This window comes from Cupressus sempervirens, chromosome 11 (genome assembly GCF_028749045.1).
Source record: "Cupressus sempervirens isolate cs-2001-9-10 chromosome 11, ASM2874904v1, whole genome shotgun sequence".
NCBI lineage: Eukaryota > Viridiplantae > Streptophyta > Pinopsida > Cupressales > Cupressaceae > Cupressus > Cupressus sempervirens.
Window position 1 is genome coordinate 576,723,825 of NC_143128.1, and position 72,089 is coordinate 576,795,913.

Sequence of the window (72,089 nt, forward strand, 5' to 3'; positions counted from 1 at the left end):
TCTTATCATAGGGAACATATTGTAGAAATTTGAAGTGAGTAGCAATGTCTTGAATCTGATCTTGCTATTATCATTTAATCTTATGATTTTTGATATTTTACCATCAAAGATATGCAAATTTAGATCTTATGAAGCCCTATTTGTGATTACTTTCTTTTGCATACAAACATGTTGATTAATCTTAGTTTTGATGAGCATTTTCACATTATTACAGTACTAAAAGGAAGAGTCTATACCTATTAATTCACCCATAGTAGATCCTAATGACCTAAGAATTTCTAATTGAAGCAACTCTGGGGGTAGAGACTGTATGCTAAACCAAGTTGGTAACATAATATCTAAACCTTCTTCTCTACAATCCGGAAACTATTCTACAAATTTAACAGCGTAACCTTTGAAAAAACACTCAGAAGCAAAAATAAATTATTTCTTAACATCTTCATCCATACAATGCAAATAAAGAATTCTGTCTGAAAGGTGAGAGATACTTGCTCTTCGCAATTTTTCTCTAGCCAATTAGAGAGCTTGGGAATATCTTTTTTGGGGCCATTCCAAAAAGCGAAGATTCTGACCTTTTGACATTTGAGCCATTTGCCTTCACATTCCTTATTGTTGATAATAATATGATCTTCCATAATTGATGAGGTCAGAAAACCAAGATGCCTACTAGGTTTGGATGAGTCAATAGAGTTCTTAATCACGAGTCTTTGATGGGGGGGATATATGAACTAGGAGATGCACCTATACATGATGGATCAGAGATCCCTAACTTATTAGAATAGAATTGATCTACCAATTCAAACATACAAACCTTTATTGGTTTATGGGATACATTGAAGTTGTTACGACGAGAATACTTTGTAAGATTAAAGACCCTAATCTAGTTGTCTAGACTATCAGTGGTAAAAATAATCGGTTGAGATCTAAGTATCCCCGTCCATCCTGAGGAGTTGTAAGGAGATTTAACCTTGGAACATCTAAGCTTAGATTGCTTGTTCATCTGCCTACTTGATTCCTCCTGTGACAAGATAGTAGCTTCATGGTGACTAGGGTAAACCTAGTTTTCCTTCTCCTCAAAATTTTCCAGAATGGCGTATTTATTCGTTGTTTTGACCATGTATTCCGATTTCGCCGTGGCAGGGAGATATTGAAATTTGATCCAGCCCTTCGAATTTGTGCTTGAAATGTTTCTTGTCTATTGCTACGAATTAGGGTTTTTGGTCTTGTTTCAAAATTTGATCAACTGTCCGCCATTTTAAAATGCACTTGTAATAATAGCAATAGAAAATTATTCAATCTTGAAAATATAATATAACATAAATAATAATAATAACAATAGTGATCTTATATAAATTTAAGAGGCATATCATCTCATACCTACTAATCAAATTTTCTCCCTAAAGTCAACTAGATATCTCCACAATGATATCATAATCATTAGAATGGTGCACTAGACATTGTAAATTCGAGGGACTACCTTCCAATAAATAGTACATTTGAAAACTTCCCAAAAAAAATATTTTTTATAAATGTACCAAAAATATGAAAAAAAAACTGTATTTAAATTTAAATTTTTTTTTTTTTTAACGAAATTCTTCATTTTTCAGTACATTGCTTATGGAGCACACTTGCCTAAAGCCCTGCCCCTACTATTATATATAATTCCCCCTTTGTTGGGGAAACTTAGTAATGTGTTCGGAAACTTAGTAATGTGTTCGGAAACTTGATAGCACGTGCTCCAATTTTCACCTCACGTTCTTCTGAGATATCCAGTTACTTCGATAACTACCGACGCATTGAAACACGGATCATGTTGTCAACGAGGAGTCCTTATTGACCGTTCGATGTGCTTTGGACACCCTTCACCGTGAGATTATCTACAAGTTTTTTGTGGTTGGAAAAGGGAAATATATACGTTCAGGACCTAGCTCTGCTCTGTGTATGTCTGCAAACTGAAAGATTGAGAAGGTATCAAGGTAGGTTTTTTAATCTATGGATGGTTTTTGTTATTGTAAATGTAAATGTAAGGGAACTGAAGTTATCTCTCTGACGATTCCTGTTGTTTTTCCTGATGCTTTTGGTTCCATAGGCTCAAGGTTCTTTGTATGCATATGCATCATTTTTTTCATGAAGTTAGAATAAAAGTGAAGAGCTGAAGAGGGGTTCAAACCCACAGTGTCTATGTTTTCTTATCATACATTACAGAAGTGTTGAAACACCTTATGGCATGTTGGGTATGACACAAGCTACTTTTATTGGTACCTAAAGAATTTATAGATTTTTAGGTGGTGTCCAAGAGGTTGTGGCGTAATTATAATGGAAGCTTTTTATAGATCGTGGCTCAACTTGAGATCAGGGATAGATAGTGTAATGGATTGAAGTTGCATTGGAGCTTGGCCCATATTTTAAAATATGAAATATGTGGTCCGAGGTAGGTTTACACAGTGCTAAGGGCTGCCTGTAATTTTACCAAGATTTAGCATTCAATAAGCTAGGCGATATGATACAATTGCACGTTGCATTTGTGGTTGGGCTACATTTTAAAATTCTAAAGGATTTGGTTCAAGGTATCTTTGGGCAGTCTTAAGGGTTGCCTGTAAGCTTACTTGAGATTTAGTAATTGTAAGAACCAAGTCCTAATAAAAAATGTCCATTCACTTGAGAGCAAAAAATGCGGAAAAGAAACCAATCACAGCTAGCATTGAAAAGTCAAAATCTCATTTGTTATCCATTAACTAAATAAATAACACAATTAGTTTATCAACAAATTCAGCATAACACTAAGGTGCTGATTATATCACACGAACATTATATCATATGAGCTATGGTGCTGAATTATAATGTATATACATCACTTGCCCATCATATACATGAACATTAGTACGTTACCAACTTTTAAGTTTACATTATCCGAAAATCAAGATTACATCAATTGAATGTTACCGAACATCATCGTTAAGATGAAGATACAAGATCATAAGATAGATTCTGAAACTTGACAGGTGTTATGAAAGTGCATCCGGTCTCCAAAGCCATCAGACGTCGTCCACCTGCTATTTGGGACAGGAGTGTGGCCCAAGCGCTTTTACCTCACCAACCACTGAGTGTTTACTCCTTCGGGATTCTTCCTAAAATGAAGAATGCCCCGACCTTGGCACGAGAAGCCTAGCTTCCTGGAACAAGCTAGATCAGATGGATCCAGTGCAGCTGTGAAACATACTACATACATCCATGTGTCCAGCAGCCTAATCATAGAATGTGGCAAGGAAAAAGAAAAGAGCACTAGACAGCTGAACATTTGCAGTGAAAGAAAATTTGTAACATATCTACCCACATGTATATTTCTTTTAAAATAAATCACATCTACACATATGCAAGATAAATTGAGCATGGTCACACACATATGCTACATGTTAGAACAACATACTTAAATGCAATAATAAATGGCTTAGCCAAGCACTAGATTCACTAGTAATATTGAAAGGAGAGACAAAGCATAATGAATCCTACATTTCAGATCCTGACAGGTTGAGAGAAGCAAATCACAATGCATCCATCCCACCCTCCCCAATTGCCACATTACACCCTTCCATGAGGTAGCGAACATCATACACACGACATCAAGGAAGAATAACCGAATCACAAATCTAACTCAATCATACGCATCTTGATTTGTTTATCACCTAAATTCAGTGGTTTATTCTACAACAGTTGCATTGAAATCTGTAGGTTACATTCCTTGTGGCTAATACAAAAGTTTCAGTATGAACTTGGTTCAGTTGTGATTACAAATACAGCCAACTTTGCATAAAGAAAAATAGTATGTCATAAGTTTTAATGTATCAATCTAGCAACTAGTTTCCGGCTGAAGGTAAGCCTTCATTTTCTGATTATAAATGCAGCAGTAATAACATTTCAAATGTATGACCGCATCTTCATTGATAACAGCATCTCCTTCTCTTACAAGTTATCTAATTTCATTGGTAACACACCAACATTCTAACTGTATTTACTGTTGATTTTATCATTCAAATGGATTCTTCTTTCTGTTTACAGGATACAAAGGAGTGGAAAGGAATTTAAGTAAGAAGCCCCTATGAAGTTGCTTGCAAGTATATGCAACAGTTAAACAAAATTTTATGCTAAATTCAAAGTTCTACCTAGATTCAGATGCTGCCATTTGTATTTCATCAGTTTAAGCTTCCCAAGAAGAAAGTACATGATACTGAATGCACAAAAAGAAGTACATGGTCTGTTTGTAGGGAATATGTAAAATGTTATTCTCTATCACAATTTAGAGGGATTTCTGTAGTAAGTCCCTACAAGGAAAATACAATTCGTCTTATAAGATTTCTGGTTTTAGAACCTACGTTCCAGCATGCTAATACTTCCAAAACCCAAAGACAAGACTTCTTAAAGACATTGTTTATGTGATTTCCTTGTTATTCCAACATGTTTGGTGTTTCAGTCTGACAGGCTTTAATTTTGATTATAATGCAGCTGCAGCCAAGCAAGATTGTTCCAACAAACAATAGCTTTGACGTAAATGATTGCCTACAGATTACAATTGGGAAGTTTATAGTTATGGACCTCAGCACATTGTTCTTCAATCCCTATTCGAATTAATCCTAGCTGTACCAATCTACAACGTTTTAGGTTCCAAAATTACCCAATCCGACGGTTCTTCTGGTATATGAAAAGTTCAAATACATCATCAGTTTGCTGTTAAATGTTATGGCAAAGGAGAAATTTCTAAGGTCACACATTAAGATGCATCTCTAATGGACAGTTGTTCATTCAACGAAAGCAGCTCTGAACTTTGAACAAGATATAAAGGATTGTACTGTGTACATGATTAACAAACAACATACGCTTAATAACCCAAAGCAATACGCAATAGAATGGCATTTCAATTCCAAACGAGTTTCCTAGGCAAAGAGTGATTGAACCAAGGAAAAGAACCTGATTCAAGGCGGTTGTGGCAGATGTGTGCCCTCCTTCTAGCTCCAGCCGTTGGTGCTCTTCCTCCAGCTAGAGCCGTTAGTGCTCTACCTCCAGCTACAGCCATTAGTGCCCTGCAAAGCAGCTCTGATTCAAGGTGGATGTGGCAGACGTGTGCCCTCCTCCTTCACCTATGCATTGTTGTACTTCCCAGAACCTTAAGCTACCGATGCTGATGCGGGTGCGGGGTGCTGATGCACGGATGTGAATTTTTTTTTTTTTGGGGATTTTGGATGCGTTTGGGTGTGTCCATATATACATATATGTATATATATCCACTATTAATTTATTCGAAATGCAAGAAATATACAAAAATAAACCATTCCATATGTATGTGTGTGTGTATACACACACTAAAATTTATGAGAAATGCAAGAAATATACAAAAATAAACCATTCCATAGCATGATGCTTCACCATTGATAGTTCAACTTCAAATTCACTAATCAAATTTAGTCATTCAAAATCATAAGGATTCTCAAGAAATCCACATTCTCATCATCATCAATTAAATACATGCTAAAATTGACATCTAAAAGGTGTTTTGGTTGTGGGTGCTTTCTAGATGGGCCTAGATGCTTCCCAGATTCTCCTAGGAAGTGTTGATGTGTGTTTTATGACCCACCAAACAGTAGAACAAAATATCGAAATATCTTATCCTCTCTTGAATAAAGTCTCGTGTATGCTAAGATTGCTAGAAGATCATACGATGACTTCAAGGTTCCTTTAATGCCAAGCCTTGACTGTGGATAAGATCGGTGGTTGATGTGATTTGCTGATGATCACAAGGGGCCTTACGTGTTTATTCAGATTCGTTTCAAGCCATACTGGATATGGGAGCTATCTTAAGGTTTTGCAATGAAGTAATTTTTTGGAGTTATCACAAAATATGCAAAAATTCAATAAGATAGGGTTTAGGAATTCTATTCTAATCCTAAGGGTAGTGATAACAACAAATAGTACTCTAGTGGACAAGTTCCTCAATTTACCAAATTCCGCTTCGCTAAGTTATACTACAACTATACGTGAACCGGTGAAATCTTCAAGGGTTATGCCAAAGATTTTCATATCACCACATACACCATCATAAAGAACAATGTATACGAATGATAGAAGTTAAGCATATGCATGAAAGGGGTTCAGGCTAACTTTACACAACGAGTTAGAATCACTAAAATGTCAAAAGTATGAACCAAAGGAATTCATCAATACACCATCATATTCTTCATTGTAATCACCACACATGAACTAGGCTAAACTTAATCTAATTGAAGAAATTTAGGAGAACAAGCAAGCACTAAGAAACATCAAGTATTCACCAAGCTCCAATGAAAACTTTATTATCTCAGTAGCTCATAGCAACAATCTCATAAAAATCTCTCCTTACAAATGAGAAATGAGGCCTTTATATACGTCCTCGATTACAACAGGTGGCCCGAATGATCACAATAACCGGTGGCCAAGATCGTGCCACATCAGCCCTAATTGGGATTAGGTCAAAGGAAAGGAATCTACATTAATGCAACAAGGAATCCACTACTGTAGCTGGTAATAAATGCCCATTGCCCACTATGCATGCTCATTTAGGAAAGAGTGGGGTGTAATAAATGATCCCTAAGAACACCCACTATGCACTAAATGCATCTATCCTTGATTCCCTCGCCTGAAGGAGCGAAATCAATCTAACACTGTTTCCAATGCTCTGTACTGATGCTTGGTGCAGATTCTTGCTTGAATTCTAGAAGTGCAATTGCTCTTTCTGCTTTTTCCAAGCTTTCATCCCAATTTGGTAGTAAGTCCTTAGTAGTGTGCATTGTATTTGAGAAGATGGAGAAGTTCTCAAAATCATCTCTTTCATAGACATTTAGTTGAAAGAATTCCTTTGATTTGACTTTCAGATTATCAGTTGTAATTTCTTCTTCGACCAATCTTTGTGATAACAAGGATGCAACTGCGTTCGATATTCCTTGCTTGATGTTGTCAACAATCTTCTTCCATCGACTGGATTCACTGGTAAAGCTCTCGAACATTTCCTTAGCTATGATCACTGCACTGTACCATCGAATAAAATCATAGACATCCCCCTCGCTAATAACTCGACCATCGATCAATTCTTTCTTTGGGGTTTCCACCAAATTCTGAATGTCGGCAATCACCTCTGCTTCGTAAATATGCTCATCCACCCATGATTTCTCCATGCATTGGATCTTGGAGAGTGCAACTAATGCCCTATTGTGCACTTGCACTAATTCTTCTGCATGTTTGAAGGCTAGCTCTTTGATTCCTTTGATCCAAACCTTTGCACCTTGAGCAGTTTGCTTGATTCTATCAATATCACCTACCACTTCAATGGAAACACCTGTTGGAGGGACAAATGATGGACCTTCCTCTCTTACTGGATGAGGCAAGTTATTGATCTACTGACATAAGGCCCTAATTTCTCTTTTCTGTTTTTCGTACCCTTCTTCCACTTTCTTCAGCCTATCCTTCAAAGTCTGTGTAGAGTCATCAAATTCCTCTAATATTTGCTCTCGGGTGGCTTGATCAAGATTTATTTCCGTAACATGATATTCATTTGGAGCAATCTAATTTTTGCCTTTGTGAACTATGGGAGTCGCAATCCGCAAGATTTTGGATCTTGATTCTCCTCTGATGAATTTAGTATATCTTGTTGCTTTCCCTTGTTCTTCCGATCGGATTGATCGGTCCAAAATTTCCTGTAATTCAATTGCCGGATCAACCTCCCTTTGTTGACGCAATTGAATTCGTTGCCTCAACCAATCCAGAATGGGTATACTTTGGTCTCCCGGAATCACCACTTGCTGTTTCCTTTGGACTGCTCGGATGTCAATCTCCTCTTCACCTCTTGGACTGTCCACTGTAACCTCAAGAACAATGGCCTCAACATTTGGAGGATGTATTGCTTCTGCTGGAGTTTCTTCCTCTAGTGGACCATCTTCATTATTAATCATTTCCCGCTCTAAGGTTGTAGTGAGACTTTCCTCTGTAGGGATATCTTGATCTCTCCCTCTTTCTTGCATGGACTTTTCATAGGCATTTATACTTAGTCTATCATGAATTGGCCTATCCAAATTTTCTTCTCGCTCAAATCTCCTTATACTTGTCCCTGTATCCTGCCTTTCAAATGTTTCTATCTCTTGAACACTTGGAGTGTGACTCGGAGAAGAGGGAGCATTTTCATGTTTCTGCCTCTTATTTTGAGGTTCTTGGATGACTTCCTCAATCCTAGGACGCTTTTCTCGAGGTACCTCTTTCCCTTTCTTGGTTCCTATGTCCTCAGATGGAGTTCCTCTTTCCTCAACAGTCCCCTTAGATATTTGTCCTGATCTTTCATCCCTAAGTGGTCAATGACCAAGCAACCTATATGTGAATCAATTAGCTGGTGCAGCTAATTTTTCAAGCTTATGCTCAATCCACCACCTCGTGAAATCTAAGACTGGCTTTGAAAGAGTTTCTAGATCTGTAACTTCTTTCCTCTTCCAATCATATGATTCAGCTATTTCTGGATTGAATCACTTTTGCATAACGTTTGGGTCCTCCTCCATTTGATCAGCAATGTTGCATGATCTAATAATGTTCAACAGTAATCTTGAATGCATCTTCTTCCTAATCTCATTCTCATCTGCCGCATTTGCCCAAAAGTCTTCAAGGTGAACGTTGTGTTGGTACTTTGATCCTCCTACTGATGAGATCTTGTTGTAAGGATCAAAATCATTCCTTTTCGAATAAAGCGGAAGACGGAAGAAGTGGAGCTCATCTAATGATCTCTCTCCACCCTTTAGACATGGGCATACCTCAGTTTGCCCTTCTCCTATGGAAATTGGGAACTATAATCCCAACTTCTTCTTCCCTTTTTGAATCTTGTCGAGTAAGCTCTAACAAGACCATCTTGTCCGTTGGGTACCTGGGAAGTTTGTATGGCTCCATGGAGAATCCTTGAACTCGGATGTATGAAAAGGTGGGAAATTGAATGAACTAGGCGCCATATTCTTTGACCAACTTCATCGCACCCACTGACAATCTTATATGTAGCCCTTTTTGTAGTTTTCTTACTATGCGCATGGCAAATATATCGTTAACCCTCATGTAATCATCCTTTGAATATAAATGCAACTGTGGGTAGCACTCATGGACTTTGAGGTGTTGAGTTCCGCTTCCAATCGGTCCTTTGCATCGTAGTCCCTCATAATTCATTCTCCGTGCTAGCATGTAGATTACATATGAGCTCATGTAAAATTTCCTTGTATGCTCTAGATTCATCAACTGTTCATTTAGATTATCACTTATGAGCCCAGCCCAATCTATTTTGTCACCTTCCATGTAGATTACATATGAGCTCATGTAAAATTTCCTTGTATGCTCTAGATTCATCAACTGTTCATTTAGATTATCACTTATGAGCCCAGCCCAATCTATTTTGTCACCTTCCTCCATCACCTGCTCAACAAAATACCACATCCAAGATTCAAATCTATAAGAATGAGGCATGCCAAATATGCGACTCAACATCATGATCATGTCGCTATATTCCCTCTGCAAGTTGATTCATACTATCTCCTTAGGAATCTTGGAATGATGTGATCTATTCTTTTTCAACCATCTTTTGTTGATTATTTCATCACAGAAATGGACTCCGGAGGTGTATATTCTCAATGCTTGCTCTTGTGTTTTTGTGACCATCCTTGGGTGAGAAGGAATTCCAAACGCTTCAGAAATGGATGCCGGAGAAAAGTCTGCCAGAATATTTCGTTCAAAATCCCTGATGGTTTTGTTCCTAGGACTGTAGTGTTTGGTACATTCCATAATCAACTCTGGATGTTGAAAAGAAGGATGGAAACCAGCTGCAGCAACAATTCCACTTCTCACAATCCTTGTGGCTAGGTGTGTTGGGTGATGATCATTGTATCCAAGCATTCTCCGGTTAAAATCTTTCAAATCGAGGCCACTGAGGCTTGTATCTCCGATTTCTGCCCACTTTGACACAATTTTTGATTCAGAATAGAATCCTCTCCGTTCATTCTTTATCAATTGTCCGCGCATTTGTCTTGTTCCCCTGGGTTCTGCCATTCTCCTTTCCTGCAAAATAGAAAATGTCCACACATAAGACTATGTAAAGAAAGTATAAAAAATAGATACAACTTGTCCATAAGACAAAGATTTTGGATTTTTGCCAAAATTTCCATACTCTCGAGATTCACTTAATATTCCACAACTCACTGAAAAAAAAGTTCCTTCCTGATAGGATTCAAAATCCTTTGTCACAAATTTCTAGAAAACTCCTTAACAATTTCGGAAATTTCCCCAAAAATCTTCTTTCTCAACTCTTTGAATTTCCCTCCTATTCTCAATTTGCTCTTCAAATTCCTATGTGAGAAGGAATGAATGAGAGGGCTTTTTATATGAGTCATCCCTCAAAAAAGATGTCTTTAAAGTTGTAGGCTAAAATTTGGTAGTTGCTTTACTTAGCCATCAAGGTTTCCATCTTTTGTGCCACTTGTCACTTTTTACTGTTTGTTTCAAAAAGTTGCCATTATTGATGCTTTTAGCTTCAGGATGAAACTAAGTATTCCTTTATCCCATTTTGATTTTTTTTAATTTTTTAATTAAATATCAATTAAAATCAATATTTAATTAATTTTCATATTTTAATGAAAAATCAAATTTCTTTCCAACTTTTCTCCAATATTTATTTTTTTAATTATTAATTAAACAACCCAATTAAATATCAGTAAAACTAATATTTAATTTTTATGTAAATCTGAAAAAATCTCCATTAATTTTTGTTTTGCTTTCAATACACATTCCTGTTCTCTCTAGATTCTTTTTTCTTCCTAGACCCTTTCTTGCTTGGCCATATTTTTTTATGTGCTTTATCTTGAGCACGAGATGACAATAGATAACCACTTTGGGCAAGAGGGGTACCAGCTGTAACAACTGCATTTACTCCAGATACATTGTAACATGGATCGATATTATTATGTGGGTAAGCAATAGGCATCTCCTTGTACCTCATTTCAATTCTCCTAGGCATAGTGCTTTTTCTAGAAAATCTAGAACATGGAGATTCAGCTGAAGAATTCAATTTAGGGAAATGAAAGCTTTCACCTTCTAGTACATTATATGTTTCATATCCTTTCACCATATTTAGTCTTCTATGAAGATCACAAGTATCACGGCCAGTTGGAACATAAAACACATGAGGAGGAAAAAGGTCAAACTCCACACTGAGAGGTGGACCATCGTCTCTGTATTCCTCTCCCAATTGTTTCTTCACAACAATAATGGCTACATGTTCATAATTCTCTTGTAATTGTGGATCCATATGAAAACCCTCTTTTTTCTTCCTCATACCTTCCATTCCACAGCGGTTGCCATTGTGTGAAAAACATCTTGTTGCCTTAATTTCTTTAGGATTTCAAAAGGGCAATGAGGATTTCTCTTGTGAGGATCTGGCAAAAGTATGTTTGATATTATCACGATCTCTAAGCTCTGATGGCACGAGAGCAGCGGAAAAATTCGTAGCATTCGTGGCTTGTGGATTTCCTGATTGCTTAAATGTCAAACAGCTCTGATGAAAAACTTCTTTACCTCCATGAGGATAATCTTGATCAATTTCTTTACCTCCATGCGGAACTTCTTTTCCATTGTCAGAAGCTTCTTCATTCATAGCATTTTTATCTCTCGTCCTTCTATGAGCGAACCATGCCACTACCTGCTGCTTAGACAATCCCAACTGTATGGACCGTTGTGTTCTCATCGCTCGTGAAGGATACTTATTTTCTCCATAAAAATCCTCCAGCAACTCAACTTGGGAAGGGGTCTTTGTTGGGAAAGGCGTTGTAATACGGAAACTACAAACGGATGAGATTGCATAATCCTTTTATTGGTCAATTGACAGGTGTTTGTCGCAGTTTTAAAGCAGTCATGGATTGATAGGTGTTTGTCGCAATTTTAAAGAAGATCATGGAACACTAATCCAAATAATGGGGGCATACCATCACCATTGGACAACCCTCCATCTAAGAATCGCCCAGCTGATAAAGTTTTCTTAGTAGAAGCCACACTATCTGGATGGTGTAGATTACATGAGACTAGTCAACATTTCTGAATTACAGTGTCATGAATTTCAAAGAGCAACAGATATTTTTAAGGGAGAAGTGAGGAACACTGCCGCATCTGAGAATCCTCCTCCTACGGGATATGAGATAGTGCCCGCACCAAGATATGACCAAGCATTGGTTTTTGATGATTTTAAGTTTCCTCCTCCTGATTCTCAGGATTACATGCCAATACAAGCTAATTAGAAATTCCCACCGGCTTCAGCAAATGGTCCCGTAGAGATATGCCATGTTATCAAGTTCCACCAAAAAATCAACCTCCACCAGTATCCCCAAATGAATCACTACATAAGGATGGATTTTTATTCCCTCCTTTATACAATAGTGTCTTGGTGGAAGGGACAAGTGAAGTGCAAGCTTTTCAACAAACATTTGGTAATACTCTGATGAAGACATATCAAAGGAATTATAGGAACCACGAGCCATTAACATTGTCAATTCCTCCAAATAACTTTTCAACTCCTCTACATCCTAGTGAGAACAATAATCCTGAGCCTCTCAGAGACTCACTTGAATATCGACAACTCACGAGCTCTCAAGGAGATAGAGGCCAATCTTCCATGATGAATTCTTCACAAAGTGATAACAAAAAGAATAATCTTCAATCCTCCGCTCAACAAGAAGAACAAAGGCAATGTGAAAATCCAGGACAAAAACAGAAAGGAAGTCCTCCTGGAGAGGAATTGAAGAGATTGAGTTCTTATGTATTAGAGGAATTCAAGAAAATTAAAGTGAGTCTTCCATTATATGAATTGATGAAAGTTTCAGAAATTAGAGATACATTGTTGGGAAGTTTCAATGACACCCCCACGAAGACTGTTTCTCAAAATGTATCACATCTTCCAATAGGGGTATCTAATGTCCAACAATACAATTTTGCACAAAACACCAATGTTGCAGATGATGTATTGCCGTATGCATCTAAGCTTTCTCAGAATCCTTCCAGTTTCATTGGAATGGTACAAAACTCTCAGGATGATCAGAAGGTTACATCAAATGGACAAATATCCCCAAAAAATCTACCACCGGAAATGATGATAGATAATTCTCCTGTAGTGGAAAGTTTTGTGACAACACAAAATGGGAGAAATTCTGTACATAACAATGAGACATTTGATTCGAAAGTGCAAAAGCCAGTGGTTTTTTATCAAGGAAAGGACGAACCTGCACCTTTCCTAGTATCTATTAGAATTTTTGGGAAAATGTTACATAATTGTTTAATTGATTTTGGTGCGTCAAGCAATGTAATGCCTTTGGACATATGCAGAAAATTGGGATTGATTCCACTTCAGACTGACAAGAAGGTTACACAATTGGATAAAACTGAGGTCCCAGTCGTGGGAGAGTTGAATAATATTCACATGCAATTAGCCTTTGATCCACGTGTTCAAAGTTGTATTGATATATCTGTTGTGAATATTCCTGAGGGATATGGCATGCTTCTCAGTAGAGATTGGGCAAGGAAATTGAATGGTTATATTGCAACAGACTTTTCACACATGTGGCTTCCATGGAAGGGAATTCCCAATCAGATAAGGATAGAGAGCACTCCAAGGCTCCGATTGTTGATCATTGAGTATGGCGAACATAATGAGATCTTATTCATGGAAACCACTTTGGGATCATATGTTCCCAAAACTGGAGAGGTTCTAATGTTGCAAGGTTACAATCAAGGGGGATGTCCTGATGTGACTCCAACTTTCACTAAGGTACCTGCTTGGATGATTCAGAACCATCACTGAATGAAGGAATGTTTGAGAATTTTAGGAATTTTGTCCTAAAAAGCATTAAGTAGGAAATTGAATTAGGAAAAGATGCATCCATTCAAAATTTGTTGTTACCCAACTGGTGTAGAATACATAATGCTTTTCATTTTGAGATATCATGCACCATGTGCAAAGATGCAATTGCACAAGTATCCAAAATGGTTCCACAAGCATGGATAACAAAACATGTGGCCAAAGTGAACTCATCCTATATGAAAATTTTATAGCCATAATAGGAAATAATTCAGGAAGGCGAAATAGGACAAGAAGGACATCATAAAGAATCCAAGGATTCAAAAGTAAACCCACCCATAGAATATGAAAATGATCAAGTATGGACCCTATCCTTCGATGGATCCAAATCAAAGGAAGGTAGTGGAGCTGGTGTTGAACTCATTAGCCCAATTGGAGAAACTTATTTGGCAACACATAGGTTGCAATTCCCATGTACTAACAATGTGGCTGAGTATGAGTCATTGGTCATTGGATTGCTCCTTGCTATCCAAAAGGGTGCCAAAATCCTACATGTACGTGGAGATTCAGACATAGTCATTGGACAGGTACGCAAGAAATATACATGCCACGATAAAAGATTGGGTCGTTATCGCAATAGAGTTTGGGACCTAATTGAAAGCTTTGATGCTTTCAATATTAAAAGGATAAGTTGAACAAGCAATCTAGTAACAAACTCTTTGGCTCAATCTGCAAGTTCATTGGAACCATTAGCCATGGATTGTGTGAAGAAATTCACAATTGAGCTGACTTCAGTGCCATCAGTCCCTGACAATGTCACCAATTTTCAAGTGTTTGAGGATGATAAGCATATCCTCAATTTTCTAACAAGCTCGAGGGTATTTGAAGCACAAGTCATAGATGAAGGAGAACAACAAGAAGCTTAATTTGAAATCGATGAGATTATGAATTTAAGGACAAATACCATTCCAAAAGGAATTATTGAACTAAAGAGATTTTTTGATGCAAATAGACTAGGTTCCCTCAAGTACCAAAGTACCGAAGGAGGGGAATGTGAAAAGGTAAACTTGGGAACGAGAGAAAATGTCAAGAATGTATTAATTGGAAAAGTTTGTACTCCCATGGAAAAGGAGGAAATATTGAAGCTTATGAAGGAATTCCCTGATGTGATCGCTTGGGGATATGAAGATCTGAAGACATATGATACATCTCTCATCACACATACTATTCCATTAAAGCCAAATAGTAAGCCGTTTAGACAAAGGAAGAGACCAATAAATCCATTGTTAGAACCACTAATACACCAAGAAGTGAAGAAATTATTGTCGGCAAGAATTATATTCCCAGTTCGACACTCAATGTGGGTCGCCAATTTTGTCCCTGTTAGAAAGAAGAATGGAGAGATAAGGTTGTGCGTGGATTTCAAAAATCTCAATAGAGCTTCAGAGAAGGATAATTATCCAGTGCCATCATTAGATGAAGTGATATAAGTTGTTAACGGCTTTCAAATGATGTCATTTTTAGATGGTTATTCTGGATATAATCAAGTGATGGTAGAAGAAGAAGATAGACTAAAGACCGCATTCACAACTAAATGGGGTACATTTGCTTATAGAAGAATGCCTTTTGGTTTGATCAATGCAGGAGCCACTTTTTAAAGGGCCATGGATTATGCTTTCAGAGATTTGGTAAAGAAGTGCATCATCATATACATGGATGATCTCACGGTGTTCTCTCGATGTAAGGAAGATCACGTCAGTGATTTGAACAGAGTATTTCAAAGATGTAGAAGATATGGGATTTCCTTGAATCCAAAGAAATGCATGTTTGGTGTCACTGAGGGGAAATTGTTAGGACATGTGATATCAAAACGAGGAATCTCAATTGATCCTGAGCACATCGAAGCAATATCGAAGATATGATTGCCAGCTAGTCAGAAAGAATTAAAGTCATTCTTTGGGAAAATTAACTTCGTAAGGAAGTTCATAATTGGATTTGCAGAGATAGTAAGGCCATTAAATGACATGTTAAAGAAAGGAGCAAGGATAGATTGGACACCTACAGCAAGAAAGGCATTCGAAGAAATCAAACAAGCAATAGTGGATGCTCGTGTTTTGTTGAGTCCAGACTACACCAAGCCTTTTTATGTATATTCCTTTACCTCAGAACATACTTGTGCAACTATCCTCACCCAGAAGGCAGATGATCAGGATGAACATCCTATTGCATTCATGAGTTCACCCTTGAAAGATGCAGAATTGAGATACCTGAATGTTGAAAAACAAGCTTACGCTTTGGTAAAGGCAATAAAGAAATTTCGACATTACATCCTAAGAAGCAAGGTTTATGCAATAGTTCTTGATGCAGTAGTGAAGACTTTGCTAATGCAGAGTGAGTTGGGAGAAAGAAGAGGAAAGTGGATGACAATCATTCAAGAATATGACATGGAGATACAACCAATGAAGTTGGTACGAGGACAAGCTCTAGCTCAAACCTTGTCTACAACCGGTCCTGGGTTAGTACAATAAGTATGTGTTAGAAGAAGTATCTCCAGATGAATGGTATGATGATATTGTTCATTACTTGCTGAACCATAAGTCTCCATCACACTTGAATTCTGTTCAAAAGCATTCATTGAGAATGAAGAGTCAAAATTTTATGCTTCAAGGATCTATGCTGTATAGAAAGAACCATGATGGGGTCTATTTAAGATGTGTTTGAAAGGAAGAGGCCGGACACATCATTGAGCATTTTCATAGTAAATTTGGAACCAGTCATGGAAGTGATTTGGCTATGGCTCATCAAATATCAAGAGCAGGTTACTATTGGCCAACATTGTTTAAAGATACTTATGAACATGTGAAGACTTGTCACACATGTCAGATAGCTGCGACACCTGAAAGAAATCTTGCTATGCCACTACAACTTGTTATTGAAGTAAAACCATTCACAAAATGGGGATTGGATTTCATTGGTCCCATCAATCCGCCATCTTCAGGACACCACCAATATATCTTGACTGCTATAGACTATTGCACTAGATGGACTGAGGTTCAATCGCTAAAAAATTGCACAACAAAGGTTGTTATCAAATTCTTGAAGAAAATATCATTACTAGGTTTGGATGTCCCCATGCATTTGTATGTGATAATGGGCCAGCATTTAGATCTTTGAAGTTCTCAAACTGGGCATTTGACTATGGGATCACACTAAAGTTTTCATCAAACTGCTATGCGCAAGGGAATGGATTGGCAGAATCAACAAACAAAAATCTATTGAGTGCAATGAAGAAGTTATTAGACAATAATCCTAGAGATTGGCATACACAGCTGAGATTCGCACTTTGGGCGGATAGGATCAGAATAAAGAGTTCTTTGGGGACATCTCCATATCATTTGGTATATGGACAAGATCCAGTTTTTCCTATCCAATTGAGGATTCCAACATTATGATTTATGCAAGATTTTATGGAAGGAGAAGATAGAGTGCAGACACATTTGACTCAATTGTTGCACTTGGAGGAAAAGAGAGATGAAGCATTGGAAAAGTTTGCTAAATATCAAGGAGTTGTCGAGATGGTTCGACAAAATGGCAAAGGTTAAAGAATTTCGAATTTTAGATCTGGCACTTCGTCGGGACAAGGCACATGAAAAGAAAGGTGGACATGACAAGTTTGACAATCTGTGGAAAGGTCCTTATCAAATTTCTGAAATTTTGGGAGATAATGTATTCAAGCTTAAGACTCTAACAGGAAAGGAAGTCCAATTGCCCGTCAATGGGCAATTCCTCAAGCATTATTTCTACCCTTAGGTTTCCTTTGTGAAGCCTAACTTGTACATAGTTAGTTTAGGTTTTCCTTCGTGGTGTGTTTTTTCTTTCCTTTTAGTTAGGTGGGGGTTTTGGTTTGTCTCCCCTCTCCTGTTCAGGAGTTTTGACTTTGCGTGATTTGGGTTTCTTTCCCTTGTTGTTGGGTTTTTGTTTTCCCTAAGTTGTCTTCCTCAAGTGGTTTGGTTTTCTTTTTGCTTTTCTTTTGGTTTTGGCTTCAGTTTTGGCTTTTGCTAGGTAGCTTGTAGTTGTGAGAATCTCTTTTTGCAAGTAGAGTGGTGTAGTGACTCGGTTACTTCATCTGAAAATTTCACTTAGTTTTGTTTATTTCATTTCTTGGATAACTGTTATGAAGAGCATTAGAATCTTGGCTATCCTTCATATATTTTCAGTGGGTTGGAAAACATACTTGACTTGGAAGGTTAATCATACATTGTGTCTTGACACTTAAACTCTGAGTTTGCCATATATTTCACACTTTAACTATTGCTCTAAGTCCATTTATGTTTCTTTGGAAAAGGTCATGACTCGTGAAAATTTTAAAATCTTGCTTCAGCGCCACTGTAACTCCTAAACCCATGGTAAGCTTCATTGCTTACAAGCCAAGAGAAAAGAAAGAAATGAAATACCAATTCAAAAGGAATATAAAAGAGAAAAAAAAAAAGATGATATAATAAGATTGGCTTTGGGGGTACGCGGATATCTCCATAGGTGTTCGAAAGAATAATTCGCCGGAAGTGTAGCAATCTCCGTTGGTTTTACAGTGACAACTCCGTTGGGGCTATGGACGCCTGGCTGGCAGCGAGGCAATGTCTAGGATGCTTTTGAAGTCAAGAGGAACCAATAACTTGTCATGATCAATCCTAGGATTTCTGAGTGGTCTTGTTGAGCTGGAATTAATACATTTGCACACACTTAGGTTGTTGCAGAGTAAATGTGTTTTGATCCAATATATGATTATTCTCCCCTTTTGAGCTTGTTTTCTCTCTTATTGGTGACATAAGATTGAGAAACCAGAGATTCTGAGTTTGAATTAAGTTTTATCCTTGAAATGTTCGTAACATTTCACCTGTGGAGTCGCCAGATGTTGTGACCAAGAGTCACCATCACCCATGCCTAGGACCCCTGCTTTTCAAAACTACGTCATCTGTAGATTTCCTTGTTTGGCGGAGCGCAAGTCAGCCATCCACATGAAATGGTCAAATCCTCGACTGTTTTAAAACTGTAATTTCCGCACTCCTTGGAGCGGGATTTCACAAAAGTGCAAAAATATTTCGTGAAGGACAAAATCCTTCATACGGTAAAATCCCCACTCCCGCAAATTGTGGAACGCATAATTGAATTGGCTGTGGAAAGTTTCCCTTGGAAATTTAATCCATGACTGCTTTAAAACTGCGACAAACACCTATCAATCCATGATTGCTTTAAAACTGCGACAAACACTTGTCAATTGATCAATAAAAGGATTACACAATCTTGTCCGTTTGTAGTTTCCGTATTGCAACGCCTTTCCTAACAAAGACCCCTTCCCAGGTTGAGGTGCTGGAGGATTTTTATGGAGAAAATAAGTATCCTTCACGAGCGATGAGAACACAACTATCCATACAGTTGGGATTGTTTAAGTAGCAGGTAGTGGCATGGTTCGCTCATAGAAGGACGAGAGATAAAAACACTATGAACGAAGAAGCTTCTGACAATGGAAAAGAAGTTCTGCATGGAGGTAAAGAAATTGATCAAGATTATCCTCATGGAGGTAAAGAAGCTTTTCATCAGAGCTATTTGACATTTAAGCAATCAGGAAATCCACCGGCCATGAATGCTATGAATTTTTCCGTTGCTCTCCTACCATCAGAGCTTAGAGATCGTGATAATATCGAACAAACTTTTGCCAAATCCTCACAAGAGAAATCCTCATTGCCCTTTGGAAATCCTAAAGAAATTAGGGCAACAAGATGTTTTTCACACAATGGTAACTGCTGTGGAATGGAAGGTATGAGGAAGAAAAAAGAGGGTTTTCATATGGACCCACAATTACAAGAGAATTATGAACATGTAGCCATTATTGCTGTGAAGAAACAATTGGGAGAGGAATATAGAGATGATGGTCCACCTCTCAGTGTGGAGTTTGACCTAATTCCTCCTTGTGCGTTTTATGTTCCAATTGGCCGTGATACTTGTGATCTTCACAGAAGACTAAATATGGTGAAAGGATATGAAAGATATAATGTACTGGAAGGTGACAACTTTCATTTCCCTAAATTGAATTCTTCAGCTGAATATCCATGTTCTGGATTTTCTAGAAAAAGCACTATGCGTGGGAGAATTGGAATGAGGTACAAGGAGATGCCTATTGCTTACCCACATAATAATATCGATCCATGTTACAATGTATTTGGAGTAAATGCAGTTGTTACAGCTGGTACCCCTCTTGCCCAAAGTGGTTATCTACCATCATCTTGTGGTCAAGATAAAGCACATAAAAAAATATGGCCAAGAAAGAAAGGGTCCAGGAAGAAAAAAGAATCCAGAGAGAACAGGAATGTGTACTGAAAGCAAAACAAAAATTAATGGAGATTTTTTTGGATTTACATAAAAATTAAATATTAGTTTTACTGATATTTAATTGGGTTGTTTAATTAATAATAAAAAAGAAAAATATTGGAGAAAAGTTGGAAAGAAATTTGATTTTTCATTAAAACATGGAAATTAATTAAATATTGATTTTAATTGATATTTAATAAAAAAAATAAAAAAAATCAAAATGGGATAAAGGAATACTTAGTTTCATCTTGAAGCTAAAAGCATCAATAATGACAACTTTTTGAAACAAACAATAAAAAGCGACGAGTGGCACAAAAGATGGAAACCTTGATGGCTAAGTAAAGCAACTACCTAATTTTAGCCTACAACTTTAAAGACATATTTTTTGAGGGATGATTTATATAAGAAACCCTCTCATTCACTCCTTCTCACACAAGAATTTGAAGAGCAAATTGAGAATAGGAGTGAAATTCAAAGAGTTCAGAAAGAAGATTTTTGGGGAAATTTCCGAAATTGTTGAGGAGTTCTCTAGAAATTTGCGACAAAGGATTTTGAATCCTATCAGGAAGGAACTTTTTTTTTAGTGAGTTGTGGAATATTGAGAAGTGAATCTCGAGAGGAGTATGGAAATTTTGGCAAAAATCCAAAATCTTTGTCTGATGGACAAGTTGTATCTATTTTTTATACTTTCTTTACAGTCTTATGTGTGGACATTTTCTATTTTGCAGGAAAGGAGAATGGCAGAACCCAGGGGAATAGGAGAAACATGCAGACAATTGATAAAGAATGAAAGGAGAGGATTCTCTCCTGAATCCAAAATTGTGTCAAAGTGGGTAGAAATCGGAGATACAAGCCTCAGTGGCCTCGATTTGAAAGATTTTAATCGGAGAATGCTTGGATACAATGATCATCACCCAACACACCTAGCCACAAGGATTGTGAGAAGTGGAATTGTTGCTGCAGCTGGTTTCCCTCCTTTTCAGCATCCAGAGTTGATTATGGAATGTACCAAACACTACAGTCCTAGGGACAGAACCATCAGGGATTCTGAACGAAATATTCTAGCAGACTTTTCTCCAACATCAAGCAAGGAATATCAAATGCAGTTGCATCCTTGTTATCACAGAGATTGGTGGAAGAAGAAACGACAACTAATAATCTGAAAGTCAAGTTAGAGGAATTCTTTCAACTAAATGTCTATGAAAGAGATGATTTTGAGAACTTCTCCATCTTCTCAAATACAATGCACACTACTAAGGACTGACTACCAGATTGGGATGAAAGCTTGGGACAAGTAGAAAGAGCAATTGCAGTTCTAGAATTCAAGCAAGAATCTGCACCAAGCATCAATACAGAGGAATTGGAAACAGTGTTAGATCGATTTCGCTCCTTCAGGCGGGGGAATCAAGGATAGATGCATTTAATGCATAGTGGGTGTTCTTAGGGATCATTTATTACACCCCACTCCTTCCTAAACGAGCATGCATAGTGGGCATTTATTACCCACTACAGTAGTGGATTCCTTTCCTTTTCCCTAACCCTAATTAGGGCTGATGTGGCACGATCTTGGCCATCGGTTATTGTGATCATCCGGGCCACCTGTTGTAATCGAGGACCTATATAAAGGCCTCATTTCTCATTTGTAGGGAGAGATTTTTATGAGATTGTTGCTATGAGCTACTGAGATAATAAAGTTTACATTGGAGCTTGGTGAATACTTGATGTGTCTTAGTGCTTGCTTGTTCTCCTAAATTTCTTCAATTAAATTAAGTTTAGCCTAGTTCATGTGTGGTGATTACAATGAAGAATATGATGGTGTATTGATGAATTCTTTTGGTTCATACTTTTGACGTTTTAGTGATTCTAACTCGTTGTGTAAAGTTAGCCTGAACCCCTTTCATGCATATGCTTAACTTCTATCATTTGTATACATTGTTCTTTATGATGGTGTATGTGGTGATATGAAAATCTTTGGCATAACCCTTGAAGATTGCACCGGTTCACGCGTAGTTGTAGTATAACTTGGCGAAGCAGAATTTGGTAAATCGAGGAACTTGTCCACTAGAGTACTATTTGTTGTTATCACTACCCTTAGGATTAGAATTGAATTCCTAAACCCTATCTTATTGAATTTTTGCATATTTTGTGAAAACTCCAAAAAAGTACTTCATTGCAAAATCTTAAGATAGCTCCCATATCCAGTATGGCTTGAAACAAATCTGAATAAACACGTAAGGCCCCTTGTGATCATCAGCAAATCACATCAACCGTCGATCTTATCCACAGTCAAGACTTGACATTAAAGAAACCTTGAAGTCATCGTATGATCTTCTAGCAATCTTAGCATACACGAGACTTTATTCAAGAGAGGATAAGATATTTCGGTATTTTGTTCTACTGTTTGGTGGGTCATAAAACACACATCAACAGGAAGCACATTCTGGACTTGTGGATTCTTGCTAGATGCGTTGCAGTGCATCCACCAAGAACCCACAGTTCCAGGATGTGCTTTCAGGGAGAATCCGTGCAGCCTCCTAACGAACCTAAGCATCTGGATGCATCAGAACCAGCATCTGGCCATTTCAGCAAAGAATCGGTAACTAAGCCAAAACCTTCTATTTTCTTCCTCCTTCCAGCTGCAGATGCCCCCCTTTCCCTCACGGATCATGGTTATATGTATCTTCCTTTGTAACTGATCCAATTTGAGGGTCTTTCTTTTTTATTAAAAAAATGAAGTTCCCATCAAAATAAAAAAAATTCCATTCATATATCGTTATCTAGGAAACAAAACGAAAAGGTATTTTGCTTAACACGTATTTAAAAGAAACAATGCTATGGTGGTAAAATATAAAAATGTTTAAGTGCAATTATTGCATAAAAATCAAGATGTGAACACCTTTTTTTTCATTTTTCCATTGTTATAAATCACTCAACATTTAATTAACATACTAACAATACATTTTTTTAATGCCACATTCCATTGCATTAACAAAATCCATATGAGCATTTTAAGTATTAAGCGAAACAATATGACATCAAATAACCATGAACTCCTAAGTGGTCTGTGTGTGGCCGCAAGATCATCTGACGCATACCCTTCCGAGAGGCTAACCCTCTTTACCTCAGCCACACTCTCGTTGTGTCAAACCTTGCATCCACTCCAACACTCGCAACCTAAAATGAGTCAGTATCCATCAAATTAATATCTGAATTGTCATCATGAACATCATAACATCAATGTAATAATACATACATTAATATCCTCAATTACTTCATCATCATGTAATCTAACTCATTACATCATCAGCGTAAAATGAAGCCCATTATATCATCATAAAATAACTTAAAAACATAATCACGTTTAACATTAAATAACATAATGAAGACATTTCAATGCATTAATTATTCATTTAAATCATCCTAATTAACACATCATAATGCAGTAGTTAACTTAATCATTAATTTAAGCCATGTTAAACAAGGTTGACCAAGTTAAAACTGACAAGGTCACCACATAAGCAAAGACCAGGAAAGTCACAAAATGGGACACGACAGTAAATCAAAACAATATGCCCAAAATATCCATGCATTGGCAGAGCATTTCCAGTACATCCAAAATATAGAAATCCAACTTCCTAATACTAGTGTTACTGTTTCTGTCATCAAATGACATTTTCTTGATATTAGGGCTGCTAGTGATATTATGGTTGGAGGTTCCACTTGAGATTAAGACCCATACTGGTAACCAATGCATAATCTTTATCTTTCTCAGCCGATGTCCCCCAACCAGAGTACCTTGTATATAACAGTCAAAACTGTTCAATCCACAATTAAGAGATGTACAGTACTAGAAAAATTGTGAAACAGTTTTGAAGTTAAAAAACTGAAGAACTTTGAGAAATCCAATATGCCTTAAACAACACATGGCTTATAGGCCCAAAAACTAGGAAGGCATACCCCTTTTGGATACTAAATGTTGTGTTGATTAAAAGTCCCTTCAGATCAGTAAAAGTGGCCATAGAAAATGAGATAAATGAAAGAAAAGTGAAATTGGCCGCACATAAATACCTCCTTGGAACATAATCAGACATTATCTTGTCTGGGGTGCCTGCCTGGTTTAGTAATATGAGTGCCATGTTCGATCTGCTGGGCTGCCTTGACTACGTTGCCCGCTTTATATATCCCTCATGCTTTATGGCCTTCAGAGCACCATAGATGTCAGATACAGTCTGCTGCGTCCATTTTTTTAGAGTTCTCATCTCCTCATGCTGCATCTTCGCACCACAGATTTCACCTATCAGAACATTTTGATATCTGAATTCTTGCAGTCCCCAGTAATCTTATAATCTTTCACTTTAACATTACTTGCCTACTGTAGTGACATTTTGTAATATTCCCAAATTGGGATTACAGAAAACAATATCTCCAAACATATGGTTCAAAAAAATTTGAAATTTTATTTTGAAGTAAGATATTCTATAATAAAATCAGACTTAGTTTTAGATTACCGATCTGATTTTCTTCGAATATATGTAAATTTATTAGTATTTCTGAGTATTGAAAAGTAATAGGAAAGCACTCTAATTTTGCCATTTTCTTTTCTTTCTTTTGAGAGAAAGATGATTAAATGTATGCAGATTTAGACACGGATACCTCAGAAATGTCTTCAAACTCTAGGCGTCCTTGCCAATACTCCCAAAAAACCAATGTTAGGCCTGGTTCATTTGTCCATTTTGTTGCTATCTTTCAATGGTACTTGGAAATATGAAGACATATTATTGTAGATTATCCAAATTTGAACATGCAACTTTGAAACTCACCTCCAGATTGGCCTCCAAACCTGATAGAGAATCGCAGCTCTGAAAATGATGTGCTAGGGTATTTAGGGTATCACAAACCTAAGCTCTTCCATCAAAACACACTCTTCTGACTAAGGGAAGCCCATACGTCTCTCTGAAACTAGGGATACTTCGAAGGTTTTAGTCTTTAGACATTAAGCCGAAGATTGCAGCAGCAATAAATAATGAACTGATAACATAATGGGCTCTAAAAGAACCTTAGAATGTTATATAATGACTCCCAAAAGGATGAATTAACCTCAGCTCTTGATCCTCCACCAACTCAGTCCATTGTTCCATATTAAAACCCTAAATATGAAGCAAAAAGGTCCTCAAAGTCCCATGCCCCCTTGGCCTTCTTGGCACATCTAAAATAACTTAAAGTACATGTTACTTCTTTTGGTTAGAAGTCACTTAGGTTGCATAAGAAGATGTTCCCATGTAATGTCCCCATTTTAGCAGTTGACCAAGTATGTGCGCGTTAGCCTTGTTCTACATGGTCCCGAGGGCTAACGAAGGGTTTAATGGGATCTTGGAGTGTTTTGGCCTAGTCATTTCCAGTTTGGGCCAAAACGAAGTTGATTTACTTAGTTTCAGGCATACTTACTATTTTTAGTAAGTCGGCAGGACACAGTGCAGGTCAATTTTGGTGATTGGACTCGATACTCCTCGGTGAGAGCTTTCCGATGAGCTATCACTCGCATTATTCGGAGTCCGATTGCTAATACATTTTAATGCCTGAAGTTTTATTAAAGTAACGTCTAATTTAATTGTAAAATATTAAAGTGTTACTTTAATATATATTTTATGGTGATGTGTACCCAAGGGAGACATAAGGGGTATTTTAATATATGTTTTATATTACACATCTTTTATCCCACATTGCCCATATGAGTTGAGGGGACCCGTGGGAATAGAATAAAAGGAAGCATTTGTGGCTTCATTAGACAGGTTGAATATGAGAAGAAATTGGTGTGTGAGTTGCAGCTTTGTTTTCGGCATTTGAGGACGTCTATCCTCTCTTGTAACATTCTAGACGTCATTCCCTTGGGGTTTGGCCTTTGGAATTCTTTCTTATTGGCTTCATTATCAGGCAGTTTAGTTGCATTTCCGGCTACAGGCAGATTTGATATTTTGCTCATATCTTCTTCACTACTTGTCCGACGCTTATGCCGCTTGGAGGGAATGGTATTATGAAGGTAGTGGACTGATTGGAGGACAAAGTATTGTAGCAACAAGTTCGTAAGCATGGGCTGGAGTATTATGACAATATTGCTGAAGTAATTAGTGAGTTGATAAATCTGCTATGTATTTGATTTTATGAATTCTGAAAATAACATTTTATTAGCAGCAGTTCATTTCCACTTTGCATATCATTGTAGTTGCTTTCTTGTTTATATTGTATGATACCAATTCCATGCACGAAACACAACAAACAATAAATGTTTGATTTCCGGAATTATAAGGGGTTTAAAACATTAAACGGAGAAATAAGAAGTTGAATGCAAACTGTTTGACATAATTCCTTTCAGCAATTTGGTTTAGTTTTTTGGGACATCCAGGGGTGCCCATTACAGTGGTATCAGAGCTATAAGTCCTGCCATCCTGTGGAGATCATATTGATAGCCGGATAAAGATGTATATTAGTCCAGATCAAGATGTGATGTTCAGCCAGTTATTGGGTACATTAGAGAAGAGGCAACGTATGCAACAGGAGCAAAATAGGCGAATGGATATGATGTTGCAACTTATGGCTAGAAAGATGGGCATCAACATTGATGATTTGTATGTTGCTCCAAAGCAGAAGGTAGTTGATTCTTCAGATGGGATCGAGACACCACCAGGCTATGCTATTGGTGATAGTCAGGAGTCCACATATCAAGCTTTGTTAGCGGATGGCGATGCAACAATAATGGGATTAGGAGAATGCGAAGATACTATCATATCAGCAGCCACTTCTATGTTAGTTGAAGCATCCAATGAGGAGTTTAATGGTATAAATGCAGTGGTTGATGTATTTTCTAATGAAGCCACACAAGTTGATGATTATAAGTTTTCACCATCTACAAAGATACAGTTTTCTGTTGCAACAGTTGGGAAGAAGAGATTTCATAGATCTTATATGGAGTTACCTTTTGGTGACATTCTGACTTCTTCACCATCAGCACAAGTATTGGGTGCTAGGTTGCACGACATGTGGTTGGTCCTGATGATGCTGATTTGTAGTTGGTTTAATGTCCATATGGATATCACATACTACTTCAATCGGGATCCGGGTGGAGGTTGGAGTTCATTGTATTGCCAGATTGCTTGAGGACAAGCAATTTCAAGGAGGGCGGATATGTAATGATCCCATTTTTAGCTCTCACGTTCTCCAAAGTCTAAGTGGAGGATAAAAAAAAATTAAATTAATTTCTTATAAAGTCATTCAATTTAAAGGTGACTTTGTATTTAATTAATTTAATTATTAATTACAAGGGAGTAGCTTTTAGGGTATGTATTAATTATTGGAAGGACAGAAGCCTCTCGTGATTTAATTAATTATTGCCAAGGAGGAATTTGTGGGGTATGCATTAATTATTGGAAGGAGAAGCTTTTAGCTCTTGCAATTAATTAATGTTTTAGTTCCTTCCAAAAGGATGAAGAAAAGGATAAATAGGGCTGAAAGTCTCATTGTTTAGCATGGGATTATTGTATTGGATGATTGTGAATTGCATTTGATAAGAGTTTGGAGGTGTGAATCACACTCCCTTTTTTTGGCAATAGAGGACGTTCATTCTCTCTTGTAACATTCTAGACGTCATTCCCTTAGGGTTTGGCCTTTGGAATACATCTCTTTGTACTTGATTGCAGCATTTTTAGAATTAATATAATTTCTGCCTTGGTTCAGCTTTTGGGCATTCCTGGGTGCCCATTACAGTGGTATCAGAGCTATAAGTCCTGCCATCCTGTGGAGGTCTTATAGGGAATTTGGAACAGCCGGATAGAGGGAAAAAGTAAGTAAAAAAAAACACAGGCTAAGCATTTATGTTTGAGCATGCGACAGGGGTCTTATAATTTCCGCGATACCAGAGCAAGACAAAATAGGATTTCAGACTTGCAAAGCAAACAGTCTAGTACATCCGTGCAGGGGGACATTGAATTCAACCATACAGACACAGAGGAGATATTCTGTGATCAGGACAATAATATGGGTGATCGAGATGACAGGAATACAGGATTAGGCGGAGGCAGAAATGCTGGTCCAGATCAAGGGGAGGTACTGTTCCGACAGTTACTGGATACATTAGAGCAGGGGCAGCGTATGCAGCAGGAGCAGAATAGGCGAATGGACATGATGTTGCAGCTCATGGCTAGACAGATGGGTGTCAATATTAATCCAAGTGATGCCAACAACAGAAACAATAACAACGAGGGAAACAATAACAACGGGGGAAACAATAACCATGAAGGCCAAGGCAACAACAATGGTCCTGAGAATAACATTAATGGTAATAATGGACACGGCAACAATGGGAATGAGGCTGATAACTTTAGACACATTGCACGCCCAGCACGGACTGTGAGCTCGAGACCTCTTCTACCCACTTTTCCACCCAGAGATCCGGTTCATCCAGTAAACGAACCGCAGATTACCGAGTTACAGGATCAGTTCAGGAGGGACTGGGAGGCTAGTGGACCAGAGTTTCAGGCGGATATTTCTCTTAGAGATTATATGGACTTGAGGATGAGACACATGCCTAAAGCAGGAGGGAGGAATCAAAACTTTGAGCTGAGGAAGAAAGTTGGAAAACTTTCTTTACCTTATTATGATGCTTCAGGGAAGATGACTGCACGAGCTTGGGTGCAGAAGGTAGATACATACTTGCAGCTTAATCCTATGCCTGAGGAGGAGGCTATCAAGTATGTGGCTATGCACTTGGATGGCGTTGCACATGAATGGTGGCATCATGGCATGGTGACTTTGGGGCATAATCAGATTACATCTTATGAGGAATTCACCGAAACATTGATTGGGAGATTTGACACTAAGGATCCCGAGTTACATTTCAAGGAGCTAGCACAGTTAAAACAGTCAGGTTCTGTGGATGCTTACATTGCCGAGTTTCAGCGCTTGTCTGTACTTGTTACTGATATCTCTCCTAGGAGATTGGTGGTGTTATTTTGTGATGGTCTTGCTGATCCATTACGAGGTTGGGTGAAGGGACATGATCCACTCACGTTAGCTGAAGCAACTAAAAAGGCACGAGATTTAGCCCTTTCGGTATACAAAGGAAAAAACCATTCAATAGATTCTTCCTACCGCAAGGACAAAGACAAAAAATCATTTCAGAAAGAGTATAGCAAACCCAAAGAAGGATCAAAAGGACTAGACAATGAAACCTTGAATGAACTTCGAAAGAAGAAGCTGTGCTTCCATTGTAGAGAGCCTTGGGACTTATCTCATAAATGTTCTCTCAAGGCTAAGGCAAATCAAATGGAGTATTTTTCAGCAGAAGAGTCAGAGTCAGAAGGGGAGGATCAGCACTCCGATTCAGATGAGGGTAACACTATAGAGGAGAGCAACATTCCTAAGGATGATAGATCGTTGGCACGCTTGACAGGGGCCCAAAAGGCAATCACATTTAAGGTCAGGGGTACTATCCAGGGGCAGAAAGTGATATCTCTTATTGACACTGGGGCTACACATAACTTCATAGATGCACAGTTGGTAGCCAGGAGAGGGTTACAGACAGAGGAGCATGATGGGTTTAGAGTCATGGTGGCTAACGGTGATAAGTTATTATGCACTCGGAAGATATCTAATCTTCGCATAAGGTTTGGAGATGGCTACGAGTTGGAAGATGAGTTCCATGTTGTGGACATGGGAGATTATGATGTCATCCTCGGCATGACATGGATGGCTTCACTAGTTGAGTTCACACTCAATCTAGCGAAATTGGAGATGAGATTCCAGCATGAGGGGAGAACTGTGGTACTTAGAGGGCTTTCAGATGGAGGTTGCAGAATAGTGTCCTTGAGGAGAATGCAGAGACTTTTTCGTCATGATGACATAGAGTGGGCGGCAGAGTGCCACATTATGCCAACTTCACCAGAGCCACAAGAAAAGAGTCATCCACTAGATGTCCAGAAGATACTTGATAGACACGCTAAAGTATTTAGCGATATTCCTCATGGGGTTCCTCCTGACAGAGGGATGGAACATGTTATTGAGCTCGAGGAGGGAGCCAAACCAGTTATGATTACTCCCTATCGTCATCCTAAGAAACACAAGGATGAGATAGAGAAGGCGATTAAGGATTTGTTGGAGATGGGGCATATCAGGCCCAGTAAGAGCCCTTTTGCTTCAGCAGTAGTATTGGTAAAGAAGAAGGATGGGACAATGCGCATGTGCATCGATTACAGGGCACTGAATAAGAAAACAATAAAAAACAGGTATCCCATTCCTAGGATTGATGAGCTGATTGATGAGTTGCATGGGGCATGCTTCTTCACCAAAATTGATTTGCGATCCGGATACCATCAGATCAGGATGAGAGCAAAGGACATTGAGAAAACAGCCTTCCGATGTCACTATGGCCACTTTGAGTTCATGGTTATGCCATTTGGTCTAACCAATGCACCTGCTACATTTCAAAGTTGTATGAACCAGGTATTCAGGAAGCAGCTGAGGAGATTTGTCTTGATCTTCTTTGATGACATCTTGGTCTTCAGTAAGACCTGGGAGGAGCACTTACATCATCTGGAGGAGGTGTTATCTATTCTGGAGAGAGAGTCATTGTATGCCAAGGAATCTAAATGTGAGTTTGGCATGACTGAGCTCCTTTACCTGGGGCATATCATTAGTGCAGATGGCGTTCGGGTTGATCCCGAAAAGATTAGAGCTATTGTAGAGTGGCCTACTCCCACAAACCTTACACAGTTTAAGGGATTCTTTGGTTTATGTGGTTTTTATAGAAGGTTTGTTAAGGGATTCTCATAGATTGCTACACCCTTGACAGATCTTACCAGGAAAGGAGCCTTCGTGTGGACAGGGGCAGCACAGAGGTGTTTTGAGCATTTCAAGCAGGTAATGTCTTCATGTCCAGTTCTAGCTCTACCGGATTTCACAAAGCCTTTTGAGCTTCATTGTGATGCATCAGGTGATGGGATTGGAGCAGTATTGATGCAGGAGAAGCATCCCATTGCATTCGAGAGTAGGAAGCTCCGAGGAGTTGAGAAAAGTTATTCTGTCTATGACCGGGAGATGTTGGCCATAATGCATGCATTGGCCAAATTTCGATCATATTTGGTAGGTGGACGTTTTGTGATCAAGACTGATCACAACAGTATTAAATACTTCATGAGCCAGCGTGATCTTAATGACCGGCAACAAAAATGGGTGACTAAATTGTAGGCTTATGACTTTGACATAGAGTTTGTCAAAGGTAAGAAAAATGTGGTGGCTGATGCCTTATCTCGGAGACCTCACTTATGTGCTCTGGCAGAGATTTCAGGAGATTGGAGAGATCGGATTATAGCAGAGTATGTCGGAGATGCTTGGGCTTCTGGATTGATTTCAGGTACCATACAGGATGATCGCTATGAGGTGATAGATGGATTGATCAGAGTTCAGGACAGGGTTTATTTGATTCCGTCATCACATTTGAGAGAGGCGATATTGAAGGCATTTCATGATGCACCCACAGCAGGACATCCGGGGGTCTTCAAGACCTACAGGCAGATCCGAGAGCGGTTTTCATGGAAAGGGCTCAAGGATGATGTTCAGAGGTATGTCAGGGAGTGTATGGTTTGTCAACAGAATAAGGGAGAACACACATTTCCTGCAGGTTTATTACAGCCCTTGCCCATTCCTGATAGGAAATGGGAAAGTATTTCGATGGACTTCATCACTGGTTTACCACGAGTGCAGGGAAGGGATTGCATCTATGTGGTGGTGGACCGCTTGACGAAGTTTGCTCACTTCTTTGCTATTCCGTCCACTTACACAACAGCACTGGTGGCAGATCTTTTCTTTAAAGAGATATTCAGGTTACATGGGCTGCCCAGATTCATTGTCAGCGACCGGGATAGTAAGTTTATGAGTGTTTTTTGGCAAGAGTTGTTTAGGTTGTGTGGTACAGATCTTACACCTAGCACTAGTTATCATCCGCAAACAGATGGGCAAACAGAGATTGTGAATAAATGGGCGGAAGGATATTTGAGGAACTATGTAACTACACAACAAAAGGCTTGGATCAGATGGTTGCATATGGGAGAGTATTGTTATAACACCACTTATCATATGTCCATCAAGATGACTCCTTTCATGGCACTCTATGGTTATGAAGCACCTAGCTTCATGGATTTAGTTTTGGGGGACAGTAGAGTGCCCAAAGCCAAAAACTTATTGCAGGATAGTCAGGACATCCTGAAAGTGCTCAAAGAGAATATACAACAGGCCCAGAATCAACAGAAATTGTATGCTGATCAGCACCGAATAGAGCGTAGCTTCGAGGTAGGGGATATGGTTTACTTGAGGCTACAACCATATAGACAGTCATCGCTCAAGAAGAGTGGAGCTGAAAAGTTGAAACCTAGATTTTATGGTCCCTACAGGGTGATTCGCAAAGTGGGCAAAGTCGCCTATGAGCTTGAGCTTCCAGAGGGCAATCGAGTGCACAATGTGTTTCATGTGTCCAGGCTTAAGAAAGCCATTGGTCAGAGTGTAGTGCCTTCTGCAGATTTACCCCCTTTGGATGAGGAGGGGAAGCTTGTGTTAGTACCTGAGGCTATTGTGGATACCAGAGAGAGGAAGCTTAGAAACAGGATAGTGAAGGAGTATTTGGTCAAATGGAAAGACCTGCCGGAGGAAGATTCTACATGGGAGAGTGAGCAAGTTATTCAGCAGGCTGGACTGAGGTTGCTTGAGGACAAGCAATTTCAAGGGGGGCGGACTGTAATGTCCCCATTTTAGCAGTTGACCAAGTGTGTGCGCGTTAGCCTTGTTCTACATGGTCCCGAGGGCTAACGAAGGGTTTAATGGGATCTTGGAGTGTTTTGGCCTAGTCATTTCCAGTTTGGGCCAAAACGAAGTTGATTTACTTAGTTTCAGGCATACTTACTATTTTTAGTAAGTCGGCAGGACACAGTGCAGGTCAATTTTGGTGATTGGACTCGATACTCCTCGGTGAGAGCTTTCCGATGAGCTATCACTCGCATTATTCGGAGTCCGATTGCTAATACATTTTAATGCCTGAAGTTTTATTAAAGTAACGTCTAATTTAATTGTAAAATATTAAAGTGTTACTTTAATATATATTTTATGGTGATGTGTACCCAAGGGAGACATAAGGGGTATTTTAATATATGTTTTATATTACACATCTTTTATCCCACATTGCCCATATGAGTTGAGGGGACCCGTGGGAATAGAATAAAAGGAAGCATTTGTGGCTTCATTAGACAGGTTGAATATGAGAAGAAATTGGTGTGTGAGTTGCAGCTTTGTTTTCGGCATTTGAGGACGTCTATCCTCTCTTGTAACATTCTAGACGTCATTCCCTTGGGGTTTGGCCTTTGGAATTCTTTCTTATTGGCTTCATTATCAGGCAGTTTAGTTGCATTTCCGGCTACAGGCAGATTTGATATTTTGCTCATATCTTCTTCACTACTTGTCCGACGCTTATGCCGCTTGGAGGGAATGGTATTATGAAGGTAGTGGACTGATTGGAGGACAAAGTATTGTAGCAGCAAGTTCGTAAGCATGGGCTGGAGTATTATGACAATATTGCTGAAGTAATTAGTGAGTTGATAAATCTGCTATGTATTTGATTTTATGAATTCTGAAAATAACATTTTATTAGCAGCAGTTCATTTCCACTTTGCATATCATTGTAGTTGCTTTCTTGTTTATGTTGTATGATACCAATTCCATGCACGAAACACAACAAACAATAAATGTTTGATTTCCGGAATTATAAGGGGTTTAAAACATTAAACGGAGAAATAAGAAGTTGAATGCAAACTGTTTGACATAATTCCTTTCAGCAATTTGGTTTAGTTTTTTGGGACATCCAGGGGTGCCCATTACATCCCACAACTTGCAATCATGCAAGTTGCGTAAAAAGATGTGATCACAACTTAAGAGTAGACTATAGTACAAGCCAAAGACTCCACAATTACCCAATAGTGTTCATGTCCTCTCCCTCTTTGGTAATCCAAGAAAAGGACAACCAGTGCTCCGTTAAGACTCATGTCTTGAGTCAGGGACATCACACATTACCCATAATTTACTTAATGGACCATGGAACATGAGTCCACGTTATTATAGGCTATGAGATTGGGCCTAATGATATCAATAGAGTTGTATGTAGGAAACCCACTTGAATCAGCCAATGCAATAATGCCACCAAAACCAACATGCATCATATGGATAATTGATGTTCGCAATATCAACATCTATCATTTAATTTGCAATGTGTAACACGGCCACCCTTAAACATCACATGCTAAGGAGAAAATTAAGCTTGGAAAAAATAAGTCAACTTTGACTATTTAACACTTCCAGTCTTGGAATAAAACTTAGTGTGTGATGTTTAAGCCATCCGGCATATCACTCTCAAATATGTTCTTACAATGCTATAAACTAGATGTCATCGCCCTTCAATATTATCACTGATATGTAATTCTTCTGGTCCAAAAAATCAAAGAACAACAAAGAAGTGTATTGAGTATCTAAGCCCTACGTGAGTGAATCCTACTTCTACTTGTCGTTGGTGAAACAAGAACTGTGCTTGCAATCAATGAACATGAACTATGAAATGCTTGCATAGTGTTGAATTATGTGATGTAGTTGTATAAAATATGGAATTAAGTAAAAAGGCTGCAACACACATCGAAAGAGATAACCAATACAAGAATGTACTTTAGTTAAAAATCAATAAGGAAAAATTCCATAAGAATGGGGTTATGCTGCATTGCCCCTATCATTAATCATCATGCAATATTTACAAGCCAATTTATCAAGTTGCACTCCTAAAGGGACTGAAACATATGCAGCACTTCTACAATGTTTTACTAGCTTCCCTTGCTCTGAAAAATTGCTTAAACAATATGCGACTACTCGACCTCATTCAATATTTATAGACAATCTCTATGGATATATAAAGAAGCAGGTGAACAGTTGAACCATAGAGATATTTTAAATGTCAATTTCATGAAAAAAATGTTTCAGCATTTGCTGGGAAGTTGAACTTTTCTTTATATTTTATATGGAAGGAAATTGGCATGTGACAAATATGTACACAAAAACTAGTGTATTTGAGAGGTGCCGAATTCATATGCATACCTTGTGTTAGTATGCAATGGACCCTGGGATGTCTGACTTACCCTTAGGCTTTGCTAATATCTGGTTGCATTCTTTATTTGCACAGTTTTAAGATAGTTGAAACATTGTATAAAGCACTTAAATAAACATATAATCTATGAGCTAGAACTAGTTATCTTAGCCAAATGAGTTATAACATCCGTTCAGGATCCAGTTTGCATCAAAATGAGAGTCTTAACATTTCCTTCCTTCGAAACTGTGGTTGTGTTCCCCTGTTATGTTTTTTTCTTGGAAGATATTCTTGCCTGATTGAGGACCATTATTTAATTTTTTGGACTTCCAATAGATGGTTGCTTGACACCAAGGGTTGCTTGCAATTTGTTTTTGGGATGAGTTTCTAGATAGGGGACAAAGGGCCTCAATTTCTGGACAGTGGGGGCATGAGGGGGGTGGTGAGGTGCTGTATATCATATACATAGAACTTGAAATGCTAATTATGAAATGATGTTTCAGTATAACAGACCAAATTGAAATACTTGAGCCTAGCAAATTGCAACATAAACTATAACCATTGAACAGTCAACATAGCAAATACCCAATAGTAACATTAAAAAACAATAATTCAAATAAAAATTCAAGTATCCATCCCGGCAGCAGTGTGGCTGCAGAATGCAAAGGTGCGGGGATGTACTGAGGATGGATACTTTGAGGTTTTGGCGGGGTGGGGGTTGCGGTCCCCAGGTTTCACTGGTTTTTATTTTCCTTTGTCTTGCAATTAACTTTTGATTTAGAGGTTGACAAACCAAAAGATATTTCAATTTCTATGGCCTGACATTCTCAAAGCAGATATGGGAAGGAATTGCAAGTATTCTCACTCAAAAAATTTAGAATAGTTGCAGCCATAAATACAAATCACGTTGGCAGAAACAGGGGATCATACATGGGAAGGCGGCACCCTTTCCAAATAGATGTCTTTGTTGCATTGTCTTTCAATTCCTCCTCCATCCAGTGCTATGCATGAAAGCTCTATGATATCATTTAGAACTTCAAACATTTCCTCTACATCCATGTCTCCCACCAGGGCTACAATTGTTTCTTTTTCTTATCTTTTCAACAAATAGGAGCCAATGTCTCCTCTGTGTTGGCTTTTGCACTAAATAGACATTGTATAAAGCACTTCAATAGACATATAATCTATGAGCTAGAACTAATTATCTCAACCAAATGAATTATAACATACTTTTAGGATCCAGTTTGCATCAAAATGAGTCTTAACATTTCCTTACATCAAAACTGTGGTTGTGTTCCCCTGCTGTTATGATTTTATCTTGGAAGATATTCTTGCCTGATTGAGGACCATCGTATAAATTGGAAGGAATTGCAAGTATTCTCACTCAAAAAATTTAGAATAGTTGCAGCCATAAATGCGAAACATGTTGCTAGAAACAGGGGATCCTACATGGGAAGGCAGCACACTTTCCAAATAGATGCCTTTGTTGCATTGTCTTTCAATTCCTCCTCCATCTAGTACTATGCATGAAAGCTCTAGGATATCATTTAGAACTTCAAACATGTCCTCTACATCCATGTCTCCCACCATGGCTACAATTGCTTTTTCTTATCTTTTCAGCAAATAGGAACCAATGCCTCCTCTATGTTGGCTTTTGCACAACATACTTTTCATGTGCATTCACATTCATTTATTGTTTAGCTGCTACAGGAGGACTGGTTGCAGAATGAGAGCAGGGAAATCATGCACCAAATGCCCATGAAATAGTCTCTACAGTGAAAACAAGGTGTCTTGAAATCCAAAGCATGATCTAAAAATCAACTCCCCTAACTGCATTGCCATGAAGTATATAAATAAATCGCTGTAATGCATCTCCACAAAAATTCCTGCAGGACCTTTTAATTATGTGTCCTTGGTTAGGTCCATAGTTCTTAAACAATTTTTGAGTTCACAAGAGAGTGGAGGATCTTTTCTCACCAGAATTCCATCTCAAGTTTAAATAAATGTTTCCATGCTTTTTTTATAGTAAATCCACTGTGAACAGATCCAATTGCCAAGGCTTCATGAATCATAATGAAGCTAGCCTAATAATAAATAGCATCCTTAGTCTTGTGAGCCATCTGATTGAAGACTGCTATAATAGCCATTAATATAAAGAATGATTTTGACCTCCATCTGGCTGCCAAGACCATCTCATCCAGCTTTCAAGAAATCAGCAAGCTTGGTTCAGTCAGTGTCTCACATAAATTTGCAAGTTAAGGAATATTTAAAAAGTATGCAATGCCATAAGCAACTGATTCAAGATTCAACATTGATTGGGGTCTAGAAGGACTTTGTTTCACTCATCCATTATCATAGTTTTACCTGGTGCTCTTTGCAGTTGGAACAAAGAATGGTTTTCAAGTAACCCTCTGACTGCCATTCCCATCTTGTCCATTCTTCAGCATCTCAACAAGCTTGTTTGGACTCTCATTAATTTGCAGATCTGGCCATAATTTGTTGAAGTACAATATGTCATCAGCTACTGGTTCAGGATTCACCATCAAACGAGGTTTAGATGAGCCTGTATTGCAAGTATCCGCTGCCCTCTTTATCTCACAGATTTTTCTTGTCATGGGAAAAGCCAAACACTCGGTGAATAATAGATACTAGATACTACAATAGACAGAATCTTACTGGATTCCATCCAGGGCTTACAAAATGGTCTTTTGGAAGGATTTAGGAGCTCACTTGCCATGTTGAGGGTCTGCACAAACATCAAACCCTAGATTCGAACTAAAAAATGTAACTTAGTATGCACTAGGAACGATTTAATTCTGCACCTATTGCTGCATAGAGAGCAGTGTGGTAGAAGGGAATAAATCTTCCAGTCAACCTTTTTTGGTTCATTGTTTATTATTCACAATTTTCTTCTATTGTTTGTCAGTCAGTCTTGTCATACTTGGGGCTAACACCCATGTTTGCCAAAACAAAGAAAAGATTTCATGATCAATAGACCAAATAACTTTCTAAATTGTTTAATGACATCTGTGAAAGTTTGATGGTGCTTCTTTGTGGATCTCAAACGTGGGTTGATAAGGGTCTTTCCATATGGGTATGCAGCAGGCCTGGATTTCTTCTGCACACATTGTGGGGTTTCAGTTAAATATTATGATACATAGTTAACTGCATTGTGCAATGTCATGAGGTAGGACACATCTTGCTGGACACATGAGGTGAAACTATTAGGCTTTTCCCATTTGAAGGGAAAAGGTGATTCCTCATGTGATCAGGTGTAATCCCTAGATCAATAAGATAGCTTGGCCTGGCCTCTAGCGATTCCACTGGAAATGTTTTCTGCAGATGAGTTTTTGAACGATGGCATTCAATGGGTTAGCATTTAATCCTCTAATTCTTACCATCTGAAAATCATGAGGTTAATTTCCTTGTGATATTTAAGATTTTCAGGCTCCTTTTTGCTGGCAAAACTCATCTTTGATGTGGTTCCATGGAAGGGGCTCAGGCTTCTAGCTTCACTCCTATGACACTCCCATGAAATTGAAAAATGCAGCTATAGGATTAAACAAACCTTATTTCATACAAAAGGAGTTGCACATGTATGACTGCAACTTTGAGCTGGTATTGGGGATGTGTCTGAAGGTTTTCCACCAGCTCAGGGATTTTTATGTATATGGGGTGGCTTGTATGATATTTGTTTTTATATTTAATTTTCATTTGTATATAATAGCCATAATTTCTCATCAAAAAGTCCTCACTTCCACTTCAAACTTCGAGCAGAATTTTTTTTAAACATCCTTGGGATCCATTGCTTTAATAGAACTGCTGATTTTCCTCAACAACAACTGCTGAGAGAGCTCAGCTAGTGCCCTCCAGGGATCATAACCTTAGACAAGACGGCAGTTTAAGCACATTTTTTATTACTATATAGTCCTTTTCTTCATCTACACAACCGTTGTAGCAAGTTTTAGTCTCATGCCTTCTGCACTCAGCGTGGAAATGTTAGCAAAAAAAATGTATCAAAGATAAACTCGGAATAAAGCTATCACCAATCACAATTCCAAAAACACAATATCATCAGAAAATTCAGCGATAATGTCCTTATTGCAATACATCCCCTCTTTAAACCAAAGATATAATCTTCTTCGACCTCTCCTTTAACTATCAATGCCGTTTGAATCTTCCTTACAGTAAGTGAATTTATCTTCTTAACCATGCATGTCTTTTGTTTTTCCTAACTATTTTGAACTGTAGCAGAAAGCTAGTTTTACGAAAATAACTGCCACTAGATGATTGATTTTACAATGTGCCAGCATTATCACTTATGAACTTTTGGGCAATTAATCTGGCAGTTGGACTTTTTTTTTATAAAAAGCTTAGCTTGTTTTGATTTAAAGTTTCATGTTTGCAAATGAAATTTATACTTTTCAAATGGAATTATTTACCTACTTAGACCATTGCATATGTTGGAATCCTAAAGTTTTCAATGCAGTGTGATCTCAAACTATTTCTTTTGGCTAGATGGAAACATTGGCGCAATCTTCCTTAGGCGTACATTCCAGGCCATCTCTGCGGGGACTTCAAACCAAAGAACATCTAAAACAGCTTCCTTTTGCTCATGTGGCACCTGGATCACGTTCCTCCAGCCCATTTGCTCGAGTTCATTGCTCCATCTCCAGATCAGGAGTTGGAATAGCGCCCAAAAGCTCTTTTACAAATGATGCTCTAAAGGCCTTGCATGCCACGCCCACAAGTAGTCCACAAAGGCCTGTAGTCGTGGTGCAAGATTCTGCAGCAGCAGGATATGCAGCAGCTCTTTTGGATATTGGACAGTCCAATAACACACTTGAGGTAATTAATAGAGATATGGAGAAGCTCTCACATTTGTTGAAAAACCAAGAGGTCTATGATTTCCTCATCAATCCCGCAATTGGGAGTAGAAAGAAGAAGAGCATTCTTAAGGCTATTGCAGATGATGCAAAATTCCAATCTTATACTCTCAATTTCCTGAGTCTTCTTGTCGACAAGCAGCGGATGAACATAGTAAAGGATATCCTGAAAGAGTTTGACTCTTTATACAATGAAATGACAGATACACAAGTTGCTACAGTATTCTCTGCTCTGAAGCTCGAACGTTACCAGTTAACCCGAATTGCAAAGAAAATAAAGAACTCAACCGGTGCTCAGAATGTGAAACTGCAGAGCATAATTGATCCGTCTTTGATAGCGGGCTTCATCATCCGCTTTGGAAAGGATGCATCCCAAATGATAGATATGAGTGTGAAAGGTCAATTTGAGAGCTTGCCTGCCCAATTTGTTGGTGCAGAAAAGCCTGCAGCTTTCTAATCACCCCTATGCTAGAAACTTGTCTACATAATCCAATTGTCTTTTCCTATCGGACTGTAAAATTGGCATGTAAAACTTGTTTCCATTTTGGCTAAGGATTTTCCAAATCATTTATCCATCTTTATATGTTAGAGCACTACCAATATTCATGATGCTTATATGAATAATCCAGTCTCCTTTTGGGCTGACTTGCCACCTATAAAGCCAGTATGTCCCCTATATGAAATCAAAGTTGTTGATAAGAAAAGGTATTACCAGAAAGCTAACTGTTCGAAACCGAGTTCCACTAGATGAGTCAAACTGAGCTATATACTTGTAAATAAAAGAAGGATTGAGATTGCTAATCTGGAGCTTATCGTTCTACGAAATAAAATGCATGTCTGTAAATGTTACTGATATTTATTAAATAATATATGATCTTGGTGTCCGGTGAAGGATGTGCGTTGTGGCATTTATTTGTTTGTTAGTATGGATATAGTTTGATATTACATATGATTTGGCTTTATTCAGACATCTTAGTGTATATTTATTACTGAAAATGTTAGTTTTACAAGACAGTAAATACAACGAATCCATTATGCAAGTGCAAGTGTTTTTTGAGAGAACCACAAAGGTGGTAATGTACATATGGTGTTCATTATGGGAATAGTAAATTTTTTCTTTAATAATAATATTCATTAGTTTCTTATTATTTATTTATATTTATTATGTTAAATAATAATTTAATTGAATATACTGTGTATTTTTTCTCAATATTAGAGCCATTTATTTTGACTTGTGGTTAAGTATTTTCCCATTTAGTATAAAATTAAAATCAATACCCATTTTTTTCTAAGAATTTGGTATACGTTGAAATCAAAGTAATCAAAAAAGAAATGCATGATTTAATAATTAAATATGTCATAAATGTGTTTTAACCAAAATTTTATTCCCACTTCTGTTTTTGTTCATGTTTTTCTTTTATCTATAAAAATTATAATGTTAAACTTCTAGAAATATGCAAAACCTAAAAACACAGTTTCCAAACCATAATATAATAATATTTACTTACACACATTCCCTTCAATTTCTCTATTGAATCTATTTTTCTGGCATTTGAGTTTTAAATTATCTTTTCTCAAATACTACTCATTGTACATTATACACCATATACTTTCTATTGTTAAATATTTTTTCTTTCTTATTAATTCATCATTTCACATGTGCATGCCCATTCATCTTCAAAGCCATGTTCCCCACTTGTAAGGGATATAAAATGCAAAATCTTTTATGAAATGATTTAAACAAGTGTCACTTAGTTGTGAATACTTACCTTTATAGAATTGTAGCAATAATACTATTGTATTATATTATTTATATATTATATATTTTTATGATTGATTCTATTACTTATACCATTGTTACGCAACGCAAAATATTTTGTTTCAAGGACCGAATCTTCATGCATGTGAATTTTTAAATGACTAATGTCTATTCCTTATTAAGATCTAGTCCAAGGCTAGAATTCATTGTCACACTAAGAAAAAAGCAATGATAACAAGAGATTTCAGCTTCATTACTAAACATTACAATAAAGTATTAGTTGTGAGAAGTGACGATGCAAGTGACATCATTAGTGTTTGGTATATGTTCATTGAGAGGATATGTTCGAGAGCAAGGATTAATTGCCAAATCAATCAAGGAACGTGAAGATACTTCTACTTCCATATTTAAGAATTACTCTAAAGTTTCATCGATCTTGTGAATAACTTGTGGACCTTATTAAAGTATCTACGTCCATAGGTGATCTTGCATCACCCAAAAAAAATCCAAACGTAGCAATAACTTGTGGACCTAATTAAAGCATCCAAGTGCATAGGTGATCTTGCATAACCCCAAAAAAGATTCAAGTATTTTTTCTCTCTCTTCTACTTCAAGTTTAGTTTGTTTTTAGTTGACTTTTGTGTTTTCATCATGGACCAATTTCTAAAATTAAAGTTTAAAGCAAATGATGATTTCATTTGGTTAAAGGGCTTAATGGGTATATATGGTTTAAATTTGGTGAACTTTGGACCAAAAGCAATTAAGTTATGACTAGTTGAATGTTTGCACATCATTGGGAACTAGTCCAAGGTTTGATTAGTCCCAAGAACCACCAAAACTACCAAAAAAAACTAGTTCTTGGTAAGGCTTACCTTGACTATAACAAGCTTTGGGTTCTACTCAAAGTGTTGACTAAGGCTATATAATATATTGGGAGTTAGAAACTTTAAGTTCTCACAACATCATGCCTCGTTGAAGAGTTTCATTTATAATAAATCTCAAATGGATACATTTAAATTTATCTATTTATTATGCACTTCCTAAGGGCCATGGAAGCATTGACAAGGAATTCTAAGTTCCCTTATAACCCTTAGTAAGGCTAATGAGCTTTTAGTTACTACTTAATTTGGAACCCGCAACAAAGAATAAAGGTTGTAAAGTGTTGAGTTCCAATTAGGATGGAAGCCCTGAAAAAAATACATATAAGTAATTTTTTTAATACCTTGTTTGACTCCATGTTGTCGAAAAAATACAAGACACCTAGAAGTTTGTGGAGTTGTTGAGGAACAAATCTCTCAATAGATTGGGAAAATTTGATCAAGTACATGTTTTTAATGGGCCTTGACAAAGGTTAAGAAGGTTCGGGAGAAAAAGAGTAACCAATTTTGTGAACCTTTGAAACCCTTAATGGTTATAATTCCCACTCTTGCCTTAGACAAAAGGCAAAAAAAGCTTTGACAATTGGTTTTTGGGAGTTCTTAGAGTTAAAGTTTGTGAAAAAAAAAATAAAACTAGAATCTAATGAAAGACTTAGATTAATCAATATGAAATGAAATTGACAGAATAATAATATCAAACCAATTTTCGTTGTAACTACTCAGAGGACACATAAGAGTTAGCTTGTTCATACAAGCAAGAGTTGGTAGGAGGCTTGGACAAGATTGAGACAAGTGTCTCAACTTGGAGGAAGTAGAGTCCTCGTGGAATCAACCACCTACCATCTAGAAGGGTAGTGTCCAAATTGGATTTAACCATAACTTAGGAGTAGTAAGAGTAAAAAAGACGACTCAACAATATCCTCCTAATAATAATATCCAAAATAAACAATTCCTCCTAATTTATGAGTTCATCTATGTAAACTTAATAGAAGAGTGAAATGGAAAAGAACTATTTACTCTTAACACTCTCCCTTAGGTAAAACTTAGGGAGTACACTAATGTAATATATAGTTAATGGGTTCTAAAAACAAAGTCATGTTAGGTACCCATGTACAACTAAAAGCATGCAATTTTTCAAAAAAAAGAGGGAAAGGCACATGGGAAAAGCCCTCCCCCAACAAGAGATAACTAAAAAATAAAACACATGAATGAAAGGAATAACTAAAACCCCCATAAGTGAAGTGCATACAAGATTTTACAAGACCTAGAAAAAAATCTAATATTTTAAAATAGACTCTAATACCATGTTAGAATCTGCTAATAAAACACATATAATCCAAAATCCAATTGGAAGAGTTAGACCAAAACTAAAAATAAAATAAGAAAAATAACATTGTTAGACAATATTGATGTATATGAGGTATAACAAAATAATGTGAAATCTCTATTATGATATTCTAGCATATACAATATATCTCCAATATGATATGAAATACATAAAAGATAAACTATTTTTTATAGGCAAGAGCTGGTAACAGGCTTGGACAAGGTTGAGAGAAGTGTCTCAACATAGAGGAAGTTGAGTCCTCATAGAATCAACCACCTACCATCTAGAAAAGTGGTGTCCAAATTGGACTTAACCATATCTTAGGAGTAGTTGGAGTCAAAAGTATGACTCAACAATATCCTCTTAATAGTAATATCCAAAATAAATAATTCTTCCTATTTTATGAGTTCACCTAAATAGACTTAATAGAAGAGTGAAATAGAAAAGAACCATTTACTCTAACACCCCACCTTAAGCGCAACTTAGGGAGTACACTAATGCAATATATAGCCAATGGGTCCGACAAAAAAGCCATGTTAGGTACCTATGTACAATTGAAAAATGTTCTCATAACCAAAGAAAAGGGAAAAACCTAGTGGGACAAAAGTCATCTCCAAAAGAGAGAAGAAAATAAGCTAAATTTTTTAGAGGACACCTATTGCACCCAAAGAAAAGTACATAAGTGAATGAACTTTCTTTTAGTGAAAGGTTTGGTGAAGATGTTTGTAGTTTGATTGGATATTTGGCAGTACTGAAGGTCAAGGACCTTAATCAACTCCCGAATACGGTGCATGTGAATCTTAATGTGCTTCATTAGTTGATGATGGACCAGATTGCAAGAAATTTGAATAACATTTTGATTATCACAAAAGATGACTGTTGGCTTTTAGAAAGGAATGCCAAACTCCTTGAGGATGTTATGAACCTAGATAGCCTCAGTGGTTGCATTAACTTGAGTAGATGAAAGAGAAAAAGCATATTGCTTCTTGCTTGACCAATGAACTAGACTAGAACCAAGAGAGAAGCAATACTCAGAAGTAGTCTTGTGATCCTCTGTATAGCTCACCAAGTCAATATCCACACCCATTGCATAATGAATTCCATAGTTGTGAGTACCTTGGATGTAATGAAGAATCCACTTAGTTGCTTCTAATGCAACTCATGTGGTTCTTGCATAAACTAAGAGACCATGCCCAAAACAAGTATCATGCCTCATGTGAGTCAAATATATAAGGCTACCAACAAATTGATGATACAAGGTAGCATTGACAAAGTGATAAGAACAAGAAGCCTCAAGTTTGACCCCTAATAGAAATAAAGTTAGTGCAAACTTTCAAGTGACCATTTGAAATATGGAGAGTTATCAAGAGCATACTTAGGTTGGTCAATGAATATACCAGAATGTGAGTGATCTCAATCCATAAGAAGTAGTGAAGAAGGCCTAAGTTAGACATTAAGAACCAATCATGTAGGGTAGTTTTGACCGTCGTGATGTGAGATGAAAGACTCCTCATGATCAACATGTATCAACATAGAGGACAAGGAGAGTGAGAGTATCATCCTGTTGCAAGATGTAAAGTTTGGATCATAATGACAACTGGTGAACCCAATTGACAGAAGGAAGGAGTCCATCTTGGCTTACCAAGCTCAAGGAGCTTATTTAAGGCCATAGAGGGATTTTCAAAGGTGACAAACAAGTATAGGATCCTCAATGAACCCTTATTGTTGCTCCATATAGATTTCCTCCTCCAGATCACCATGAAGAAAGACACTCTTTGCATTCATTTGATGAACTTCTCAATGATGAGATGCAATAACAGAAAGGACAAGTTGGATAGAATTCATCTTCGATATTGGTGGCAAGGTCTTATAGTAGTCAATTCCAAGAACTTGGGAGATTCTTTGGTGACTAGGAAAGCCTTATGCTTATCAACTGACCCATCTGCTACAAATTTTGTTTGATAAATCTATTGGAAAGATTTAGGTCAAATATTGAGAGAGGGAGGAGGTGAATCAATACTTCAAATAATTCATTATTCTTCCCTACAAATCTCAAACATAAACTTATGTGTTTTCCTATACTGATAACTATTGTAATATTAATCGATAACAAATAGCTTGCAAATTAATGAACATGTAACACATAAACAATTGAACACTTAACACAATGTTTGGTCTCGCAAAAAACCCTTGGTTAGACGAAAAAACTAAGGTTGGGATGGTACCCACAACTCATCACTGTAGTAATAAGGTGCTTGATTAAGAGCTTACCTTGATGTGATCTTTTGAATGACTTCATCCTATGAGGAGTGACTAATACCATGTTAGGAGTATTGAAAGTCCTATCAAAGATACTCTTTTAAGAGATTTTATCCCACTTATAGAGTATTCACCCTATTAAAGGATTTTCAATAAGTTCCCAAATAGAACTTATAAGTCTAGTTAGAAAGTACTCGATTAAGGGATTTCACAATGTTGTTGCTAAATTGTTAGGAATAAATTAACAAGAAATTTGACTCGTAAATGCTTCCTCTAAAGCTTGTCAGGTTTAGTTTCACTCTTCCTTTGTTATGTCCTTCACTTGATCTCCGATTTGCTAGTCTTTGCTGACATCTGTTCAACACTTCATACATTTTTCATTCGTTTGTTCATCTATCATCATCATCTCTCTTTGTCTGTTTCTTAGTCTATCTTTTTATACTTAGGATTTATTGTTCTTTTTCTAGAATCTTCCATAAATTGTTTTGATAGTCATCTCAATTCTAGTTCCTTTGTTTATCTTGAACCAATATAATGTTTTGGTAGCTTTTTCGATAATCAAATCCTTTATGTTGATAACCTATCCTTTGTTGCAATAACACTTCTCCCTTTGCCGATGGTATCTCCCACATGTCTTCCCTTCTTCATTTGTCTACTTGATATTATTTTCTAGCAACGACAACTTTTGCAAAATCTACTAACTCTGATTTTGTCAAGTAACAATCTCCCCCTTTGGCATTGATGGCAAAACCTTTCCAAAATCATTCATTTTCAAGATCAGTTGTGCCTTCTTCATCATGTTTAGTACTCCCCCTATTCTTTCCCCTTTGTTCTTCTTATCACATCTTTCTTATTTCTTTGCTCTTCTCTCGCATTCACTATTTGTTCTCTCCCTCTTTGACAACAATGCCAAAGGTGATCAAAAAATGTGTCTGTTGGGATATTATCTAGTTTATGTTCCCTTGAGAGTATTTCTATGCATGTTCTTATTTTTGACAAAATTCTGTTCCATTGCTCCTTTAGTTGATTTATCGTAGTAACATCAATTTTTACACTTCTTACTTTGTCAATAACATCTTTCTTGACATTCTTTTCTAATGTGCTCAATAGTTCGGTCATTGTTTATATTTGTTTCTATATCATATCCCTAATTATAGTTATCATACATGATTCCTCATTTGATGCATTATTTCCTATAAGTATCTTCTTTGAGATTTCAATCACTTCAATAAATTTATCCTTTATATCTTCCAATTTCTTTGATAATGTTCCTATAACTACTCCTTATTTATTCATTCTTAAACTTCTCTATAATTTTTCTATAAAATTCTGCGTCAAGATTTTGATTATTACTCATTGTGTCCATAAACATTTTTATTTCTTTCATAATTAATTTATTCTCATCAACAATTATTGTTAGTAGTAATCTTGAGAATGCCTCAATGGTCTTCTTCATGATCTTGCTCTTTTGTCTCTCTCATAACTATTTTTCTCTCTCTTTGTATTTCTCTACATACAATAGATGTTCCTTGTAGTGCATCTTAGTAGGGTCATCCTTCAAAATTGCATATTCAAGTTTCATCTAAGTATTCCTCTTCTTCATCAGACTTTGAATCTCTTTTCCTCTTTTCTTGTGTTGTTGCAATCATTGTCATACTTTGTGAAGTCCTTGCAACTTATACTTCCCCAATTTCTATTATTTGTCCCTTATCTTTTTTTTTTGTGTCTACTACTTGATTCTCAATTGTTGTTGCTTCTAATATTTCACTGATAGTCGGTGCCATATTGGTAACATGTTGTTCTAGTATATGTGATTGTAACTTCTGGTATGTGTTGTTCGCATTCCTTATTACTTGCATTATCATTCCTAAATTTCAATGGGTTGATTGTTGAGTCCTTCTCCAAACCTTATCAGGGTATCTTCTTTTATAAGATCAACATGTTCTTCTTGTTCAATTTGTTATTTATCCATACATTTCACCAATTTGTACTGATTCATCTGATTCTGACTTTTGTGACTTTTTTGCATCAAATATTATTTTTCACATTTTTAGTCCTTCATTTTCTACTTCTTGTAGTCCTTCCAGTATCTTGGTTGTCCTATACATTGTAGGGAATATGTTTTCATTTTTCTCATTAGTAAATCAATCTCTTCAATGCTCACCTTTGGTTTAATGGTGACTAAGGTTCTTTCTCTATCTCTCCTATTCAGTAACTTCATCCCATCTTACTTTGATTTTGTCAAGCTTTTCTCTAGGAATATTATTGCTTGGATTATTTGAAAATCTCCTAAACTTGTAAAAATGTTACAATATTGCATCTTCTATGATATTTTTATTCTCTTCTAACCATTACTTGTATTTTATATCATGTATGTGTTTGATAGCTCCACGTTCCTTTATTTCTTCAACTGTAATGGTAGTCTTAGGGATTTTGATTCCTGTATGTTCTTCAAATGGTTCATTTCTTTGTCTCCTTGCTTTTGTTGAGGCTTGACTTCTTTCAATTCCCCTTGGTTGATATGTTGATTCCCTTGTCGTTTGGGATCTTATTTTTCTTGTAGATGTACCTTTTTCAATTTTCTTACTAATAACTTATTTCTTAGCAATTTTATTCTTGATTCTAGTGAATGTTGCAAGTATTTTTTTTGTCTTCTCATATTACTACTTTTGCACATGTTTCAACTTGTGACTTCTTTTGTTTTGACAATACCTTTCTATACACTTCTTCATAAGTACCAAACCAAGTAGCTTTCACGTCTATATGTAGGCTCACTAATTGTTCAATGCTTGCAATTAACTTGTCTTCCTTTACTTCACAGCTTAACGGTTCTAACCATGATGTTTTAGGTTCTACAACTTTCACTATACATGAGTGTGTTATGAATAGAAAACATATTTCTTATACTTGTCAACAATATGATGTGGTATCCAATATCTCCCATACATTCTTGCTTGAAATTCATTGAAATAACACCACATTATTGTATTGTTTAACTTCTTCATAATTGTTCAATATAGTTATTAATTTGATGAGTAACTGGTTCATCTACTATCCAATTTACTCTATCAATTCCTAGAAAATAATTTTGTATATAGAACAACATACATACCAATAATGGCCCAAACTTCAATACATTTTTAATGATTTTCCTTGGATTCATCACCAGTTGGTTCTACACCATCTCTACTAAATCACATTTATTTCCTTCAGTAAAAATTCATGTGCAACTTGTAATGCTCCTCCTAAAATGTTATCTATCTAGTTTTCCTAATAGACCTTGTAACCAAGTACTATTGATGCAAATTTCATTTCCATGTTTAGAATGTTACTCACAACAAAAAAATTCTGATCTTGTTTATACCTCACTAAACCTTCAAATTTTGTTCCAAGGTCTAGTTCCTTTACACATTTTCTTCCACTAGTCGATAGTCCAATGACTGCATAAATAATTTTCTTTGTGATTTTGATTTTTTTGTCTCCTTCTAGCTAGATGTAATCTCCATGTATTTGACTCAATATACACTTGATTCATTATGCTTCAAAAAAAAAATTCATGTGTACAATATGTGTTAAATCTTTTGTTTCAAGATGTTGAAACTCTTATTTCAACATTTCATTTTCATTACATAATTCCTTGTAGATTGTACTTATGTCTTCATTGCCAATCTCCATTTGTTTTCTTTGAATATACAATCTAACATCTTTTGTCAATAGAACTCTCACTAGTACATTTTACCACTATTTTCGACCAACATTTTTACCAAAGGCCATTTTGTCTTAAATTCTTTTTTTATTGTTTATGATCCCAAAACAGTCAAAATTTTGATGTTCCTTAAGTTTAGTGTAAAAATATTGACGTTTCATAAGTTTAGTGTTGAAATTTTGATGTTTCTTAAGTTTAGTGTCAAAAGTTCGACGAAAGTAGATTATAAAGAAAAAAAAAGTGAAATTTCAAACTCATTTTTCACTTTGTGAATACCAATCAAGCATGGGAGAAGACATTGAGAGAAGACATTGACAGAGAGAAATGACTAGATCGAGTACGAGCAATGACTAGGAGAGTTTGGAGAAGACATTTGTCATGGCCCTTTGCTAGGGATGCATAAATGCTCTTTTAGGTCAGAGTTGTGTGTAGAGCCATTTGAATCTACAGGAACAACAAAACCTTCCTTGATACAAAATCAAATAGGTATGTAACCATTTTGCTCAAAATTATCTAGTTGATTACATTGTTGAAGCATAGATTACATTTGGGTTTTTTAAATGTTAAAGTATAGATAACAAGGGTTTTAGTAAGTATTTTCTTATGTAACTCATGAATTTATTTTAGATAACCAAGTGGTGACTGTGTTTGTGCCTCTTTTGACAGTGATTGCTAGTAGATTTGAGATTGTTTTAAATTAGGGCATATGCTAAAGAGTAATGTAACAATTCAATTAAAGAGTTGTAAAAGTACATACTAAGTAGTAATATAAAGGATTGCAATTCATGTTTGAATTCCCTTTAGGAAACTTGACTCAGCGTGCCTATATTAACACTAGCAACCTAATGTTTGGTTTCCTTACAAGTAATTGGTTGACTCAAGCAATGCATCTATGGTCAATTTCCCACCAAAATATATTACAGTTCCCTCATCCATTTTATGTATTTGGTGACCTCTACCAATTTTCTTGATAGCTTTGTGATTTCCTCAACTTCATCATATCTCCTACCAAGCAAACTTGCATTCATCTTCATAAAGTACATCACATATGTTAGCATTTATGGTTTTTAAAGTACATAACATATAAGTGCGACTTGATTTTCCGCTAAACTAGTTCAAAATCATTCTCATGGTTTAAGTTTAGATATACAAAAAAATAAAGTATGAGATCAACTTGATTTAACTTTAACTGATAGGTATTTGGTTATATCATTTCATTGTTTTTGATTAAGTAAAACAAGTTTTTTACAGGGGTTCCTGAAACCCACTAGTCTACAACATAAAACAAACTAGCAAAGAAATTCTAGCAACTATGAAATAGAAAAAACAATAGGCTAGGCCTAGCTGAATCAAAAGCAAAAGACAAAAAGGCCAAAAGCCAAGAAAGCAGCAAAAACCAGGAAGAACGATCAGGGAAGGAGGTCTTTAGCCAGCTCCTTATTCTTTAACTCCATCTCTTCCTTGGCCTCCACCTCATCAATCTTAGAGTGATTGTCATCCTGAGTAGCCAAGTCAACCCTCTTTCTCTTTTCCACTCTGCTCTTTCTGCTTAGGCTCTCCTCCTGCAAGGGTTTCTCCTCCCCAGTCACCCTCGTCTTGTCAGTGTCCTTTTCCTCTTTACCCTTTTGTTTTCCTTCATTATCCCATGAAGCTAAATGATGTTGTTATTTAGGCCTTTTATAATGTTAAGGCTCTGATTAGTCAAGCTATGAAGCAAAGTCTCCATCCTTTCCACCCTTTTTTCAATCTCTAACACCCTAGCTTCTAGAATTCCAAATTCCACATTATCACCCACCCCTTCTCTAGCTTTTAGAATTCCAAATTTCACATTATCACCCACCCCTTCCGGCCTATCTTGACCCTACATCCTATACTTTATTTCCACAATTTCATGAAATATCCATTTAAAGGACTAAAAATCGTCCACGAGGCTGTTTCTGGCATTGTTTAGAAAATTCATACTCGTCTCCTATGCATTATCACTAAGAATAACTAAACTAAGATCAATGAGCTCTTCTAGCTGAATAGTACCATCCCTACCCTTGATCACCTCTAGGTTAATGTGTTCTCTGATCAAACCCATCTTGGCTATACCTGCATGGAAATTCCTCCAAACAGTCTTTCTCCCCTTTTCATCTAGAGAAACCGTAGTCTTATACACACCCTCTTCCTCCTTCCTTTCTCCCCCAGCCTCTAAAACCCTCTCCTTTCCCTTTCCTTGAGCCCTATCCACCTCCTTATGCGCCCCCCATTTTCCTTTTGACCGAGCTTGCCTCCTAATTGCCACGTCCAACCTCTCTCACATTTCCTTCCTTATCTAAGTCCATCCCCTCTTCCTCCTCATTATACTCTTCCTCTAACTCCTATTTTATCTGTTTCTCCAAGCCTCTCCCTAGCTTCTTTTTATTCTTCTTACCCATATCCTTCATTATTTTTGCTACCTCCTCTTCTTCTTCCGAGTTCATACCTGCAATATCCTCTGTGTCTGATGGGACATAGGAGCTCTCAATTTCTTTAGAAGAAATCACCTTCTGGGCAACAACCCTTCCATGAGTTTGAGCTTTAAAATGCTTGTATATGAGTAGTAACAACCCCTCATGAAAGGCAGGGTTGTAGTAAACTTTCTTCTTATATTCCATTATAATCTTATTAGTCGAGAAAAATAGATAGTAGGGAATGGAAATCTTGATTCCATACTTGAAATGATTAAGGATAATGAAATGGTGGGTTTGAATCTTGTCAAACTAGTGTCAAGCATGAATAGGATTTAATTTCTCTTACGATAAACTACCATAGCTTCTTAATAGACGGAGGCTCGTAATAGGCACCCATCTTCACAAGCTCCTTCATTTCCTTCAGATCCCTAGCAAAATCCTTAACTGCATTTAGGGAAATCTTCTTGTCCATATAGAATTTAATGCCCTAATTTGGGGAATTAATCACCTCAACAATAACCTCTTCATTGATTTGAAAGTCCACCCCATCAATCTTTACCTTCCCCCTTTTCCATGTCTTCACCATTAGGTCAGTGATCTTTTGGTCCCAACCATGAAGCTTCTTAATGAAAGATGAAATGCCACCTTCCTTCAGTTTTTCCTACACCTTTGAATACCTCTTCCACTTCTCAACTTTCCCTTCTGGCTCCCTTCTATGCCTCTCCCCAACCATGTTGACCCAAATAGGATAGTAGCTCCTTTGAGTTTTTCAGATAACTTGAGCCAAGGCCTGGTTTATCTCCACTATCCTGTACTTGACCCCAATATCAAAAAAGAAAAAGCTATAGTAATTACCCAAAAACCTTAAGATCACCCATAAAATGTGCCAATAAATTCTCCAATAATGAAGCCTCTAAATTGGCTCGTGCTAGTTGCTTAGTACAATATACAACATATTATCACCATTAACTACCATTATTACCCATAATGATGCTCATTTTCCCCTGAATCATTTCTAGATACATAATACTTGTTATGTCCATTGGAAAATCCTCTCCACTTGCCCATCTATGTGATGTGTGCCTCCTAACAACCTCATTTTCCATCCAGTCAGCTGCCACGTTACCTTCACCGTACACATGAGACATAAAAACATTATTAAAGGAAATACGAATATTTTTTCATTTCCTCAATAATATTCTTTGTGCTCTAGGTAGGATGGTGATCACCTCTTAGGAATTTGATTATGTTGTTAGAGTCCCCCTCCAACCACATACATTTGACCCCAACCTCTTTGGCTAGCTTCGTACTTTGGAGGGCAGCATTGGCCCCCAACATAATGGTTTGTTTGAAAACCTAGGGTTAAGTGACCACCATGATCCCACACCCATGACTATTTCTTATCACACCTCCACATCCTGCCTCTTTCAGGTTGCCTTTAGCTGCACCATCAAAGTTGGCCTTGTGCCAACCTTCAAGAGGTAAGGACCAAGAACACTCCTTCCTTTTAGTCTAGGAATCCAAAGTTCTCTCATTTTCTGTCATGCCTGACTTTTTCTTTTTTTAGGACTTTACTGCTTATCAAGATTATGTGGTTATAGTATCTTTCTGATGATATGTTCTTTTTATTTGTTGGACTTGGTGTTAATGTCTAGAGACATGTGTTATTTTAGAACATATTGCTATCTCAGATTTCTATGTTTGATTTCACTATTTTTACAATGTTGTTGTGTAAACATTTTTAATAAGTCTGTTAGGAATTATGTTAGAAATTTTACTTTAGAATGTTATGGTGTGATTAATTTGCAAGCATTGCTACGAGTATTCAATTGCCAATGTCAAATTTATGATATGCAGAAAAGAGTTTTCTTGCTTAGGCATATTGTTATAAAACAGTTTGATCTGATTCAATAAATTAAAAGAATTATAATCGGTTAGGTTATAGTTGAGATAAATGATGATAAGTATTAAGAGGTTCTCTTGTTATATATATTTTCCTGATTATGTGATTAGGTTTTTTTTTAAAATACCTATAGTTTCAATTTGTTATGTGTTGTATTTAATTGGAATGGTCTTATAAAAAAAACCTAAGGGGTTTTGGCATTTTTTTTGAAAGCATATCACTCATGGCGATGGAAATGGAACTGCCATATCCACGACGTTGTGGTGAACTCCTGTGCGATGAATCTGGCAGTTACGTATTAATGAGATATCATGGTTTTAATGGGTTATCTTTGAGTTATGGCCAGAAATATGGCCGCATTGCTTTGATTTTTAAGCATCTGTAGCCCTTGATGCTGGGAAATCGGCATTATGGAAGGTCTCGAGGAAAGAGATTTTATGTTTAAGAGATAGAGATTTGAGAAGTTGCTGACAGTCGATTCATTTGTTTCAAGGTTCGGGTTTTGTTGTTGGAAATTGTTTCCTCTGTTGCGAGCAAGTTCTTCAATCTCTGTCTTGTGGAAGTGCGGTTTGGACTTGGGTTTTGGGTTTTGGGTTTTGGCTTCGAGCTTCATTATTGGAGTGTTTTCCATCTTCATTACCCACGTAGGGGCAATTCCTTACCCTACTCTCTTTTTGTTTGTAATTTTATATGTTGTTATTTAGCGTTTTGCAAATGGGTATTTGATTTTTATTATGTGAATCTGCATTCAAAGATGGATATGTACAGAGCTAGGCACTATGAGCAATGCCCTGTAGATACCCACCTTTGGATGTGGAGTATGGAATACCATATTGGGTATATTAATGAGTTTCATAATCGAGCTGTGCCCTAGCTGTACGGTTCAGTTCATGTTAAACCCTGTCGAGGCCTCAGTTTGAGACAGTTGGCTGTATGTGGGTTTGGTATTATGGCTACGTTGGGGCTGAGCTTGGATAGAACCCATACCTCGAGATATTGGAATATGTGGTTCTACCACAGTCATGTGCACATATTAAATTGTAGTATCACGTCGGTTTGAGGACACAGTTACTCTGTTTCATGAATTAGCTGTTTAGAATTGTTGTTTGGAAAGATGAGGAAAAACGTAGTGAACTGTATGAGACTCTTGATGGTAATGACATCAGGATTAACAGCTTAGGGGATTATTTTCAAAATTATGGTGTTTGTTTGAGCTCGGTTGTATGTAAAAGAGTTTTTATAAGATATGTTTGTGTGAATTGATTGAGTTTTTATGTGATATCATTGAGCAAAATCTGTAGGCATTATGTGTTTACAATTTCATACTATTGCAAGGATCTAAGGTTTAAGCTGTAACATAGAGTCACCTGTATGAGGCACTTTTTTTTGTTTATTCAACTGTATGGGTTTAGAGGAATAAAACCCAAGTTTGACCTTCAGGATTTTAGAACGAGTACTATAGAATTGAAATGATTTTTAGAGTCGTTTAATGCTTAATAGTATAGTAAAACTATTGACTGTTTTTATCATGGAAATGCAATGTGATTCGAAATCATATTATTGTTACAAAGTATTCATTTGATAATTTGAAATTTAGGTTTTTCCGTCAGTTGATATCTGACATGGCAATTCGCCAAACAGTTATATGGAAATTGTATTTAAAGTATAAGTTCTGTTGCGACAGCATAAACTTCTTTTTATGGTTGAAGAAATTGATTTGTTTTGGTTGCTGTTTTATCAATATCTGAATGGTATGTAATTTTGTATTTGGATTTAATTATATTTGAATTTTGTTGTGAAGTATTTTCATAGTTATTATGGATTGTTTGGAATGTTATGTTGAAATAGAATTCATTTTAATTTATCTTGATGTATTTCTGTTCATAAATGAAATGGAAAGTTGTTTTGTGAAAGGCAGCTTTATGATATAAGTTAACCAAATTAAACTAGAATATCATACGAGCATTATTTATTTGTCTTGGTCTTTTCAAAGGATAAATTTAGTTTACTTTGATGGTAGGAGTAAGTAGTAAAGTGTTACGACTGGTAATTATCATTAAACCAGTGTAATAGTTTAGTTATAATTACGAGGGCGTAATATTATAGTACTTATTTCTGTTGTTAAAATAATCTAAGTTTACTTTTGAATGTGACAGTAAAAGATGAGTTTGTTTATCAAAAGATGAAGAATGTAATAACTGATTTGCTATTCATAATTGTGCATTCTTAGAATATCTGCTTGATGTGTATTTTAAGGATAACTGTAATGAATGTATATCGAGGTGGCTGAATATCGAATTATTCTAATTCAGTTGATTAAATCAGTGATAACCTTAAAATAATTCGGGATGGGTTAAATTTATATAAAATATATTTGGCCTTACCTATGACTTAAACCTGTATGGTTGAGTACAGAGAAAAAGGCATATTTCTATTCTATCAATGATAAGTATAATAGAAATTTTCGTTATGAGTTGACTATGGGCATACCAAACATGGATGCAGAATCTTAGTGCCATAACAATGACACCTCAATATATATATGATTCATTTACGGGTTATTCTTAGTGCGAGTTTAATTTTGCATTGTTAAGTAAATATTTACTTCTTGCATATTAATTTGAAACTGCACTATCATTAAATGGTTCAGATGTCTGCATTATGGTTTATATATGTTTATTCTAACATGTATGCAAGTGGATTATTCATTTGATTCAGTGTGTACTGAGCCCTCTTGTTTTGTGTTGCATTCTTTTATGTGATCACTTTTAGGTGCTTTGTAATGGCTAATAGGTATCTGAGGATTACTATTGAAGATTACTTTATTCAGAAAACTATTCGTTGAAGAATTCTCGGAGGGAACTTGATAATATATTTAAAAATGATGAATATGTATCTCATTCTTATTTTGAACTCCATATGTATTTGTGTTTCTATGGAGATGTGTGTAGATGGAATTCTTTATTATTATGAAGTTTTCGTTTTAAGTGTGGATAGATCAATGTATGGACACATATATTACGTTGAGTAATAAAAAAAAAATTTGTTGTGTTTTTCTTTCTAGTTTTGTTTCATTATTTTCTTCTTTATGCTTTGGTGGTCATTACATTTGGTATCAGAGCTAGGTTTTAGATTAATTAGGACTCTTGCGTTTTAGGGTTTTTCTCGTCTTCATTGCGTTATTAACAATTAATTGTTTTAGGTTGTTACCATGCCTCTCATCACTAGAGGAACTTGAGGTCGCGATGTTCCTAAAGATAACCTTGTTGGCAGAGGTAGTGGTAGAGGCAGGGGCCGTGGTAGAGGTCCTAGGCACCAAGGAAATGTTGGGGATGATCAGTTTGATCAGAATGCTAGGATTGGAAATAATCTAGAGAATCAGGTAGATCAAGCTATGGTACTTCAATAGATACTAGAACATCTCGATAATATTGAGACTAATAACCAGATTCCTGGTGGGGGTGCAAATGTGCGAGTACCTCTGGTGCAGGGTATTAACCTTCCTGTCGAGGAAAATCCAGTGGCAAGAGCTCAGCTCAAGGATCTTTCCAAGATGAAAGGGCCGTTATTCTATGGTACAGAACAGGGTACAGCGGCAGAAGCTTGGCTACTGAACATTGAGCGATGCTTTGTCTTACATCGTTACTTGAGTAACGTGAAGGTAAGATGGATGGTTATGCATTTGAGAGGATTTGGTTCCTTGTGGTGGGAGCAGAAGTTGGAGAAGCTGGGCATTGATATCTCTTTAGTTACTTGGGAGCTCTTTGTAGAGCGATTCAAGGAGAGGTTTATGTCAGAATATTGGCGACAGGCTCGTGCAGAGGAGTTCTTTCAGATTATGTAGTCTGTCTCTACAGTGGAAGCTTATGAACGTAGATTCTACGAGCTTAAGAAGTTTTTTGGTTGGGCAAAAAATGATAAAGCCATGATTCAACATTTCATCAGGGGGCTTATGCCCAAGATCGGGGAGGAAGTGAGAACTTTTAGACCTGTGTCTATACAGGAAGCTTCGAAATGAGCAAAGCTGATTGAGATGAAGTCTGGGTATCATGGGGCTTCATACAAAACCAACATGAATCCACCTACTTCGGATGTCAGTAGGAATCAAAAGCGTCCACAAGGCAGTTCAAAATCAAGATTTTTAGGTGGAAAATTCAAGAAGAGAAAATTTGGTAAGAATTCCAAGGGTTCAGAATAGCCTAAATCATCTCAACCACCTCTTAGCATGCAGAGTAATAACCCATCTCCTAATCTTTCTGGTTAGAATATGGGATTTCGGAAATATATTGAGTGTTATCATTGTGGTCAGATAGGTCATTACCAGTCCCAGTGCCCTAATTGGGACAAGCCGAAGGTTGGACCTAAGCCAGCTAGGTCTGAAGTGACAGTTGGTGATTCTGCCAGAAACCACCGTGTTTTTGCTACCTTGGATCAGAAGCAAGCAGAACATCAGAACACGATTATTGAAGCTCAGGGTAATATCCAAGGTATGAAAATATCTATTTTATTTGACTCTGGAGCTACAAATTCCTTTATTTCTTCTACTTTAGTTGCATATAGTGGAATTCTTGTGGTTAAGGCAAGGAATAGATGGCATGTGGAGTTAGCGTCAGGTTCTAGGGTGAATGTTGATATAGTGGCCCCTAATTGTAAGATTCAAATGAAACCATTTACTACTTCAACGAACCTTAGGGTTATACCTTTAGGATCGTATGACATAGTTTTGGGAATGGATTGGTTAGAACAACCTCAAGCTATTTTGGATTGCAAGGATAAGTTAATCAATTGTTTAGATGATGTTGGATCAACTAGAGTTATTGCTGGAATCAAGAGACCCATCTCTTTGCGGACAATTTCTGCCAAGCAATTGGCAAGGTGTGCTCAAAAAGGCTGTAGTTTGTTTTCCATATCAGTAAATGACTTAAATGATATCATGGATAAGGATTCTTCTCTTGATCATCCAGCCTTGCAGAAATTTTCAAATGTATTTGTTGAAGAGATTCCGAGAATACCCCCGAGAAGAGAAGTTGATTTTCGGATCGATTTAGTGCCAGGAACGGAACCAATTTCCAAGACTCCTTACAGAATGACAGCCCAAGAGCTGATTGAACTTAAATTTCAGTTGGAAGAGCTTTTGGAGAAAGGTTTGATTCGACCCAGCGTTTCACCTTGGGGTGCTCCGATAATCTTTGTCAAGAAGAAAGATGGTTCATTAAGACTTTGTATAGACTATATACAGTTAAACAAGGTCACTGTTAAGAACATGTATCCTTTGGCTAGAATTGATGACTTGTTTGATCAAGTCAAGGGTGCCTGAGTCTTTTTGAAGATTGATTTGAAATCTAGATATCATCAACTTAGAATCCAGGAAGCAGATATTCATAAGATAGCTTTTCGCACCAGGTATGGGCACTACGAATTCACAGTAGTACCATTTGGGTTAACTAATGCACCTTCTATTTTTATGAGCCTTATGCATAGTGTGCTTAGAACTTTCCTTGATAAGTTCATAGTGGTTTTTTTGGATGATATTTTGGTTTATTCTAGCTCTATCGAGGAGCATGATCGGCATTTAGAGAAAATTTTGGAGTGCCTTCATAGGAATAAACTGTTTGCCAATCCTTTGAAGTGTGAATTCTTTAAGTCTGAGATTTGTTACATAGGTCATATCATTTTTGGGGATGGAATTTCTGTTGATCCATCCAAAATTCAAGCTATTGTCGATTGGCCAGTACCTTCTAATGTGTCTGAGGTTCGAAGTTTCATGGGTTTAACAAGCTATTACCGCAAATTTGTGTCAAAATTTTCCAAAATAGCGCATCCTATCACGTCTCTTCAGAGAAAAGGGAAGAAATTTGTCTGGACAGAGGAGTGCGAGATAGCATTTCAGAAACTTAAGGATTGTTTGACAAGTGCACTCGTTTTGGCAGTTCCTGATTCAGCTAAAGAGTTCATGGTTTGCACTGATGCATCTTTGAATGGCTTAGGGGCAGTGTTGATGGGAAAAAACTAGGAGTCTAGAAGAAGGTTTAATACCAGCCAGAGCTCCTGAGATTCTATTAGGAGAAATCTTCCTTCCGAGACAATCAACCAAAATAATGAACAAAATACTTGATATCGGATCTCCTTGTTTGAGACCTCTGGAAGAATTAAAGAAAGTCAAAGGGGAACCATCAACCATCATCGACAAGGAGGTAGTGGTAACTAGCTAGTCAATAAGTTTGATGGCACTATAATTGAAACCAAAGGCCCTGAGAACATTGAAGAGAAAGGTCCAATCCACATGGTCACAAGCCTTAGACAAGTCTATCTTGAGAAGAAAACCTTCTCTCTCACCCTCCTCCAAAGAGTGGATCACCTCATGAACATTCATAATAGAGTCCAGTATTTGTCTACCAGAGACAAAACCATATTGTTGGGGGGCTATTATAGAGGGGAGAACTTTGATGATCCTTGAAGCCAACACTTTGGAAATAATCTTATAGAAAGAGTTACATAGGCTGATTGGTCTAAATTGATCCATAGAGTCCACCCCTGCCACCTTTAGGATGAGCATTAGGAAAGTGGCATTTAACTCCTTCAGCAGGCTTCTTGCTCCAAATAATTCTTGCACCATTTTAGTTACATCCTATTAAACCACATTCCAAAACAACTAGAAGAAGAAGGACGAAAACCCATCCGAACCTAGGGATTTTTCCATAGCCAGGGAAAAAATAGCCATCTCCACTTCTTGAGGTGAAGGAATAGCCCCAATCATCTTTTTCTCCTCAAGTTGAATCAAAGATAGAATGTTAGATAAAGTTTCCATCCGATTACGTTCCACCAAGTTGTTCTCTTTCTCAAGTAGTTCAGAAAAGAAGGAAATAGCTTCATGTACTATTTTATCTTCTTCTTTGAAAACCATTTCCCCTTTCTTGATTTTGGTAATTCTATTATGTGCTCTGTGTTTCAAAGAAGAGGAGTGGAAGAACCTAGTGTTCCTATCCCCCTCTTTCAACTAGAAAACTCTTGACCTTTGCTTCCAATAAGTCTCTTCCTGACTAATAACATTGTGAAGCTCTGACAGGATAGATTTCCCACCTCCATCCTTTCATCATTATATCCATCCTTCTGAATAGCTTCCTTAATGATTCCTAGGTCCTCCGATATCTAAGCTTTGGAGAGAAAGATGTTTCCAAAATCAAACTTGTTACACTTTAACATTCAACTTCACATTCCTCAATTTCTTAGCCACCTTGAAAATGGCAGATCCCTCCACATAGATATTCCAATACTCTGAGACACACATTAAGATATCTGGGTGAGAAGTCCACATTTTCTCATATATAAAAGGGAAGTTATGCTTTAAATCAATAGGATCTAAAGTGAGAGAGATGGGAGAGTGATCCAATCCTGCCCTAACCATTAATGAGAGATTGCAATTATAAGACAACAACCAATCGAATGTAATAAGAGCCCTATCCAAGCGAACCTGAATACAATCTCTTCCCACTCTCCTATTGCACCAAGTGAAGAGACCTCCCTAGAGATCAACATGAAGATATGCCAAGTCATTGATAAAATTTGAGAGGTCCATTTGACTATCCAAGTTCGGGGGCAACCCATCCTTCTTTTCCTCCTCTTTTAAAAGGGTATTGAAGTTCCCCATAATAATACATCTTCCCACTTTGAATCTAGCTATAACATTCTTAATTTTACTCTAGAAATTATTCCTACCATTCTTAGAATTAAGAGTGTAAATATTTAACAAATGCTAGGATTCTTTGTTTATAAGATTTTCAACAAAAATGAGGAGAATATTACCTTCACCATATACAACTTGAGGCTTAAAGAGATAAGAGCTACAAAGGGTTAATAGACCTCCCAAAGCTCCCTCTGAATTCATTGCAAAGCCTTCCATACTACTACTAAAAGAGATTCTTTCCACTACCTCCTTTCTCATTTTAGTTTCCTTAATCAAGAAAAATTCAGGTCTATGATCCCTAATCATATTTCTAATAATCTTTTGTTTGTGGACTCCATTGAGCCCCCTTATGTTCTAGGATAGGACCTTCATATCTTCTTTCCAAAGCAAATCTCTAGGATGGTCTTTTGGCTTCCATTTGCAAGGTTCCTTCTCATCTCCTCTTTCCTATTTTGACTATTAATATTCCTTCCAGGAGTCTTAGGTCTTGCTCCTACATCAGCTTTCACTTTACCTCTTGTTGCAACTGAGGACACTGGAGAAGGGTCCCTACTTTTCTTTTTCCTAGATACCTCTGACCATTTCCCCTAGCTTTCATTGGTACATATTGCAAAGATGGCCTCCATTCGTGTGAGTTTCCCTAGGGATGAGGATCTAACCATCTCCACCACTCTGGAAATCTTCCCAGGAGAGGCAATCCCCTTATTGGAATTATCAACTATTTTGAGTGAACACTCCCTTGGGATGGCTTCCTCCACCTTTTCTACCTTGTCGTTGGGATTATGAATTTCCTTTCCTCCTTCTAGTTCTGGACTCACCTTTCCAGGCTGAACCTTTTTCACTACTTCTCCCTTAGGGGATGCCTCCTTTATATTACTTTGGTCCTCTCACCCATCCACCCTCCTTTGTTCTTCAAATACCAGTCTTTGTGATTTCATTGTTCTTAGTATACATGCATGATTATTTTTTAAGAAATACATCTTCTCATTTAATGAAAGTTTTAATAGGTAAATATTCTTGGTATTATTTTCTTTTAATGTTTAAGAGGTTAGGTCCTTCTCTATTTAATTTAATTAGAGATAGGCATATACTAAGTAGTAATGTAACAATTCAAGACTTGTAAAAGTATTAGCCCAACAATTGAAACTGTTGGTGTAAATAAGTATTTACTTATTACACTTAAGTTTACTTAGGTTAATGCATTATTTATTTAATTTACATTATTTTATTTGTGAGACACTTAGGAGTTTGTGCACTCTTGTGTGTTGTCATGATGACATCACAGGGGTCTGCACCTCTTTTAAGCACATGTTGTCTACAACACAAGAATCTTCTACACACATATGACACTTTGTTATTCTTATCCATTCATCTAGAATGTTGGATAAGGTGCTTAGTTGTTTTATCTTCTGGTTGTTTCTAGGGATATTCTAGGTGCTTCCTGAGAGGCCTTTATATACAGGCACTCCTAGTGTGTTGAAATCACATTTTGAATAGAGCAATGTATTTGGACATACTCTGATTAATTGATCATATCCATTTTTGGTCTACTATGTGCTTGTGTTTGAGTTCTTAGTTCCTGGGTGAATTTTTCCCTTAGGCAAATTCTTACATGGTATCAGAGCAACTTGGAGATTTTCTCATCAGATAGCTATTCGAGACCATCATCTTGCTTCATCATCGTAGCTCTACTCTAGAGTACTGCAGAAATTGGGAGTGTTCAGCACCAGATCCGACCTCGCCATTGCATCTGAAACACTGAATCGGTGAAAATCGGCTACAAAGTTGCCTACCCTAGGCCAAAGTCGATTGTGAGGCAATTGTTTTTTGCAAACTGGCACCTGAAGGATCGATTTGCAAAATTGGTATGATCATTTTAGATTTGTAAATTTAATTCTTAGATCTATTTTTTTTCATTTGCATCTTTGCAATTTTTTTGGATCTACATTATTTTTCAGAAATTTTTTGGCCATAGGGCCATAGGAGAGATTTTTTGCAAGTGAAGATTGAAGCTTGTTGGTGCAAATCTGATATTTGCATCACATTCAGAAGGTCCAAAAACCCGTAGATTGGATTTTGTTTCATCCGAATTGGACATCTGAGGCAAAATCTAGAGCCATTTGTTTTTTGGAGGCGCATCGACGATTCAGAAAAAATAACAGCAGCAATGATTTTCAAACAACGATATCTTCCTCATACGGACTCCTTTTTGCGAGAATTTTTTTTTTTTTTTGGGGTAGGATTTCGTGATCTACACATTGGTGCAGATGGTTTGAGATCTCTATTTTTGAATTTTTCTACAACTCCAAAATCTCAAATTTTGCCACTTAAAATGCTTGGTATGGGCTCATTTGGACTCCAAATCAAGTTCTATTTTTTTTGAAAGTGCATATTTTTTTTTCTACTTTTCAGATCTACAATCACATTATAGGTTTTGTAGACAGAAATACTACTTTCAAAAATAGGCCCTAAATTAGCAAGTGGCTTTCAAGTGCCAACAACATCTTTTTCAAGGGGAGGGTTTTTCCCATGAGGTTTTCCCTCTTTCCCCACTTTATGAGAGACTACATTTTCATTATGTACATGGGTACCTAACATGGCCTAGTAGCTGGGACCCATTATGCATTTCATCCTAGTTTTGTGAACTCTCAATGAGTTACGCAACTCTAATTATGCACATGGTGTCTACAACACATGAGTATGCATCATTCACTGAGTTGTCATGTTGACAACACAGTTATCCATACTCTTCATTTAGCACATGTTGTCTACACCACTATTTTGCATGTCACACCCTTGTAGGCTTATCCTCTCATCACTACACTTACTTTCATGCTTAATGGAGGATAACCCATATCTAGTGGACATGTGCTTGGTTGTATGACACATCATGGTGCTGATTACAAGACATTCTAGATGTATCTCAGAGGTCTTTATATACAGGCACTCCTAGTGTACTTTTACATTGCACATTGCATATTGCATGGCATATTGAATACATTGTCATTCTGATCATACTCTCTCTCTCTTTGGTCTACTGTGTGCTTTTGTTTGAGTTCTTAGTTCCTGGGTGAATTTTTCCCTTAGGAAAATCTCAAGTGCCACTCCAATTCTTAATCATTCTCCTCATCCAGCCTTAGATGGCAAAACTCCTTTGGAGGCATGGTGCGGCAGAAAACCTATTGTGACACACTTCAGAGTCTTCAGTTGTCCTGCATGGGCAAATAGATCTTCTAGGGGATGTAAGGAACAGTCATCTCGGCCTTGTACTTTCATTGGTTATGAAAATAGTGTGAAGGCATATAAACTTCTAGATCCAGAGACTCATTAGATATTTGTGGAGAAGGATGTACATTTTGAGGAAAGTTCTCCTAACTTTTCCTCTACTCCTCTCCGCACATCTTACAGTGTGGAAACTGATAGTGACACCAACGACAGTGCTTCAACAGATTTAGACACATGGGGTTCTATCGACAGTTATAGTGAGAGGTCACTTTATTAGTTCAGTCCACATGCATAGATAGCCACAGTGATAGGTCCAGAACAGTGGGGTACATCTAGTCTTCCAAATACAGGTTCAGTGACAAATTTGGGAGACAATATTCATGATCTACCTCTTCTTCTTGATGTATAATTACCTTCTTCAGTTGTCACAAGGGTTCCAGACTCTTTTGTTCATTCTCTACATGATCAATCGTCATAGGTTGAAGTGATTGTGGATACTTATGATCATCAGTTGCAACAAGGATCTTCATCAGTTGTAGAGACAGACAGTTCTTTGGGACAAGTTCTTCAGCCAGTTGAGTAGGTTTTAGAGACATCACTTATCCATGGGATTCTTTCCACACACAGTGGAAGCGTCTCATTTGTACCCTTGGCATTGTTTCTTCCTAAGGGGAGGAACACCATTCTGCAGTCTTGGATCAACTTCTTCATTGGAGCATTCACTATTTGGCATTCTTCTTTGTGGGGGGGGGGGGGGGGGGGGGAGCCCATCCTATCTCTCTACCTCTTCTCTCATTCTCTTATGTATATACTGGATGTATGTCGTAATGGGAGGGTCTTGATTACTCCATCCATCGATTTATCCTTATTTATCTCTCTTTTTGGGGGAGGATTTTTCCCATGAGGTTTTCCCTCTTTCCCCACTTTATGGGAGATTTGCATCTTCATTATGTACATGGGTACCTAACATGGCCTAGTAGCTGGGACCCATTATGCATCTTCATCCTAGTTCGTAAGATTAAGGGCATTCCCCTAAGTTGCACTTAAGGGGGGGTGTTGGTGTAAATAAGTATTTACTTATTACACTTACTTAAGTTTACTTAGGTTAATGCATTGTTTATTTAATTTGCATTAATTTATTTGTGAGACACTTAGGAGTTTGTGCACTCTTGTGTGTTTTCATGATGACATCACAGGGGTCCACACCTCTTTTAAGCACATGTTGTCTACAACACAGGAATCTTCTACACACATATGACACTTTTTCATTCTTATCCATTCATCTAGAATGTTGGATAAGGTGCTTAGTTGTCTTATCTTCTGGTTGTTTCTAGAGACATTCTAGGTGCTTCCTGAGAGGCCTTTATATATAGGCACTCCTAGTGTGTTGAAATCACATTTTGAACAAAGCAATGTATTTGGACATACTCTGATTAATTGATCATATCCATTTTTGGTCTATTGTGTGCTTGTGTTTGAGTTCTTAGTTCCTGGGTGAATTTTTCCCTTAGGCAAATTCTTACAGAAACACAAAAACTAACCAATAAATCCATAATGCTTAATGTACAAACATTCCTCCCATCCCCACTCCCATATATTTTAAGGGGTTATCATGAAATAAAGAATTATTTTGAAATGCTCAAACTTGTCTTCGTCAATTACTTTGGTGAAAATATTTGCTAGTTGATTTTAAAGCTTCTTGAATGCATGTTATTATGTTAGGTCTAAGAAATTGTTTGAACATATGTTATTACCTTGACATTTTGAACCATTATAATTGAATTGTTGTTTTAATAGATATATGTCTTAATAATAAGTTTGTCACTTTGACGAGTCTCAAAATTTAAAAATGATCTTGTCATTTCAATGGACCTCGAACTTATTTTTTCCATATTGGCAAAATCAATGAAAAATCATAGGGTGTATCCATATTAAATTTAATAAAATGACAAAAATTTAGGGGCAAATATAAGAACAACCAGTATCTATTTTACCCATTTTCCCTTCTCTTGTACACCAATATGACTCAATGGTCCCAATCATCACATTATATTGCAAAATCTTGTACTGCAAATTTGTCCTTGTCTTTTTCCTATCACCAAATCAGCTACAATGTTGCATATTGAACTTCCTCATTCCTTCCAATCCTTTCAACATCACTTGTGTTCCCTTCCCATTAGGAACTTGAAAAATCAACAATTCTTTACTATCAAAGTATACAATCCTTGGCTCAAAAGTCTGATTAATTTTCAATGGGGTTTATGTAAAAAAATATCATCTTTATTAACAACATAAGTATTATTTGTACCCATCATGTAAGGTCACAAACTACAAAAGTCTTACCAATAACAATATTAAAAAGTCATTGAAACTACATCACATGACACTCTATCATAATAGTCTCCTATAACAAAGTCAACATAACATTTCTCTTGGACAATTAGGTTTTGATCCTAGTCACCCAAGTGACCTTGTATGGTTTACTATTCAGGATCATCCTTGGGTTTAATTTATTTATCCTCTCCTAAGAAACTAATTTATCAAAATAGCTTGAAATAAATATCACTTTGCATATTTTACCTTGACTCAAAGATTGAGTCCTAGAGATGGAGAATTTTTGTTGAACTTTTTGTTGCCTTGGACATTTTTTAAACATTAGAAAATCTCCTTCTAGCATTGGATTGAAATTTCTAATCTTCATTTATAATTAGAAAGATTCTAGTATTGGATGGACATTAGCATGGAATGTTTATATTGTTTTAATGTTTAGTACTAGCTATGAATATCATTCTTTGGGATAAATGTCTTGCAAGGAAGCATACTGTTAGTTTGTAGTGCCCAATATTAATAGATTTGATGGTGATTATTTTTGTTAATTGGTGCATATTTATTTTTTCAAAACATTTTGATGTAGAGAAAGGTGGATCAAACCAAAAGTCCAATCAAATTAGGACAACAATCTTCAAGTCAACTGTGAGATGCAACTTCTCACATCACAAGTGTCTTTCCTAGACACTAAACAACTTCCAACAGAATGGGACATCACTCTCAACTTCCGCAACATTCTTCAACCTTTATGCAATCCCAAGACATTAGAATGATCATTCCACATCACATATCCACCCTAATCCACATGCTCAAGAAACCCAACTAACTAATCAACATCTAAACTTGCACATCAACACTTACATGATAGGAATCTATCACCTTTGTTGGTTCATATTCCATCATCCTTGTACACTTGCTATATTAAGGCTCTTAAGTCCAATTCTTGATCTTCCCCAATGTCTACCAATAATATAACATCACCTATTTCATATATCATTCTTAAATACCCAACCACAACTGATGTTCTTACATCAGACATTTTATCTGATCAACACCATATCCACCTTTCTTCACATATGTGATTCACCCACTCTCTATGCCAAATTTACTTGTCAATACTTTAGACAATTAGAAACTTATTAGCCACCAACCATGTGTTCCATACACTATATTCACTAAAACATTCACTATATCTCCCATGGACATTGTCCACTTTGCAACACACTTTAGACCTCTTACACCATATCCTTAAACTCAAAACAACAACAATTTGTCCTATTGTTGTCCTAACTGTGACAATCAATACACAGAGTAGCAAGACAAAATAGTATGTTGTATAAAGATTCATTTATTATAGCCCTATACTAAATCTTCCATTATGAAATAATTTCTACCCATATGTAATTGTAGCTCATGTTTCATGTCTTGGGATTGTCAGCTGGCTAATGAACAAGGAAAATACATATACTTATTGACTCATTCCTAAACATAACTATAAATAGAATTAGTTATTGCATCACACAAAATTTTAATTATAATATATGACATTATAATATGCAGGTTAGCTACTATGGTGGTTTCATCATAGTATGATAAGTATCAAAGAGTCTTAGTAAAGTTGATAAAATACACAAATTATTATATGCATATCGAGTACTATAGTGGGCTCATCATAGTATATTAAGTATAAGAGAGTCATAGAAATTCCAATAAAGTACAACAAAAGAAAACCAAAATACCTAAAAAAACACTAATTCACAGACTCATCAACAATCTATAAAGACAAAATTTAAACAAGAGGCCTACCCTAGTAGACCCAAAGCTCAGCTAAAAAGGAGACACCAACAAGCCTAATAACTAACTCCCCACTAAAAATACCAAATCTCAATAGAGAAATATTTTTAAAGGAAAAAATGAGAAACACAATCCTCATTGTTAGTACACAAAATACACATATAGAAACCAAGGAAGCCCCACCAACACAAATTATCCCAAGACATCAATTATGAACCATTAGCCTCATGAAAAATTTTGTATTTGGGTTAAGAGAATTTGTTCCATGCCTATTTGCTTTAAATATACCATTTTTTCTTATTATTATATATATTTAAATTGTATAATTCATTTGATTTATTACTATATATATTTAAATTGTATAATTCATTTGATTTGTTTAGATGCCACCCTTACTAAAGAGATAGTAATATTTAATTATTTTTTATTATATACAAGATACTACTAATGCGTGTATGTTTACATTTGATATAATTTTATAGCCTGAATATTTTCCTATGAAGAAAGTCCACGCCTAACAATATGAACCCCCAAAAAAATAAGTTGATAACTGCTAGATTGTGATCTTAGTTCAAAAGAAAAGGTGATGGAAAATGTTATTTTCCTTACAAAAAATGCAAGGGCTTAAAGAATTGAATAATTCCAATCACAACACCTCAGAGACATTGTAGGCAACATGACCACATTGAAGGGGGAAAGGATTTTCATCCTTTAGTGAATGTGGATTTCCAACTGGTAGAAGGTAATTCTCCCATGCAAGAAGATGATCCCGAGGAAAAGAACACAATTGAAGATTGTTGGTATTGGTGCAACTAATAATGTGCCAGAGATAAGGATTGAAGTAGATGTTACTAGTGCAACTGATGAAGACAATGATAGTAGTACATCTAATGATGATAATGAAGACAACCTTGATATAACTATAATTTAAAAGCTATACAAGACCTTGTACCAAGGCTCCCAAACAACACTTATCTCTGTTGTATTGTTGTTGGTAAACTTCAAGGTTATGAATGGTATATCCAATGTACCAATCTAAGGTATGCTAAGCTATAGTGTCATTTTTTTCATCTTCTATGTTAGCATACCATTAATGTTCTTTATTAACAATGTTTTTTTCCATAGGTTGATAGGTGAGTGTTTGTTACCACCATCAAATATTCTACCTCTCTCTTACTGAGAATTATCAACCACTATGAAAGATATTGGAACGGAGTATGAAGCCACAACTACATTTGGGCCCAAATTGCAACAACAGGCCATCACAATTATGATGATAACCCATCGCCCAACTGACATCAAGAGGAATTGGCTCCCATCGGACGAGCATCAAACTTTTTTGGTCACAAGTTGTGATGGAAAGGGCAACCATCACAATTGCGAGGGCCACAAGTGTTGTAAATTGAGCTAACATACTAGCAAACCATTCATTTTCACCATCATAATTGTCACATAAATATGTCAAAGACAGTGTTGCAATCGCAATTGCAATGCCTATGTGAAAGAAATGTTATGGGCCCCATGGCAAGCCATCAAAAATGTCCATCACAATTAAGATGGGCATGTGGTAGGAATGTAAATTTTTCATCGTAATTGTGACAACGTGCTGTATTAATAAAAAAATTGGTGACAAATGTTGAATAGGTATGATGCAATAATAGGTTAATATTGTCATGAAATCATAGGTTAATATTGAGCTTCACTTGGTTTCAAGAATAGTTTAATATTCTCTACTAATTAGAGCCAACCGTGTGAAGGTGGAAGTTTATTTGGCCCTACCCAACATCTAAATTCCCCATTAACATCTAAAATATTTAATAAAGGATCAATCTTTAAAGTACAAAAAAAGGTTCTAGACCTAAAAAAGTGGCATGATTTTCCTTATGGTGCATGTCATTTCTCCCTTGCATCCAAAATAAGAATCTACCACTTTGAATTGAGAATGTACATGCAACTGCATTCTGTATGCATGGACAATAGAAGGAGCTAAAAAAATCCAACACGTTTACATTTATTTAATAGGTCTATGTAAACCTCTAAAAAAATACAAACTTGTTGGATTTTTTTAGCTCCACTTGATGTCGTATGCGTATGAATTGAGATTGCATATTGAACTATGACGTCCTTCTATATTGCTTAAAACCAATAGATTCACATAGTTAGTTGCCATACATTCATAGGTTAATGTTGAGCTTCACTTGGTTCCAAAAATAGTTTAATATTATCTAATAAGTAGGGCCAACCATGTGAAGGTGGAAGCTCATTTGGCCCCATCCCCCCAATATCTAAATTCCCCATTAACATCTAAAATATTTAAGAAAGGATCAATCTTTAAAGTACAAAAAAAGGTTCTAGACCCACAAAAGTGACATCACTTTCCCATCTTCTTGTACATGTCATTTTTCCATTGCATCTAAAATAAGATTCTGCCACCCTAAATTGACAATGCATGTGCAACTGCATTCAAATGCATGGATAGTAGGCAAAGTTGATAAAACACAAC

At 36.7% G+C, this 72,089-nt stretch overlaps 1 pseudogene across 2 annotated transcripts; it reads left to right on the forward strand.

Annotated features, from left to right (window-relative positions):
• Positions 1-1,937: 1,937 nt before the first annotated feature.
• Positions 1,938-41,179, forward strand: LOC149530956 (ATP synthase subunit delta, chloroplastic pseudogene; annotated as a pseudogene). 2 transcript variants are annotated; one of them, XR_016358598.1, is made up of 2 exons: positions 1,938-1,976; positions 39,921-41,179. The product of XR_016358598.1 is annotated as an ATP synthase subunit delta, chloroplastic pseudogene, transcript variant X1 (transcript). The 2 variants fall into 2 exon arrangements; XR_016358599.1 differs by having other exon boundaries at positions 1,938-1,968.
• Positions 41,180-72,089: the final 30,910 nt, after the last annotated feature.